Source organism: Nymphaea colorata, chromosome 8 (genome assembly GCF_008831285.2).
Source record: "Nymphaea colorata isolate Beijing-Zhang1983 chromosome 8, ASM883128v2, whole genome shotgun sequence".
Lineage (NCBI taxonomy): Eukaryota > Viridiplantae > Streptophyta > Magnoliopsida > Nymphaeales > Nymphaeaceae > Nymphaea > Nymphaea colorata.
Window position 1 is genome coordinate 8,078,639 of NC_045145.1, and position 72,089 is coordinate 8,150,727.

Here is a 72,089-nt window from a genome sequence, read left to right on the forward strand (position 1 = left end):
AGCAATGGAGAAAACCAGGGCATGCAATGGAGTAGCTCCTCCCTTTTGCTCATTGCCTGCCAAAGGGGGCAAATGATCTTCACCTTCCAATGCTTCAAATCTATTTTCTCGAGTAGCTTGAGTTCCCTTGGCTGCTTGCTTTCTCATGTTGAACTTTATTTGCGCACCTTAGACCAGCTATCCTCTAAGACCATGCTTGCTTCCCTGTTTGTTGTGCTAACATTGCAATTAACCGTTAAATGAGTGGTGGAACCACAAGATGCACAAACTTTGACATTCGATTCATATTCAATCACCTAAGCGATGACATTTCCATCTTTCATTCTCATTTTAAATTCCGAGGTAGACTGGTAGCTAATAGGAATTTCTATTTGGATTCTTGCAAACCCATTTCTTTCCACCCATCTGGTGCACTGATCTGTTGAGATAAATCTTGAGCCCAAGATCACTGCTACATCCACAAACACCATATCCCTCCACATATTCATGGGGAAGTCTAGCAATCTGATCCCAATGTGGACTCTGTTGGTGGCTTCAACCTTCATGGGTTGCCCAGGCCTCCAACAATTTGCTCTAAGCACTCTAGTCCCCACCCTCCAAGCTCCTGGAGTCAGGATGGCATTGTTTTCTTCTTCTGAGGCTGTCTGCATAATAAAGTTCCCTTCTCCTACCACTGTAAACCGAACAAAGGGATAGTCAGCCCATTGCTTCTTAAGGGCATTAAGAATGAATGGGTAATCGAGTTTCCTACTCCCATTGTTTCCTGCCAATGCCCCAATAGCTACAAAATCAAATCGCTTCACCATCGCCTTATAGGCCACTTTAGGAATGAACAACTGTCTTTCCCCATCAACTTCTTTGACCTCACAAGGAGGAATGGGCTCCTCCAATCCTTTCTTGTTTCCTTCAACAATTTCAGCCCAAGAGCGACAAATCACTCCACCACCCCAGCCTTCTTCGCAACCCTTACTAAAACTCTGCTGCGTTCCCAAGAATCCACCAGTCGAAGAATGTCCCAAACCCTGACTACTCTCATCACCTTCCATAGCTCTCCTTTCCCTCCCCCCCACCTTCCATAGCTCTCCTTCCCCCACCACCTCCAAAAAAAACCACAGCCAGACTCTCTCTCTCTCTCTCTCTCTCTCCCGCTCCGATTTGGACTGTACATGAAGAAATTTATCAAAAAATAGCTAGAAAATGGGAATTCAGGTGCTAACATCTCCTCTTGGGCCTACAAGCTGGTTCTTGAGTACTAGTGGCTTGCTTTCTCAATTTAAGTTTTGACATTAGAACTTGCTTTCTAGAATTCATGCTAATCAGATTTTAATCTACAAATATGCCATTTCCCTTCTATTTCATTTGAATGTAGGCACTTGAAAAGCGAGCCACAACATTAGCACACAAAACACAATGCGGTGGTGAAGGAGATTAAAAATGTTAACAAGATTAAGGTTACTCTATATGTGTTGCATATGGTCCAAGCTAGTTTTCCTTTAGTGTTGCCATTACAAACTAGATGGATCTAGTTCTATTCATGATGGTTCATGTTAGTGTGTTTTCAGTATATTAGATCTTTATCCTAGTTAAGGGTATGCACCCCCCTAGCTGCACAATATGTTAGAAGATAACCAGATAACCAATTTCATTTTAAAGAACAGGTTGGTAAAGAAGAAGATTCAACAGTCAACAAGAAGCTTCAAGATTGTAGCAAGCTCCTTCGCCTATAGAAGATCCAGAAGATGAAAAAAAAAAAACATAATTCATTTTGTGTTTGAGGGAAGAACATAAGCATAGGATGTGCCGTAGCGTCATTATGTCATAAGGTTTTTTCTTTTGCATGACGTACTTTATTATGTGGATGCTAACGTCATGAACTATATGAATAATTGAAGACTTTGAAGAAGTGTTTTCCTTACTTCCATGCCTATATATGTATTTTCTAGTTAGTACTATCATATGTCAATAGCAGGGATGAAGTTTCCATGGATATTGCTTCTAATGTTTCAAGCCTTTCTTTCTTATGCTTCTCGATTGATTTTGAAGATACATTTGTTGTTTGATCAGTCTTTATAATTAGGAAGGTCTTGTTAATTTGATTCCTTTTGTTGGTGCAAATGCTACTTCCCTCAGGGCAAAGGCCTGACCATTTTTTTCCTCAAAAAAAAAAAAAGAAAAATTAAAAAGGAGGAAAGAAGACGTTTCAAAGAGGACGGTGCATGTACATGATGACATTCAAGGTAACGTAACACGTAGAATAGTAAAACAGTGTGCGTAGATGCATGACAAACCATTTTGTAAATAAAATAGGCAAAAAGAAAAACTATATATTCATTGTGATCCTAAGCTACAATAGCAAATTAAACAATCTTAATTACATCTGCTAAGATAAACACACAAATAGAATGAAGATATCAACAACACTGAAGGGAAACAAATAAACAAGAAGAATGTATGCAAGCATAGGTGAGTCCAATGACATTGGGTCGCCATGGAAGCGGCAATCATATGTTGCACTATTTATTCCTACTAATGCATGCAATACCTGAATGAAAAGCAAAGTAAACAATGCACAAAACCAACCTCTTCATTGATCCTAACCGACCAAGCAACCACCCTCTGGTTGGCACAAGACTCAATGAACATTTTCTAGAGTAAATAAACTACACGAAGCAATAAAATGAGAAAATGACACTTGGAACTATAGTCACAAAAAACACATTATTTAAAAAAAAAACGCGAGAAAATGAAATGTCATTTAAAACTTAAAAAAACGTGTTTCTTACGGGAAAATGAAATGTCATTTAAAACTTAAAAAAACGTGTTTCTTTTCATTTTTTTCACTTTATTTTTCATTTTTTTCAATGCCAAACAGTCTTTTTTTTTCATTTTCTGCTTTTTACTTGTTGCAAATTTACTTATCTTTTGATGTTTGTGTTATTATTTTCTCACTTATTTTATTTTTTTTACTTTTTATTTTTTAATTTTAAAAAATATTTTTTTTTCATTTTTTTCAAGCCCGCCGTATTATACTTAAGAAAAACCTTACTGTTTAAGACTCTGATTCGTTATTTGTGATTGTGCTTGGAACTCAGATTATAGCCACGAAATTGACTAACATTCTCGATTGTGTAGAAAATAAGCTTGATAAATGCAGAAAAACAGATGAGAATTGTGGACGACGTAAACCCCCTAAACATTGTCAAACTGACATGAAATTGGAACTATGGCTTCTAGACATGTCACCAATACTTACAAAGATGATGTATTCAAGAAACCTATTTGGATGAGAGTGAAATGCCTCAATGATCAGAGCTTAAAAATCGGATTTACAGAAACAGAAAGTATTCTACCAAAAGCATCACATGTTCCTAAGAGAAGAGACATAACCTAATGACCTTGGACGGAACACAAAAAAGGCCTAGATAGTGACAGAATCAGGAAACTACCACACAAACTTGACCTAGGATGTTACCCCATTTGCACCAGAAACTACATTTACAATGTATAGAAATGCACTTTGTGATCCAGCAGGAAAGTTTATGTGAGTAAAAGGACCACCTAGTGCCTTTGTATACATTACATAAATGTAGTTTTCTAGTGTGACTTGGGTGATATCGTAGGTCATCTTTCTGCCATCATTTTATGACTTTATCATTTTTAGGTATTAGTTGGATGCAAGGGTGGAGTCAGAATTTTTTCATGAAGAGGGTCGAATTAAAGTTTTTAAATTTTGAAAAAAGCTGAAATATCATTTTTCAAAATTTTTATATAAGACAAGTGAAATTTTCTAAAATTTACATGTAAATTTTTTAAAATTCTTTTTTGATGAGGCCAAGGCCCCTGCGGGCTCCCCTTGACTCCACCCTTGGTTGGATAGTCTGGATATTGTCTAAGTATTTAAGTGTCCATCCAAGGTCATTAGGTTGCCTCTTCTCTTAGGAAGTCAAGATGTTAGCAGCTAGACTACCTTTTCTAACTGTCTAATTACATTTTTCCTCTATACACTTGTTGGTGGGCTGTTGCACTAAACCGTGAACTCTTTCTTTCGTATCCTCGACACAATGGGACTGCTACACATGCTGGCGCTGTCATTTGTTATCTCTACATATTCTACTGCATATTAGATTGCCATAATATTGTGTGCGCTGAATAAACGAAGCCTTGCTGTTTTCATTCTGTCATAAAAAGGGACAATTAGTTTAGATTTTAAAATATAGATGAATTTTGGTGTAATATTCTGCCTATAACCTATTTTAAAAATACATTAAACGCCAAAAAATCACAAACTAGAGACAAAATCACCAATGAAAGCTTCCTCAAAAGCAATCAATAAAATCCCTATGCATTTACAAAAAGAAATAGTTGCAGTACATATACAGAATTGTAACTTAGTCCTCAAACGATTATAAAATTCAGAACATCCGTAAGGAAGATGTCATTTTTTTTCTTGACATTAAAAAGGCGTTTGGTTTCAGTTACATACTGTCCTAAGAACATTATGTCCTAAAAAATGTATGATGCCCCCCAAACACTGGGCAGAAAATCAAGAAGGACACAACGTTCTTGTGTCCTTTTGGAACACAAAAATGCTTTCTTACATGAAACGGTTCTACCCCTCAAACGCGAGGGGGAGTTCATTTTATTCCAAAGCCTCGAGTCCTCGAGCTCCAAAGTTTCTCTCACAGGCTTGCTCACATTCTCTTGCTGCAGGTGTTGTGCTCTCTCTCTCTCCTCTATCTCATCGCTGTTGGTCTGATGCGAAAAGCATATGTATCTTCTTCTTCTCCTCCTTCCTCTTCATTATCGCCCTTCTTTTCTCCATTCACCTTTCCTCAGTTTCTTTTTCTTCTTCATTTTTATTATTTCCTCTTTCTTTCTTGCCAATGGTAAAAACTTATTATCATTCAGTAAAATCAACCATCTCATCTTATCAATCTGCGGGAGAGAACAGTCTTCCCTACTCTGTAAGTGAATGATAAACCAAAATAGAACAAGAACGATTTGGGAAAAAATTAAATAAATAAATAAATAAAAATACAAAAACGATCAAAAGTTTTGGATGTTGGTATTATCCTGCCATGGTAGCATAACGACAGCCTTGTGCGTTGCCAACTGTTGCCAGAAATGATCGGAGGTGACTGCTACAGTCTATGTAAGTTGCAGCCCTTAAAACAAGACAAAAGAGGGAAGAAAATAAATTGTACATGATAACCATAACAATAATCGTAATAAAAGAAGGGAACTATCACCTTGGGTTCAACTGGTGCCGCGTGCTGCTATCGTGGCGCTGGTGGCCGGAGCCGCTGGTGGCTGGTGATGGCCATATGGAAGATTCATCTGTGAAGGGGGAAGAAAAGGGCAAGAACGAGGGTTATGGCCTCATGGGCAAAGGTGGGTCGCGCTCAAACCCAATTTAGAAAAATTTCAAAATCAACCCAGAATTTTACTGAAATGTCAAACAACAATGCTTAAAAATTTTAACCATTTATGTCAACCTCATTTTTCAATATTTTATTTGCATAAAAATGTTTTTAATATTTCATTTGCAATATTTGTATAATGTTTTACATGTTTACGAGTTCACATTTTCATCCCACATGCTTGTATATATATATTGTGCATGTGTGTGTGCATATATATATATATATACTCAAGAAAGAAAAAACCACAATGTGTTAAAGATGTTGGTCCACTGATTTGACTAAATGTTAAACAAGACAAGTTAAATATATTGTCTAAGCAAACAAATGCCGAACAAAATTACAACTTGTCCACGTGGACAAGAACTTATTGTCCTCAGAACACATGGCCTAAGGACATATGTTGCAAGAACACTTGTTCTTGCAACCAAACGGTATTTAAATGAACATTTGTGCATCAGTCTAACAAATCTAAAATTGGGAAACTGAAAAATCAAGAAAGGCCAAGAAGCCTACCTGGCTATCCCATCCTATTGCTTAGCTTGTCATCAGTTAATGTTAAACTGGAACTCTTACTGCCATTGGTTTAAAATTTAGAAGGAGTTAGTCCGTAAGCTTCAGGAACAACTGCTTTTGAGCACCAAGTCTCTTTGGAGAGCCTTCTGGAGTTCCCTGATGTTGGTGAAAAATATCACTGACACATCAAAGTTATAAACACATGTTCTTGTACAAAGCTGTAGTGGCTAATTAATTTGGAAAATGCATTCAAATACAAAAATCCAAGCAGCAAGAGGACACTTGTCAGTGTTAAGAACATTGCCAAGTTTCATAGGAAAGGCATATGACTACTTAAAAAATTGCAAATACTTTGATCATCCATATTCGAAAATAGGGTTAGCATCTTGCTGCTTGACTGTGGTCAAATTCTTAGGCAGCCCGTTGTCACCTAGAAAAGGAAAATTATCATTTGCAAGATCTGAAAAATCGTAAAGAGTTCTTCCACATTGAGCTATACTAAAGTTTTACATATTTCGTGTTTACATAGGAAAATAAGTGCCCAAACCATAGAAACATGATTCAAACATGTCTTCTATCCAAAAAATGCTGTAAAGGTCTCTCATACATGTTTTAAAATCTGCAGGAGGATTACCTCCAATAGCACTTGCAGCTTTCGTAGCATATAATTCAGACATTCTGGCAGAATACCCCTAAAACTACCTTCAGATTCGCTAGCTGAAAGGAAAGATCTTCACAATACGTACCAAGGTGTGTCAGAAGCATGTTATTCTTCCAGACATCCACAAGCTCATCAGCATAAAGATAAAGATAAGTGGGCATCCCTGCAAGCATGTAGGTTAAGGAATCAGATGATCCATTGTACTTAATTCATTATCCATTGATAGTACTACAGGTAGGAAGAGATATAAGAAACACATTATGGAAGAAATTGGTTCTGTTGACTTACAAGATGACGATATAGTTTAATTAGATGAAAGTGATGACTTTGCTGAACAAGACGTAGAAAGTCAAGAAATATTGTGGAATGGGCCAATAAAGGAAATCTTAATTCTTTTGTTCAAGCTAAGGCTAGATCTTGAACAAAGCAATTTAGAATAAGAACAAGAATGAATAAAAAGGCTAGAGATAAAATTTGTTCATCTGTTGCAAGGTCTGACCATTTAGCTGTCTCTTTAATGCAAACAATTCACCGTATTTTTTCAACATGCTTGATGTTTGTTCAACATTAGGAATGAGTTTGAAACCACCTTCATCATCTGAACCCTCTAGAAGATTATTGAAATAAGAAGTAATAAAAAATTGATGAATATTTTATGAAGAAAGAGTCGTGGGATAAGACCCTATTATGGCCGACGGTTGGAAAGGTGCAAATCAGGTGGCATGGTGCTCTAAAATAAGCCAGTCTATGGTCCCTTACAAAGTAAAAGCTCATCCAAAGAACATAGCACATGTTTCCATTAGCAAAATCTTTCCATTCTTAAAATTTCAGCACATTTGAATGACATGTTGACCAAAAAGTTTATTTTTCAGTGGTTGAATACTTGGACCCTTTCCCTATGTTATTCATGAAAAAATTGTGTTTAGGTGTGTCATCCAAACACACAAACTAAAATTAAAAAAAATGACTTTTTTTTCTCAAACAAATTTTCAAAAAGATGATTAAAAATTTTATTCACAAAAATAATTTTCAGAAAACAATTTTTTTATGGTGTCATTACAGCATGCCTTTCGGGGACATTACATTTTAATGGTTAGCTTGCAAGCCTGTAAAGTATACAGCCTATAGTTAGTGCCAAAAATGCATCATTTTTCATTTTACTTGGTATAAAATCTCACTCCATAATGACTGTTTACACTTTGCTTGTGAAAACCCTAGATGGAAATAAAGATGAACAACAAGTGGAATATGGATTGTTCAGGCCATTGTCACACAAGGCATACTTGAGTGTTTCCGTGATCAAAATTAGTTTAAGTAAAATCAAGTTTTGACAACTAGACCCTTTCCGGAGGTTGTTATTGGAAAACTATGTTTTGGGTGTGTCAGCCAAACACACAAAAAACTAGTTTTAAAAAAGGATTAATTTTTTTCACAAACTAATTTAAAAAAAAAGATTAATTTTTTTTACAAACTAATTTTCACAAAAGAAAGGATTTTTTTTCACGAAAATAATTGTCATGAAACAATTTTTGAGGGTGTCATTGCAATATACCTTTAGGAGGGCATTTGGATGACACAGGCCCAAACTCAGTTTTTGTAGAAACAAGGTTTTTGAAATTATTTTTAAAATCTGGTTTACACCCAAAAGACAATCTTTTGTGTAATACTAGAAAAAAGGCCCAGAAAAGGGGGGGGGGGGGGGGGGGGGGGGTGGCGTGGGTGGGGAGGCCGTGGTGAAGATCAAAATGGTCTTTTCCATCGTTTATGTCAAGAGAGTCACTTCCACAGGCATTTCATATTTACCAAAAAAAATCTCCTTATAAATTCAACACAAACCAAGCCGTTGCTCTAGCAGTAGCTACCTGTTGTTGCCGCTACTGCTAACTGCTCTCTGTTGTTACTGATGGCAGCACATTACACATATATAAAATGACCAAACATGGGTCACATACAACAACCAATTTGGCATATCTATGCTTCATATGAGAAGTAATGAGAAGCTGGCATTTAGAAGCCAAACATGGTAAATATGTAAATATGCATTTGTGGAAGCTATAAGCTTAAACTATGCGATAAATAGCTAAAGAGAGATCTAGGCTATGCTCCCAGTTAAACATGAAGCATGTCATTTTAATATAGCAACACATGTGATGGACATCTTACCTTTACAGTCTATTTCAGAAGATGATAAACATATAGTAAACTGATAAACTAGAATAGTAACACTTTTCTCTTGGTTTCACACCCAGTTGTTGAAACCCCAATCGTGGAGTTCTTGCAAGTTGGCTAATAAGAACAAAGACAAGCAATGACAGCCAGACTCTAGCACCTCTACAAACATCTCAGCTCTCCTTGATAGCAATTCTCTAGCCTAGTTGGCTGCAATTTTTTGATATTCTATAATATAGAGTAGATGTTGTGACACGAATAATTCTGTTATAAACAAAAACTTGGAGTGGAACAAGGTTTAACAACAAACTAACAAGGTCAACTAATAAAGAAATGAAAAGCTTGTTTCCAAGCTAAAATGTGGAGCATGGTTACTAGGAAGCAAAACTAGCAAGGGATCCTATAGACCATGAGGAGGATTTTTGGAACCCATTGCAAGAGCTAAATTGGTTCCTTATAGCTCTACGGCATCAACAAGGTATCTTGAGATAAAGGAAAACCCAAAGAGTGTCATGCTTCAAAAACATTTCCTGTTGTCTGTTGAGTCCAAAAGGATTAGATTGAATTTACCAAACTGATAAAAGATGCTCATCTCCCTGTGCATATCTAACAAATTGACATTTAAGTCATACCTAATAATGATAGAATAATTTAGATTCACTATTCAAATGAACAACCTACATAAACCCAGTTAAATGGCACATACCTTGTCAACTGCAAGCTTTAAAACACTTCTTTAAGAGTCATAGAGGCACATGAATTGTAGAAATTGGAAGTAATGCACATTCTCTGTGATTGTTTGCTATAATACGTAGCGAGAAACAACCAAATAAACCAGGCTGACATAAAAAAGACTAACACCATTACGAAAGTAAATGTTGATAGAATGAAAATAAGCGCTCTTCACACATTGATATCAAGAGCTTCTTCCCCTGTCATCATTTGTAGCTATTACAAAATTATTGCTTTCCTAAAAATGAAAAAAAAGGACAAGAACACACCCCTCAGGACATATAATCACAAAATTTCACATTTGCATAGGTTAAACAAAATTGAATGGCATTGGCATGCAAGTACACGAACACCAAAGAGCCATAAGTATCTGATCCTCCCTAAAAAGGTAAGATGAATATGATAAACGGACGGCTTTTCACATGAGATAGCACTTACTATGTCCCCATCACTCTATTAGTGTTTACATGGAACTGGTCAATGGCAAAGATCTTGACTTTCATGTGATCCCCATCACGATCCAAAATCTCTTTCCTCTGTCGAGCTAGAGATAAAAATTTTTATCTGAATACAAGATTTCATCACTAAATTTAGTGTCGTGCAGAAACATGGCAGAAGTCATGAACTCCAGCCATGAAATTTCATATTTGGTGTTCATGAACATGCACTTTCCAAGTTTTCTATCATCTAAGTAATTAAATAGCATGTTTATAATGATGCTTAGACATAGTATTCTAGATGAAAAGAGAGGGCTGATCATAAGTGAGTGTGACTAACCAAAGAGGAAACCATCCAAGCTTTTGTTTGGCATGTATTCATAGATCAAGATCTTTTTTTGTCAATATAGCAACCAACAAACTTAACTATAAGGTTCTGGTGCTGAAGTTTCACAAATAGTTTCACCTCATTCATGAACTCATTTAGTCTTTTCCTTGAGTTCCTTGCTAGCCTCTTCACTGCCATTTTCTACCCTTCTGCTAACCCTACATTGACAACTTCATGATAGTGATCTTAGACTCTTAGTTGGCCAAAATTTGGAAGATGGAACTTTTTATTGTCTTCCTCTAACTTAGTGGTTATGGAGTACAAAAGAAAAATCTTTTGAAATGAAAATTACTCTTTAACCTTCCCAAAACCATCCTATCCAAGCTTGTTTTCGTTGGAGAAATTACTTGTTGCTGCACTTAAAATGCCCGAATTTATCAATAGTAGGTCCCTGTCCTTAATCCTCTCCTCCTTTGTTGGGCAGGATGGTGTCAAATGATGCTATGCAAGAGTTCATGGCTTCATGACCTGCATGATATTGGTTCACATTTTCCTTCCGCTTTCATTGACCCTCACAAATACATACAAGATTAATTACTTCCCACATTGAGGATTTTAGCTTCTCATATCTAGGAAGGATCACATCTGATCAAACATAAATTTTAATTCAAAAGTTTGTCCACAATGAAAGCATTGTCCAGGAAAACACCTGCTTGACAATGAAAGCATTGTCAACCTCATACTTTTATATGGCTTTTCATGATTGGTAACAGGACAAATTTGAGCCTGCTTATGCACATAGGTTCCGGCTAGTGACAATAGGAACACCAAACTCAAGAGTTATTCGTGGCCAAGTTATTAAATGTAGATTTGTTTTAATCTAAGATTTTGCCTAATGGAACATGCTTTTCTTCCACGAAGTATGTACTTTTCCATGGCATGGCTGGCTTTTGGTGACTTGGAAGAGCCACTAGAAAACAATGATATAAGTTTGCTTAGAAGATATACATAAAAGAAGCTAGTTTGGATCTAGTACTTAGAACATAAGAAAAAAGTTGAGAAGGAATAAAACAAATTTAACATTTTGTCATGATCACAAGCACTAACCTTTAGTAATGCAGCATTTTCGGTGTTAAATATCTTTACCAACGAAAACAGTGTGTGACAATGGCTGTTACTAAAATTCACGATGCAGAATTCATTAGCAACGAAAATCATTTTTGTTGCTACTGATCCAGTATCACCAACAAAGACATTTTGTTAATAATTGTCTATAACAACAATAAATTTATATTTCAAATTCATGGTTTTCTTGTTGTAATTTGGGCTTCGAGTAAGGAATTTGGATGTTGCAAATTATCCACATTTTTTAACATTAGTATGTGTTACTAAATGGACTATCAATAACGAAATAATGTGTTAATAATTGTTTTACAAAAAAAAAATGCACACTCAGCTTCACAAGATGGAAACCTTATTCTCTAATTACAAAAGACTGTTAACAAGAGAAACAGGAAAGAAATGAGACAAAACAAGCAAAAACTTCTAAAATATCCCTTAGTATTCTTACTTTTACTGGTCATGAAAAGATGTCAACAAGAATGGTCTAATTATAAAGATATTAAGTTGAGCCTGTGTAATTCTTAAATAGCAAAAATCATGTGTCCTTACTCTGGCAATGAGATGGTAAAGTAGAGACACACCTTCCACTCTTATATGACAGCAGAAACAACAGGAGTTGACATAATACCATCCCTGCATGATGTTTATATACAGATGAGTACATACAAGAAGAGCCACATGATCAATCAAAAACATCAAGGTTCGTCAGTCCACATCATATCCTTTTCATGAATTTGGTAAATAATTCAGACTTGTGAGGCTGGAATCCTATTATATGCAACTTTATATTTAGGAAAACATGCTGAAAATTGCTTTTCGACTTGAAGGTTTTTATTCGTGGTTCTCAATCCAAGCCACATATTCTAGATGGTCATATTCATATGTTTTTGTCACTGCTGCTTCATATTCTCTTTGAGATCATATTAGATACTTCTCCAAGATGAAGGCCTCTTTGCCTTGAGCCGTATTCATTTGACCAAGCGTAATTGCATATAGTCTTCTGCTACATTATTCATCATGACAGAAGAAAGCAGATTATTTGAGAACAGTCTGCCAACAATGTGGTCAAATGGTAGAGGCATGAAACATTACCCCTAAAACTTGTAGAAGTTGGTTATTAAGTTAATGCACTCCATCCATTTCTAATGCTACCAACCTCCAGAGAGATTGGTGGTAATAGGATACCATGTACTGTGTCAGAACCTTAATCAAGAATGTTCATTTAATTATGGTCTGTCCAAAGAAAACAAGGTATGAACCACAACAAGTAATTTGCATCCCATTCGCCACTCTTGCAATGGAAAGGAAAGCCTCCATGCTAAGTAACACAACACTCATCTTAATTCCATTAGTGAAAAAGTACTATCATAATTCCCCCTACAAAAAGCAAACCATCTTAAACATCCCTAGTCCAGCAGAAAGTACCCATCCTATATATATTTATGAATCTCAAATAGTAGTTGTCACCGTCAACTTTCGGGGGGGCTTACTGGAACATGCAAGACATTGCCACACTCGGTTCATAGAAAATCAAATTTCTTTCATAATTTTTTTGATTGTTTCTATAAATCATGCTTGTAATGCGGTAGTGGAAGCATGAAGCTTCTAACATAGCCAAGAAGGTTGAGCAGCTAGAGATCTCAACAAGGTGTTTACATATTACCATAGACAAATAGTCTTCATATTTTTCTGTTGTACTACATATTGTTTCCAAGGACAAATTTTAGAGTGCAGTCATGTTTTCAAGTGGTAGAGGGCTAATTGGAGTGAAGCCTCAACAATATTAGGGAAGGAAAGGTACAAAGTCAAAATTCACATTCCAAAAATTTCAAGATTTAATAAACACCAAAACTTTCTCATCGTTGATGAATGTTCTATTTGTTTCTGGAGTAGATTGAGAAGTTAAAAGAAAAGGTAAGTACATTTCAATTTTTTTTTCAAAAAAAATTAATATTATCCTGCATCTTTGTGTCTGACAAATACCAAATGGCAAATAGATGGGCACAATGAGATAGCATTCTTATGTAACCTTCAATCACCATCCACCATAAATTCAGAAAATGAAATTTAAAAAATGACCCTAAAGGTATTACTCACTCACGATCGCAAGCAAGCTTGTCATTTTTTTTGTAATATAAGCACATGGTAGGACTTTATGAAGACTTAAATAGTTTTTGTCATTTATGTTCAAGATCTAGAACGGGAACTCAACGAATTGTCTTCATGTTTAGAGTTGGGAACTGAAACAAGAGAACCATCGAAAATTTCTTGTTGGGGGTATTGTTAGAATTCTGCAAAGGAAGTGGGTAATGGATCAAGCCAATGAATTTCCATATAAATGGAGATATTCATCATTCATTGATGTAGAGTGACTTGTGAGGAACAAACTGCCCAATGACCATAGAAGCCTAAGATACATGAGGAGTTCAAGGTGGTGAAGAACACATCCCTCTGCTACACAAAATAAGAGAAAAACTGCGTGGTTGTGCAACAGAGACACGGCAAAATAGACTCAATGTGAAGAGATTCTCGGCCAACCACAAACTTTGGGCCGTTATGTTAAGTTTACTTCTAAAAGTGCATGTGAATTAGAGCTAAAGTCTTCTAGTGGAGCTTAGTTTCATGAATGTAGAAGGAAAGGAAAGAGAAAACACTTGTTGCAGGACACGAAGGGGTTGCTAAGACCCTCAGCAGAATTAAGGTTCAATTTTGGTGGCAAGGGTTGAAGGCGGATGTGCAGAGATACATAAGGCAGTGTGTAGTTTGTTAATGAAAGAAGTACGAGGCCATTAAGCCTCCCGGGCATTTAAACTCATTGCCTATACCTACCAAGCCATGGACAGATATAATGGACTTCATCGATGTTATTTCTCGCTCAAAAGGTAAAGAAGCCGTATTGGTTGTGGTAGACATATTATAGTCACTTTGCCTCCTTGTCGAGAATGTATCAAGGGCCTATGGTGGTAGGTGTATACCAGGAATATGTTGGCAAACTCCATGGAATGCCTCAATCAGTGGTTTGCGACAGAAACTCCATCTTCTTGAGCGCATTCTGGCAAGAGTATATGAAGATGATGGGTACCACCATCCAATTCAGTACTGCTCATCACCTGCAAACAGACGGGCAAAGTGAAATACTTAATCGGTCCTTAGAAACTTACTTGAGATGCTTCGCAGGCAAAAGGCCAAATACTTGAGTAAGATTATTACCTTGGGCAAAATGGTCGTATAATACAAGTTGGCATTCTTCTACTGGAATCACCCCTTATGAGGCAGTTTATGGGTTCCCTCCCCCATCCATACCGAGGTATGAGGGAGGCACAACAGAGGATGATAATGTGGACTGTGAATTGCGCACCAGAGAGGAGGTTCTTGACTCCCTCAAGCAAAACATAGCCAAAGCACAGATTTGAATGAAGCGGACGTATAACAAAGGCAGAAAGGATCGGGAATTTGAAGTTGGGCGGTATGTGTGGCTGAAGAGATTGCCACTAAAGCAGAGATCTCTTATAGGTCAGCCATATTCGAAACTTCTACCTTGTTATTATGGGTCGTATCCGATGTTGCAGAAGGTTGGGAAGGCAGCTTATAGACTTGGCCTTTCCCAGGTAGCATTAGTACATACTCTTTTTCACGTCACTAGGCTTAAGTCACACCATGGGGATGTTCTTACAAAAATTGAACAGATACCAGATCAGTTGTCTACCCCTTACAAAACTTTTAAGTACAGATACATGCAGCGACAGGGTAGGTCTAGGCATGAGATATTAGTCGAATGGGAGGGTCTCGACAGAGAAACTTCATGGAAAGAGTACGAGTCAATGGAACATCAGTTTCCTTCTGGGCAAGCATGGGGATAAGCTCAATCTAAGGAGGGAGAATCTGTTACAGACCCAACTCTAGGTCCGAACCTACTTGACGAGGAGGCTGCAGAAAGCACCGTCGTGGGTGCAGAGCCTCGGGCAAGTGGGCTCAAGTCATTTGATAGGGTTCAAAGAAGTTTGAAGAGGTTATGAATACACTTGACCAGGTTGCAGTGGGAGGATCAGGTGGAGCAATTAGGACCAAGTGCGAGCAGCTTAAGGATATTTCCCAAGGCAGTTCTGAGCCAAATTTCAGACTACCTAGTTTAGAAGAGTCAAAACCCAAGCGTGAGTCCAAGTCCACGGGTCGAATGAGGTAGTCTAGGATCGAGCCTAGGCAAGTAGGCTGAACCAACCAGGTTCAGCACTGAACTTCAAAGAAGATCGAGTCTGGGCAGCACCCAGACAAGTCCCCACCTTGGGCTCGCAAGGCTCAAGGTCTTTTCAGACTTGTTGGTGGTCTCGCCTTGTTTGCTTTTGATTCATTGTTTCATTCATTTGATTCATGTGTGCGTCTCGGTTCGAGTCATTTAGGAACCAGACATTCAAGCTTGTATATAATCTTTGTACAAACATTTTGAAATTATGCAATTTTGGATTATCGAGTTCATTTGTTGAATTCACTCTCTCTCCTCTCGTGCTCTCCTCTCATCCCTCTCGCGAGTCACCCCTTTCCCGCGGTGGTTTTCCCTTCTCCCCCTTGCGTCCCCTTCACCCGTGGCGCCTCAACCTCTTTTCCAAACCCCCACAGTGGAAATCCGGCACCCTCATTGGCGACGGCGTTCAACCCTCTTAATGTGAAGGCTTCATCCTCTTTCTTTCTCTCCTTTCTTGTCTTTCCTACCCACTCGGCCTAAGGAAGAAGACAAGGTGATCCACGACAGCTCCGGCATACAACGGCTCGACTTGACCATGTATAGTCCCTCATGACATTGCAAGGTAGAATCTAGTGCCTTTCTTTGAAACACACAAAGGTTGAGAGGCTAGATCTACACCGGGAAGATCGAAGAAGAACGAGCAATCGATCAGCTTCAATATCAACATCAAATCAAGGTTATTGCTACAAGATCTTTAGAGTGATAGTAAGCAACTTGTTGGGATCGATCTACGGTAGAGTTCGGCCAAAGTTCTAGATCTAGCCCTCAATGAAAACCCGAGAGTTATGGCTGTGATCCATGGTTGAAATTGGCATTAGATCCTCTCTTATGAGTCTTAAGATCAACTACTCATCTCTCGGATCAACCCCTCTTAATTTGAGCGAGATCTACCAGCGAATTCTAGGCAAATTCGATCATCTAAGAGTTCGGTTTCATCTCGGCTAGCCCACCAAAACAGCAGCTTAATATCAATCAAAAGTGGGATAATTTTGGCGTGACATCCATTATTAACAAGTTCATAAGGATCGCCAATCAAAGAAGAAGTGTCAGGCCAAATTTGGAGTCATTCCGAGCTATCTCGACATAGTTCTACTCCTCGGACGGAATCTGAATTTTCTGGTGGCCGTTGCAGATTTTCCGACCACCTCTACAACTTTTGGCGTCAAAGACAGAAATACCCGGAGCCAGCTAAAGGTTAAGTCAATTTATGTGAGGGTAAATCAGTCATTTGGTTGGAGGATCGCCTTAGGGATCAAACCCTAGCTGTCGGTGCTATTCGTGGACTTCCCTAGCCACCGCCTCCATTTGGTATGTGTCGACATCTCTCCTTCCCATCAATCCTAGCCATCCAACTTGCCACGTGTTAGCCATCCGTGAGCTCACCTCCACACGTCAGCCACCTATAATTCCCTTTCCACATTTGCCCAACCCGGCAGCCACCTTGCGTCCCCATCCTTTCCTACAATTGAGGAAGAGATTGCCGCGCTATCCCTCCTTCATTTTCCACAAGTGTCAACCCTAATCTGCCTCTAACCTTAGCCCTTGGATCACCCACGTGTCACTCATCCCCAAGCCTACGGTCCACGCATTCCAGCTGGGCCCCACACCACGTCACCCAAGTACCCATGTGTCCTGCTTCCCTCCTTCATTTGAGGAAAGTCCAACCTACGTCCTTCAGTCCCTTCCTATTTTATCTCCTCATCCGTTGACTCTTTCCACCTACCTAAACCGAATCCAATCCTCACCTTCCTTCTCTTCCACGTGTCCCCCATCGAGAGAAGAGGAGATTCGCCCCCTTGCCATGCATACACTTTCCAATTCAGCTCCTAGCCGCCGCATCTCCCCTTCCAACTATTTAGGAAGGTGCGGCCCCACTCCCCCTCGTCTTTAGCTAACCCTAGTCATTTTCCATCTTGGCCGTTGATCTTGGCCATGTGTCTTACATCCAAGACGCAAACCAACTGGGCAAGACCAGCTCAGCCCCTACAAAACCTTAGGCAGCCTGCTCACGCCACCTAGCACTCCATTTTAGGAAACTCTCCTTAGCCGCACTACCCCTTCCTTCCTTTTCAGTAACCTTGACACGCCGGCCTTAGCCTCTCTAAACCCTAGCCTCCCGTTAAAACTTTTCCTTTCCATAAACCGATCCCTTTTTTCATCTTAACCTAACCTATTTCCCCATATTGCCCTTCCTAAGTCAACCATAAGCTCCATCGAGACCTAGACTTAACCTTGGACCTAGCCTAGCTTAGACCCTACCTGACCTAGCTCACCCAAGTTAAACCGAACCCACCTAGTCTCACCGGACTTAACCTATTTTCCCCTTTGGCTATTCCATCCCTCTAGAGCCCTTCCTATCGAGCCCTAACTCAGCCTTAGTTAAAAATTAGGAACCCAAGTGGGCTTGCCCAGCAGCTCTGCCTGGTCTAGGCAACTCACACACTCGGCTGACCATAGCAGCACCCTTAACGACGGGCCAAGCTCCCCTCGGCAATAAGCGATTGCCCCTGCGTGCGGTCCTTACAGCGGCAACATCGTTGGCATCACCGGTCGTGGGTTTTTGCTCGGAGTTACTTGCTGATTTTTGCCAAGCTAATCTTGGCCGGTATTGTGCTCTATCACCTTATAGAACGTGAGATTTGGTTGTTTTGCATGTTTTGATTTTAGCCCGGCTTCGGCCCTCATTGTCACTCGCGGTACCTCGACGGCGCTTTACACGACCGCAAGGCAGCTAGCCAACCTACGGGTGGGTGTGGTTGGCATGTCCCTAGGATTGTGGTTTGTTTATGATTTGTTGAGTGAGTTGAGAGTGATTTTGTGTATCTTTTGCGGTTGTACTAGCCTACCCATATTGATTGTAGTAGGTAGCAAGACCTCGGTTTTTGGCATCCCCTACTTGTACCTCTTGTCACACGGGTTTTTGCGCTGGAGTCCTGTTGGGCCGGGTAGTTTTTTGTAGAAATTTGTTTAGGTTTTTGTTTTTTTAGATTGCCTCAAGAGATCTTGGGAAAAGGATACGACGATTGGTCGGGCTTTTCTAGTCGCCACCGGTCGGGTCCTAACAATTGGTATCAGAGCCAGATTTTTGACACCAAAATCAAAATTTTTATTTACCGACCCAAGTTCTCAATGTTTAAGTTTATGAGAGTATTTCATCTTTGGCATTATTTTTAATATTTTCCTTTCATGATCTTTTTATTTACCGACTTCACTAATACTAAAAATCAAGTAATGACCCAATATTGGATTCATGCTTGATGGTCTACAACCCCAATCCATTTTCAAAAATTTTTCCTTCTTATATACGATAATTATGAAAACAAAAATCTTAGATGTATATTGTAATAGGAATGAATCATGTACGATCAATGCATTCATGCATCCACGTTCACTTAACATCACAAATGACCACAAGCACATCTCTAAAAGAACTTAAGTAAGATGAGATAGAGCTCTAATTAAGTAGTAACCGAATTAGAGTAAAATCTTAAACCTACTTAAAGTATTAAGAAAACACCAAAGTGATTTTCAAAAGATTCTTTAAATGTTTCCAAATAATATTTGTAAAGATTTGTCAAATCAAGTTTTTCTCAAATCAAAATGTTTTACATTCTCAAGTGATTTTTCAAGAACTTTTTCAAATGTTTTAAACATCAAATCTTGAAAATTTTCTTAAACACAACACTGCATTTAGAATGACAAAGATGTTCAAGTCAAAATGAAATGCATCACTAATAAACATAACCCTTGGATTGATTACCCTTGGTAAAACACCGGGAACGATCGATCCTCGTACCGGGCGAGTACCTTCTATCTTATTTCAAAACAAAACATCATGTTTCTGGAGCACTCCAAAACCAAAAACGAAAATTTTGGGGATGCAAACACCAAAGGATTTTTAATGTTTGTCAGCCTATTATTGTGCTTGAAAGTGAGTTGAACATGATGCATATTCTAATTCATAGATAAAAAAAAATGCTTTTTCGATTTGGCTTTTTCAATTTATCCCCTACATGGTGATGGTATCACAATTTGGAGTATGAAGATAAGGAAGAAGTAGTTGATTATGGTTTGTTTTTAGATTTCTTATGGCATTTTCTGCTACTTCTTAACATAGCAAGAGAATCCTTTTGCATGCATTCCCTTGACAATCAAATGGAAATAGAGCTGGAGAACCCTTAGAGCTAGTTAGGGACTTGAGCACATAACCTCTAAAAGAAAGAAAAAGTCTTTTGCACCCTATTACATATATTGCCTTGTATTGGCCTATCTTGGTTGATGGGCATCATATTTGCCACCATTGCAACAAGATGGAGATTCAGGCCTTCTTAAAAGCCACTCACAATTCACTAAAGAATTCATTTAAAAATAATTTAAAATTTTTAAGTCATTTTATAAAGGTTGATATAGGCCAATAAGAAACAATTATTATATTTCAAGGTCTCTAATATGAGTCAATAACCAATTTCTACAATGCATCTTTTTTCAACGTACTTCAAATCTTGTATGTAATAGACTCCGCTCCCTAGGATAAGAATCAACGATCCTTACTATTCTCCCCCAAATCCAAGGAGGAATTTCAGATGGGCAATGGTGTGGCTTCTCCCCAAGAAGCTACCTATGAAGAATGCTTGCATTTGTGTGATAAATGTTAAGTCCATCTCATACTGCATAGAGAGTTGAAGGCCACAAACCCATGGAGTCAAGTAGAAGCCCATATTTGTTGAGGCATGGATAAAGGTGAAGGTGCTTTGCAACTAGAGGCTTCCTTCAAGAAAGAAGGATGATCAACTAGAGGCAGCATCCATGAAAGCAAACTCGGTCCTTGGGTTAGAAGTTCTGCAAATGCATCCCCTTTGGAGATGATCTCAAATGGAATAAAATGTTTTGGCTTTCAAATTAAGTGTAGATGTTTGAAGCATAAATTTCATGCTGGAAAGGGTAAGGTGTTATTAATTGGTCAATCTAGGAGGGTGATGGAGGGATTTAAGGAGGTAACATTCTCTTACCTTATAAACACCATAAAAATAAATAAAATAATTATTTGACCTGATAACTGCCAGACATGATCTCTATGCTCAAAAACCTAAGAAGTAATATGAAAGTCACATTTCTTTTATCGTGTTAATAATATTCTATGGTAGATATGTTGGAGAATCTCTCTTCACTAATAATGATCGTGTTTCTTCCTTGGCAGGCTTGAAGCTACAATCTTTGGATTTTAATGCTGCATTATCTTTGGTATGGCCTGTGCTATTTTGTGAGTGACCTCTCCTAGTATCATGCTGATTCTAATTTCCACCAGATATGGCACATTTGGGATCCACAGGGATGGATTTGTCCGTTTCAGTGATATATTTTTATGTTCTTACATTGTTTCAGAAAAGAGAGAATTATCACAATTTTTGACGTTGGAGAGAAGTGTGATTAAGGAACCACAACATCAAAATTTATCAAGGTGTAGTCACTGCTTGCTGCTCTGCAGATGAAAGATAACTTCTTCACTTCCCCTTATTTGTTCACTTTATTAGTGTGTGGAGGGAGAGAGAGAGAGAGAGAGAGAGAGAGAGTTATGATGATTTTTTAGAAAATGGTAGAAGGGACTTCAGATAGACTAGAGATGATCATGTGCAAAAATAATTATACAGTTTTTTCATGGTTGAATTTAATTATATAGGGTTGTTATTTTGAACATTTACTGGACAGTAGTATTGTGCCACTTAGTTTGGTTATTACTATTTTCACTTATCTTACGCGCTAACAAAGGCCCTTAATTAGGCCTTGAAACGTTTACTAATGTGGCTGATGGGAAATGCAGGTCTACCAAACTTGGTCTAACTAATGCAAGTTCTGGTTCTTTGTTTGCAGGCCATGCCTAGATATGTGAGAAGAAATGTCTATTTCTTGTAAAAGATAAGTGAGTGAAACTAATGTACCTCTTTTGAATGCATGTCCTTACTCTTTATCATAAATTTACATTCATAATGGGCACCCATGATATATTTCTTTGCATGCAGACAATCAAAGTGTCACAATGAAGGTGCACAATGTCAATTTGAAGGCTGATGAAGAACGTTTGATAACAAGCCAGCAGCTATTAATTTTGACCAATAAGATAAAATTTTCAATTTGTGAAAGCTGAATGTATAAAAGTTTTGGTTATATATACATTTTGTATAATCATAATATTTGATAGTTTTGTTCAATAAATTATTTAAATTTGTGAAAGCTTTCACTTTTTATTTGCAATTGAATATATTATATATATATATATATATATATATATATATATATATATATATATATATATAAAGCTTTCACTTTTTATTTGCAATTGAATAATATACATATTGCTGCAACTGGAAAGGTCATGCCAGCAGTAATGCGTGGGGCCACATTAGTACTTGCTTTCAAATGTAACCATTTTTGGCAATGGCTACTTTTGTTGCTAACAATATATGCAGTTGTGCCTAAAAATCTTTGGGCAACAGCCACTCTTGTTGCCAATAGAACATATAGTTGTGTCTACAAACCTTTTTGGCAACTGCTTAGCCCTTGCCTATTGATTTTTGGGCACAAGACCTATGACAAGGGTGACTTTTATCAATTGCTGGGGTATAGGCGTCGACAAAATTTTTTTGGCAACAACCTATTGAGTTGTTGGCCACGGCAAGAGCCCTAGCCACTAACCATGTTTGTTGTTGTGTTTCTTCATGTTAACCATAATTTATAGATAAAGCAATTTCCATCATGCATAGGTAGTTATCAAGCTCTTCTTTTCTTGCCAACATATGCCGTGTGGCCTTGCTTATTAGTTTCTAGTGCAAACAAAAATGTCATATCAACATGCTCAAGAGATTTTCTCCATTAATTAAGCACTCATAAGACTACTATACTCACCTATGCCTTTCCCTACCTTAAAGTGACAACCGATCAGTCATTATTCCTGTCCTAACCTGAATTTACATTTGTTTCTATAACCATGCATGTCTTTCTTGATTTCTTGTATAGCTTGTCACTCAATACTGCCCAAAGACTTATTTTGCATGGCTTTTTAGCATGTCCCAGAGGGGATGCATGTTTACGGAATTGATATGACAACAAACTCCATTAAAACAGTCATTGATTAGTCACCTTTTAGGACTGGTTCTACTTGAAAGACATTCTTTCTACACATGCATATAAAGCTGCTATGAGTCTATATTCAAAGTCTCCTTGGGTAAATCAGAATTAGATCTTCTGGAATCTTTAATTAAAAAGGCAATATGAGGACAAAATCATGTGCAGCCACCTTGCCAATGGGTGTCTTTGTCATGGGCCAGCAAAATCATACATATATTCCATGCAACCTCCTAAAAAATGGAGTCATTTGAGACGGAGGCCATCAGCTCACTGCCGCCGCTCACGCAGGAGGGCGTCTAATGCGTGCCTGCGAACAGTGAAGAGAGGTGACAACCTTCTTCTTAGACACCACAAATTCTTATATGAGGAGAGGGGGAAGCTGATGTCCCCTCCATCTCCAGTAGCCTCCCAGGCCCTTCCACGTGCCGGCGGATCAGGCGACAACCCCGCCGGACCGGCAGCAACCTCACTGGCAAGAGAAGGGCCGGGGGGGAGGCCACCGGCAATTGGGGGAGATGATGACTGAAGTAGTTTTCTCTTTTGTTCCAAAAGAAAAAAAAAATCGCATGGGTTGTCTGCATGGACATGCCCATACCAGCCGAAGATGCCATCAATTGGATAGAAAGTGTGTATATATATATATATATATATATATAAAGAGTGGATTCTGATTAAGATTTTCTAGTTTGAAAATTGCAGTATATAGAGTACCTGCTCTCCTCCATTATCGGCACTTCTGCCATCCTTCTTTTTCCTCCTACCACCATTGGGTTGCCATAAAATTAGTCATTCCTGTTCATCAAGACATATACTATAAAGCGATGCTGCTGTATATATAAAAAACAAGCTCACAACCCAATGGTGGATTAGAGGGAATCTCCTTCCCTTCCCCTTCTCCTATAACCCGAACACTCTTCGATTCTAACAACGTTCACTTGGGACTTGTATTTGCTTTAAAAAGCTAGATAAAAGGCCACTTACACTTGATTTCCACTGGTAACTGAGAGTTCCTCAACCACTAAAACTTCACGAATTTCAGCCAAACGATCACTTTCTTGTCAATATTGCAACAAACAAACTGAGGTGTGTATTACATTACACTCACTTCGCATGAATCTTGACCCCAAAAGTCTCTGTAGACAGAGTCAGGTCGGTGGATTTGAAGGATCCAAGTTAAAATAGGTTTAGAGTACAATATTGGAGGCATGCGCTTTCGGCGACAAGTTGAAAGCAAAGGAAAGACTTTCCTCAAGAGTGTCGGAGGAGTATTTGAAGGTTTTACAATAGATAAAAAACCAGAAAAGGCCAAAAGTGCATGACAAAGAGATGTACGTTTTCTCTGCCTCATGGACCATTTTGTATTGAGTAGAAAGTAGGTATTGATCAACATCAAGATTACTTACAAATTATTCAAATTCAGTGTTGACTAATTTGCATGAGCTAGAGAAGCTATCGAAAGACGATTCTACAACAAGTTTCTTACTTAATGTTTAAACAAATAGAAAAACCAATCACAAGATTTGCTTGTCCAACGTAAGGAAGACCGCTCTAATAATGTCAGTCTATGGTCCTTTAAAAGATAAAACTCATCCAAAGACCATGGCATATGTTGCCACGGGCCAGCGTTCTTACAATCTTTTGTGTCATCCAACAAATTAAAGTAGGACTTGTGAATTAAATGCGCCAAAAAACTAGCTATCATAGGGAAATGATGGTTCAATTTCTATTGAGTACCACTCTTTCAACAAGCCAAAACTATAAGCATACAAACTTGAAGCTAGAGCAGTACATTTAAGGGCTTCTACCGGCTGATCTCTTTAATATCTAGGAAAAACTTTCGCCTTCAGTAAAAGTTTTGCCAAGGATGTGTTCCACTCTTCTTTTTTTTCCCCTGCTATGTTCTCTCAAATGACAAGCCAAAGTGTTGCCATTTTACTTTTACTAATTTTTACTGCTAAAACTTTTTTCATTCAAACGGAAAAACCTTTTGTTTAAATTATAATTCACACGACACTTTCTTTTGTTCTGAGGTGAGTAAGAGCTTGACAATTCATTGTACTAAAGAAAGGTTTGTAGGTTTCTCTGGGTCTTGAACTGCATCAAAATTTGAGTAGGGCATAGTGTTGTGATTTCACTGTTTGCAATCCAAAAAAGTAGCATTTATGTACGAGAATCTAACTAAAAACTTCTACCCGACCAGCTTTGCTACTCTTTTGGGACAACACTTTCTTTGCTGCCTTCATTTTTTTTTTAATGACCATGCATTAAAAAAGCTTTAGTAGCTGCTCGTTTGCCTAAAAAACGAAACAGTGCAAAAAATTTTATAAGGAAACCTGGCATGGACCGATACGAGACGATGTGTTTCGGCAGCCTATATTGGTACCTTTAAGAGTTTCAAACAATTTTCATTAATATTATTTTATTTTCATATTAGAACAATAGGGATGGGGCATCCACCGATATGAGTTGATTTGGTCGATACAGGAGCAAAACACTGTTTATAGAGATTATTGTATTTTGGACAGGAAGCGGTTCGGCGTATTATATTATATGATGTTTCTCTCTCATATAATGCAAACGGCGGTTCTGACGTCGCTGTCTCTTCGTCGTAGCAGAATCCACGTCGTCACATTCAGACACACGAAGACCTGCTTCCCTGTCCATTGCTTACGTGTGCCTCTCGTGGTGCGCACGCGCCCACCACACGCTCACTCCCAAGGCCCACCGGCCGCAGCGGACCACCTCCCCACTCCCTTCCCTTTTAAATGCCCAGGGAGGGAAGCGATGGCTCCCTGCGATCAGAACAGAGAAATCCCGAATGGCCGGAACGGAGCCGCTGGAGGGCCAGCAGTCGAACGGCAGTTCGGCGGGGAAGGAGCCGGAGTCGTCCGACCGATGCCCCGTGGAGGAGGTGGCGCTGGTGGTGCCGGAGACGGACGACCCGAAGCTCCCCGTCATGACCTTCCGCGCTTGGTTCCTAGGCACCGCCGCCTGCCTCTTCCTCATCTTCATGAACACGTTCTTCACCTACAGGACGCAGCCGCTGACGATATCGGCGATCCTGGCGCAGATCGTGGTGCTGCCGCTGGGGAGGTTCATGGCGGCGACGCTGCCGGAGCGGCGGTTCTCGGTGATGGGCTACGGGTTCTCCCTCAACCCGGGGCCGTTCAACATAAAGGAGCACGTGATCATCACAATTTTCGCCAACTGCGGGGTCTCCTACGGTGGGGGCGACGCCTACTCCATCGGTGCCATCACCGTTATGAAGGCCTACTACAAGCAGACCCTCAACTTCTTCTGCGGCCTCCTCATCGTGCTCACCACACAGGTACGTAAACGCCGTCCGGCGCCCTCGATCATAACCTTCCTGCCCTTGCGCTGCAGTGCTTGCTTTCGTTCCGTTGTCAGTTACATTTCCTAAGTTCAATCCACGTACTCTAAATCATGAGCGAACTAGGAATTTTTTATTGCTAGTTTCAAAATTTTAATAAAAGTTGAAATATAATTCTTTCAAATTTATTTATATAAAGCTAAACTAAAATTTTCAAAATTTACATATACTATTTTTATTTTTTTAAAATGTGAGAGGGGGCATGGCCCCGGCCAACTCCTCCCTGCCTTGGATCATGTCTGGATTAGAGTGCACTAGGGAAAAAGAAGGTTCATTTATAAAAAGATCTGTGGTTTATTCTTATGATCATTGTTACCATTCAGTGCACTCTTTAAATAATAATGAGTTCTAAAGCTCTATAAGCTTTGGAAGTACATGTTGAAGGAAATGTTTTTTTTTTTCTTTTTGAAAAGAACCAGTGAAAAACTAAAATTTCAATCCGAAGCACAGGTGAATGGAATCTGCCTAATATATACGGAATCTGTTCACTAAAACAAGTGTGCATTTACCGAACTCTACTAAGGGCTTTCAACTTGTCTAAAAAGCGAAGTCGAATCTGGATCTGTAAATTTTCAATTTCTACCGATAAGAACTGTTTTCAGGTTCAAATTGCCTTTCATTTCGCCGGATCTGGATCTGTTTCCAACTAAATCTACTATTTTTTAATAAAGCTTTAATAATTTGGTCATGGTGTGCTACTCCGACACCCAACTGACCGGCAAGACTGGAAGTGTACATCGGAGTGACAGCTGATGGTACACCTAACTTGGAAAATATATAGTCACAATTATTGGAAATTAACTTCATCACTGAGCATGATTTAGCTATTTTTTAAATAAGATATTTTTTCAATATTGGAATTAAGGACGCCTTTTGAACATTATTACTTTGTGCCTAAGAAAGGATAGAATTGCAGGTTTTGGGCTACGGGTGGGCGGGACTGCTAAGGAAATACTTGGTTGAACCGGCAGAAATGTGGTGGCCCTCAAATTTGGCTCAAGTCTCCCTCTTCAGGTAATTACATTTAAAATAATGTCCTTTTATCATCTCCTCTGCGGTCCCATTGATCACAAAAGTCCTCAATGTGGGCCTTCTCATAATTTGCACCATTATTTTCGAAAGGAGGTTCTTCTATCAAATATTCTGATCAACCAACCCTTTGTTCATTATTTCAAAAATTAATCACCATCACAACTAGCGAGAGCAATATGCGCTACATCATGCTGAACCGACCCTATCTGTAATTATATCAGTCTCCCCATAAGGAAGTACAAATTCAGATGAGATTTTTATTCCAATGTTCTTTAATCTTTTCTCATTTATTTTATTTGTTGATAAAACGAGGAATATTGGTGCTAATTCATTGTAATCTACTATAGCAAAATACTCTTAACCACTTTATAAAATTATTCTCCATTGATACTGATGATGACAAAGTTCGTCACGCACCTGAACTACTTGCCCGTCTCGTAGCCCACAGGTCTCATTAAAGCCATTGTGTGTTACCTCTTTGTGATTAGTATCAACAACCCATCCACAAATTATGCATTCTACTTTCTAGAGCAACACATATATATATATATATATATATATATATATATATATAAGCATTTTAAATTTTCTGATATTTAAATGAATATTCTTGACGACTGTAATGGGCAGCTGATAAACCACCCATCTGAAACTGTAACCCCAACTTTTAATTTGTTTTTCATAATCTGACCATGCAAGCAGATCCAAAATATATAAAATATAAGCATTTTACAACATATAATAAAGTGATGTTTGACTGCAATGTTGTCAGATGAGAAAGAGGAAGCTATTAAATATTGTAAAATCATTAAATACATCAGATCTTATATATATATATATATATATATAAGGACAAAAACCAGACCCTTAATTTTGATTTAAAAGTGTTTTTTTTTTAATTCTAGCCTAACCAATATGATCTTAAAATAAGTTGATGCAAAATATATATCAAGTTGATCATTTTTTGGGATTTAATAGTGTTTTCATAATCAACAAAAATGAATCGCTCACATAACATCAACATTTTGATAATAGACAAATCAACATTTTTCATAAAAACAACTTGATTCAAAGCAACGTTTTTTTGTATCAAAATAGTTTTTAATGGATCATGGGCAGGTCATGTAAGAGAATCATGAAAAGCTACAGTCCCATAATTATAGACGAACCTATCTTATTTCCAGGGGTCTACTTTGGGATTATACTTATGAGAAGTTCCTTTTGCATATTGTATTCGAGACATCAGGCCCGCTAGATCGAATCCTGTGTTCTGGAGCATCATTGATTGGACTGGCCACCCTTTACGTCCTTGTCGTCATCTCTCCCCTTCCCCGCGCTTCTTTGTCTTCTTTTTCTTGCTTTTTTCCCTTGCTTACGAATATTGGAACGTCTCCGCTCAAGATTTGCTTTCACGTGAGAGTCGGGGCGAAACTGGCCAGCATTGACTCTGGCGCCACTCATGTGCGGCTTCTGCTCAGCCGTCGAGGGTCACATCCCTGTAGCGGCCATGTCACTAAACCCTTCTCCATTATTGGCCGTGAAAGGAAAAGGGTCCACTTGTTTTTTTGAATTTTAGCTTTTCTTTTTGCTTCTTCAGAAATAAATATTGACAACGTTTAGTTATAAAAAAAAATATTCCCCAGTTTGACATTGTTGCAAAGGCCCAAGAACATGACATAATAAAATGCACCATTTTTTCATCAAAGAGTTGTTCACAATTGCATAATTTATTTTCTTGTGCTTGAGCTACAACCCCTTTTACTTCATTACTTCTAAGAATTTCTGCTTTTTTATAAAGAAGGACTATGATAAGGCTCGTCGAGAACTCTTCTTATAAACTTAAGAAAATGATTTCGGAGACTATACGCAAATAAGGTTTAGGTCGCATAGTTTTAGTGCTTCAGTTAGTTGTATTAATGAAAGTCCATCTTCTTCATGAACTATTTGCTCAAAAAGATGTGTTGACAATATTGCTTTAAATTCTTGTAATTAACATTAATGAATTTTTTATCCCTTTCCAGTATCCCCATGGCAAGACGCGTTGGTTGAAAATGACAAAGAAAAAAAGATTTGAAGACATTTATTCGGTTTATCAGTTTTTTGCATGCTGTAAAAAAAATATGAGCAACTAACGACCCTTCTAGCAACAGTATTATATTGTAGCTGTCTTATAAATTTACTTTAAAAAATGGGATAGATTCATGAATGTTGCAATTCAATATTTCATGAATCCATCTTATTTTTTGAGATCGATTCATGAAAAATTCATGAAAAGTAACAATATGTTATTTTGGCCAAAAAACTCCTAAAGTTCCTTTAACAAGAAAAGCCAGAAAGGCATATCATTTTCAGTGGAAGATTGTCCCACAAATTAATGGCGTTTATATTTCCTTCACATTTTTTTCATTGTCAATTTTTTAGCCAAATTTGAATTCGGCATACAAACGAAACCAAAACCAGATCTTCAGCAAACTGGCCCATTGGTTTGCCAGAAACCTGGTTTATGTGCAAAACATAGTTTCAAATAAGGAAGTTTTACCCAGCTGTCATCCAAACGGAGAATGTTATTAAAGTGCAGATCATAGGCTCACTCCTCCGTATATTCAGCATTTTTCGTTGAACAAGTATATATTCCAACTTAGATGGTTCTTAGGAAAAGAAGGCATGCACATGCTCAAAGAAAAGGCTGGTGTTTCTTGAAATTCTGCCATGCATTTATTTTGATGCTGATGCTTGCGCTTGCTTTCTCAATTTCGTCCATTCCCCAAGTTCTGTAATTAATTACCAAGAGATTAAATTCGTCTCTCTGTCCCAAAATTTGCACTGTTGTTTATAGTCACACTTTCTCATCTTGCATCAAGGAGCCAGAAAATTCTGTTTTAGAGGCAACACATTCACAGTTTGTATTCAAAGGAACACTCATACGTATACCAGAATAAATATTTGAAGACGTTAATATGAAAATAAACAAACATTGAGAAGCTGGTGTGAACAACTCACATGTGACTTGACAGTCTTGGAATACCACCAACTATTCTAATGCATTAATTTTTAAACGTCCCATTCCCCGTTTTGATTATACACAGCGGTTCTCTCATCCGTTCCGCTTTCTTGCTAGTCACTACATTCAAGACAGGCCTTGTACTAAGCCAAGCTTTAGTGAAGAGGTCATATGATTAAGGAGCCTGTAAATTTGGTTTTGTAGTTAAACAAACTGTAATCCCAAATTATCTTGAGTCGAAAAGCTTTTTTATGAAACCCCAACAAAGAGTAGATGCTAATTCTATGAAAACAATGAATCGTTTGGCCTTTTCCGCCGGCTTCATGCACATGAAACCAAAGCTTCATGATGATGGCGATAAGCTGCAGCGTATTGCGCCTTCCACCACTGGTGGTCCGCAGTCAATATGCCCACGGCCACCACGATGGGCATTCTGTCTCTCTATCTTGAAGAGTCAGAAGGGATGGATTGGTTGGTGGTATATCTATCCTCTCCCTTTTGATGCATGCTTTAATATTGTGCCTTGTTCTTTGGCTTTTTAGATTTTGTGTGAATGGTTCCTAATAGCGCTCAAAAAGAGAGCGGATATGGTCACCTAAGAGTTGACTAAAGTGATATCAAAGTTCAGTGTGGAGGAGAATTCTACTCTTGAAGTTGAAGTTGGTTATATGCACAGACCTATCCTATCTACCTGTTTGGGTAAGCACATGTCATGCACCAACAGCAGTGCACGGTGGACCCAGTGAACTTAACCACATCTCTTCGTCAACTCCCTCATCCCAGATGTGGCACCACCTTCCATGTTGCGCCCTCCACACCACACCTTAGTAGGATCATCACAAACCAAATTGTCATGTGTCATGCAGGGGGTTTGACACATTGAACTCCCCCTTCGCTCACTGGACTGTCCGATCATTCATGATAAACAATTGAAAGAAAAATAACAAAAAAAAAATGTGATCTAATGCTAGATGACCAAAATAGCCATCATCTTTTTTTACTTGTCTTTTTTTTTTAACCATCCATCGTAATTAGATTGAATGACTATCATTCAATTTTTGCATATAGGCACAGGCGCACGCACACTATGTACGTGAATATATATATATAATGCCATTAAAACTCACGTATTCATATATATTAATGTCTATCTCTTGATGGGGGGGCTTGACCTGCCATTCCTAATCACCCGGGATGTTTTATTACATTAGATAGAAGTTGGACAAAGACCAAAACATGTGGTCCCATTTTTCAAGCATACCCGGTTAACCATAAATCCATAATGGTAATGACCCATTGAACAAAACGGGGCGCTTGCACTTGCAGGGCACTCCATGAGAAGGAACCACGGTCAAGGGGGCTCACTCGGATGCAGTTTTTTCTAGTGTTCATGGTGGCAAGCTTTGCGTACTATGCGCTGCCCGGTTACCTCCTTCCCATACTCACATTCTTCTCGTGGGTCTGCTGGGCTTGGCCTAACAACCTCACTGCACAGCAAGTGGGTTCAGGCTACCATGGACTCGGAGTGGGTGCATTCACACTTGACTGGGCTGGCATCTCAGCATACCACGGCAGCCCACTGGTTACTCCATGGTTCTCCATCCTAAACATTGCTGCCGGCTTCGTCATGTTCATCTACATCATCATACCCCTCTGCTACTGGAAGTTCAATACGTACGAGGCGCGCCGATTCCCTATCTTTTCGAGCCAACTGTTCACCGAAGATGGACACAAGTACAACACAGACAAGATCTTGACTCCAAATTATGAACTCAACGTCACCGCATATAACAGCTACGGTAAACTGTACCTGAGCCCACTATTCGCACTCTCAATTGGTTCTGGGTTCGCTAGGATCACTGCAACCATGACTCATGTGCTTCTCTTTCATGGAAGGTATAATACACTTAATCTTCTTATACTTTCTTTCTGTCGCATGGAGTTTGGAAATTGGATATCTCTTAACTGACGTGGGAAGATTCATTTAATTTAATTTGAATTAGCCAAGAGTTAGAGATCCAAATTAACCCAGATATGGACCATATAACCATTAGAGGGCATTTGGATTTGAGTCACAAGCAATTGATGGATTTCCCTCTGTGTTTCTCCGAGTACCCAGTGACATATGGAGGCAGAGCAAAACAGCAATATACAAAGCAAAAATGGATATCCATGCTAGGCTGATGAAGAACTACAAGGAGGTGCCCCAATGGTGGTTCCTTGTGCTGCTCATAGGCAGCATCGTTCTCTCCCTCATGATGTCATTCATATGGAAAGATGAGGTGCAGCTCCCATGGTGGGCTATGCTCTTTGCCTTTGCTTTGGCCTTCATAGTCACTCTACCCATTGGTGTCATCCAAGCAACCACCAACCAGGTATGCCCATTCCACCATTAATCAGAAAGGTCAGCATGCTGGTGAGCGCCTCCATAATACACACACACACACTCACTCACGAGAATGCATGGAGGCACGCGTGGGGTATGGGAATCATTTTTCTTTTTTGTTTTTGCTAATGTGCAACCTTTTGGTGTTTGAATGTACAGCAACCTGGATATGACGTCATAGCACAGTTTATGATAGGATACATACTTCCGGGCAAGCCAATTGCCAATCTGCTCTTCAAAATCTATGGGAGGATCAGCACAGTTCATGCTCTCTCCTTCCTGTCAGATCTCAAACTGGGCCATTACATGAAAATCCCACCTAGATGCATGTACACTGCTCAGGTATGTAGATGCATGTTACTCACCACTTGAAATGTACAGTTTATCCTTCTCCCTCATTGTTAACCTCCCTTATATGAAGTCTGACCTTCCTTTCTGGATACTGCTTTTTAGAGTCTGGGATTCTTTGGGATTCTCCACCACCAAGGTAGAGTTTCCTCTTGGCCAAATTTAAGTAAAATCTGAATATCATTCCATCTTTTTGAATAAAAGGGCCTCCCACTATTCAATAATATCAGATTTTAGTGAACACTGTTTATACATTTCATTATAATTGACTTAAATTTTGATCCTATTAAATTAACCATGGCGTCTCCGTTCATGTGGTTAAATTATTCATACTAGAACAAGTCAAACTATTGGATTCAACCAGTGGTGGAGCCACATATTAGCAGCTGTGGGCAGTTGCCCACACCCGCCCCAATAAAATTGTTTGTTTTCAAATTCATGAATTCAATTTTTTGCTTATTTATAAATAGTGGTGCCCCTAAAGATATGGGCATGTACTGGATTAGTGCCCCCTAACTCAAAATTTCTGGTTTCGCCACTGGATTCAAAGTGCATCTTGTGGACATGCTTTGTTGGATCCTAACGACTTGTAGAAGCAGGAACCATCCAGCACTGTCTTTTGTATCCGAACTGCTTTGTTCCTTTCTCATCACCTGCAATTCGTTTCTTCCTGATGTTTTATATGGTTTTGCGGTGATTGAGCTGTTGATGATGTTGTTGGTTTTGCAGCTTGCTGGTACACTAATTGCAGGCATTGTGAATTTAGCAGTGGCATGGTGGATGCTAGAGAGTGTGGACAACATTTGTGATGTGCAAGCACTCCATCCCGACAGTCCATGGACATGCCCCAAGTACAGAGTCACCTTTGATGCCTCTGTTATTTGGGGACTAGTCGGACCTAGACGGCTTTTCGGCCCAGGTGCCATGTATACCAACTTGGTCTGGCTGTTCCTGGTTGGTGCGCTATTGCCTGTGCCGATATGGGTGCTAAGCAAACTATTTCCAGAGAAGAAATGGATTCCCTTAATAAATGTCCCGGTTATAAGCTATGGATTCGCCGGCATGCCGCCGGCAACGCCGACCAACATCGCAAGTTGGTTGATCACCGGAACCATCTTCAATTTCTTTGTTTTCAGGTATCGGAAAAGGTGGTGGCAGCGCTACAACTATGTGTTGTCAGCTGCGCTCGATGCAGGGACTGCGTTCATGGGCGTGCTGCTCTACTTTGCTCTGCAGATGGGCCACAGGGACATCAAGTGGTGGGGGACGCAATTGGACCACTGTCCCTTGGCGTCGTGTCCCACTGCACCAGGAATTGTTGTGCCGGGGTGCCCCGTCTTCTAGCTTGTATTTCTTCTTTCTTTGTTCTAGTAAGATATGAAAAAGGCACCCTTCTTGTGCTACTACTGCAATGTAACTAGGAATTTAAAATCGAATAGATGTTTACTCTAATAAACCGTCTCTCTCTCTCTCTCTCTCTCTCTCTCTCTCTCTCTCTCTCTCTCTCTCCATATATATATATATATATGCACCTGTGCAAGAGAAGGTTTGAAATACAGGACCTGCTTTGGACAATTGGACTAGGGCCAATAGACTAGCTAGTTTTCAGATTTTTTGGACTCCCTTGTTTTGGGTTTGTCCAAGTTGAAAGTAGCACTGCGGACTCGTATAGAATGCCCTGATCGAATCAGCAACAACAGAACTAGGATTCAATGATAGGACTGGGATTCTAAATAAAAGTTCAAAAATTTGTAGGTTTTCTTAAAACGTTCGGAAGGTCAAATTTTTAGACGATGGTAGAAATTCTTCATGCATGTTGATGGATTATGCTTGTGAGTTGGAAATTCTCATATAAGCAACTTGTTAAGTTGCCATGGATGAATTGAAAATGCACCAAAAGATGATATAGGTGTCGTTTGGATGATACCCTAGAAAAATGACGATTGGAAAAAAATTATGTTTTGTGAAAAACACAATTTGTGAAAACCTAGTTTTAAATACACATTTTGAACCTGACTTATGTGTTTGGGAGACAAGACCAAAACCTTTTTTTCTAGGGAAAACCTGCCTGCAGGGAGGGTGGGGGAGGTCATCACAAGTGCCTTTCCTAAAATGATGTTCTGTCAAAATTAGGTTTTTCATAAACCCAGTTTTCATTGTTATTCAAACACCGGTTAGCACCCGCATAGGTCTCAATGCATTTCAAGGTGTGGCTTCACTATATTTCTCTGTTTTTCGTTCTCTTGCGTTGTCCATAGTACCTTGAAGAAGCGAGTGAAAACAAGGAAAGAGGAGAAACCACAGGTCTCAAAGTGTAGTTAGGGAGGGAGAGAGAGAAAGAGAGGAAATTAGTGTGAACATCTTTTTTCACATCTCTTTTTCATCCTCTTTGTGTTTTAAATGGAAGGAGACACAGGGAAATCGTTTGCAAGCAAATCTTGGCTTCAATAGGCAAAATCTCAGAAGAGAATTTGAGCCTTCATTTTTATAATTGTCATGCTTTTCTTTGTGTTACGTAGAAGATATTGCTCGAAGAGATATACTGTGTTGATCAAGCACATACATGTAGAATTGGTGGAAATATGTGATTTCTTTAAAACAAGAAAGTGAGAGAGAAAAAGAATGAGAGAGAGGTAAGAGCAAAAAAACAAAAGCTTTCATTAAATGAAACTAAAAGCATTCAAAAAGTAATAAATGCACCGGTACAATTTAAATAAGGCAAACCAAAAGAAAATAAAAAACCACCAGTCAAGAAGCAATAAAACCACATCCAGCAACAAGGCCTTCACAATAGCAAGAATTTGCACTAGAAAATTTGCAATATATGGTAGAGATGAAAACCACCCACAACAAAAGAAGACATCATTGTGAGTGATCTAAATCTGCCACCAAAAAATACATAACCATGTACACAAAACAAATCACCATCACTTACACATCCACAGGGCCGGTGGTCTGCAAAGAAGATCATAAAAGTTGTTGGTCAGGATGATACCAAGAAGCATGAAAAAGTTGTTGGTCGTTTCCACAATCCCAAATAAATGATAATAGCTTTCTACAACCTGTTCACAAGAGACATAAGGACCAGCAAGGGGTAAACCCCATGCTTTCAAGTTGACATGAGTCTGCACTTTATCATGTAAGATGAAGCAGGCATCAAGACAAGCCTAAGGTGGGCCAGATTTAGAAAAGGTGAGTAGGAAGTGGGAGGGGGGAGGGGGCAAGATGATCATAAAAGAGGAAAGTATAAGGAAGAAAACACTTGTTGGGGAAATATGGCAACACTCGCAACCAAGAACTGAATAGATGTGATTTGGGAACTTAGGAAAATTAATGTGGAAGGTCGGAGGAGGACACAAATATGAGATACTTTTGGCATAACAGTAAACAAGAAGCAGAGTAATCATGGGTGGAATATATTATTGTTTAAAAACCAACACTTAGATCTCAAATCAGGCACTCGTCCTTGGCTTTTGGTAAATAGAACAATGATCTCGATACCTAATGTTGCTTGGAGGTCAATGATAGCGGGTCATCCCAAACAAATTTTTGCAAGCAAGGGTTAATGTATTTCTCCACTTTGATAGACATCTCAGTTCACATGTTACACAAGAATAGTATATAGGGCTTGCTTAATAAGAGTTAGGTGCCTGACCATAGAGAGGCGTTTGTGTTGCCATGAAAGAAGTCAGATTGTAAGCATGTTCTTTGAAACATCCCAACCGGATGAGGTGATGACACCCAACTTGAGAGGAAGTTCCAAAAACCCTAGCAGGTTAGCAAGAGGGTAGTTGAATATGGCAGATGCCGCCCTACGTAACTCATTATTGTCAATACAAAGAATAACTGATCCCTTCATGTCATTAGTTTGGAGATCAGAGAGTAAGGACAAAAATAAATTGTGCCTCATTTGTTGAAGAGATACTTTCCAAAGATCATAATATCAGCAACATATTGAACAATGTGATGGTAAAACTAACCAAAAGGAGTGACAAGAAAATGAGAAGTGACTGGACCCTTGAACAGAACTACAAGGCCTTCAGTAGTGAGATTAAATAGAAGTGGAGAAAGTGGACATCCTTGGCAAACTGCACAATGCATGTGAAAAGGTTGGCCACATTTGCCATTAATGTGCACCATGACCTAAGCCCTGAAAATCAACTCATGCATCCAGTGCAACGACCGCTCCCCAAAGCCCATGTGGATGAAGACCTCAAATAAGAATGACTAGGATAAAGCATCCATGGCCTTGTGTAAGTCAAAGGCCTTGTGTTAATCAAGCATGAAGATAAAAGACGACAGATGACTGGTTGACATAGAATAAAAAAATTTGAAACCAATGATAGAACCATCTAGCAACAATATCTTAGGAGTAAAAGCATGCTATGAATCAGCAACTAGTTGTCTCCCGAAACCGCCCCTACCATACTCTTGTTACTGCAGATCAAATTGACACTTTAAATGTTGTTGCTATCTTGTGTAGGGATTGATCTCTTGCTGTAAATCAGCCCTATGTGAAGCCATATTTTGATCAATTCTTGGTCTTTATCTTTTCAGCTGTTAGCAAGCATGATATCTTTACAAGCAATCCAAACCATTTTCTTAACCTAATATGGATGCAACTTCCAATTTTCCATGCACCACCAAGTTTTCAAGTTTATTATACACAACTTCCAAATGACTACATTGAATCACGACATCTGGCATCACCTAAGCCAAGTAGCTTTGAGTTTGATTACACCAGAATTTCAATTCTTGAATTGCATCTTGACAAGGCATATGACCTCGACCATGTTTCCCCTCCATCCATGGCTGGATTGTTTCAGCTTGCTCCTTGCAAAGGTAACATCCATTGGAGAAGGCAAAACACAGTTTGTTATAATGTCTCGGGAGGAAAGCATACTTTCACAAGCAATATAAAGCACCCAGCAAGCTCTTGCTAGATCTTTTGAGTACTCTATGACCTTGAAAATCCTCTTGTTCCCGTTGGCTTTCAAGTTTTTCCTCGTTTCCTTACTGCTCAACTCTTTTCCATCTAATGTTCACACCAATTGGTCCACACTCATTTCCACCATGCTTTGGATGTGAGCAATGACATCTCTGGAGCCTTTAGGTTGCATTCATATCCTGCCATCACCTCAACAACAGCTATTCCACTAGTCCTACTGATCCTCACGTACTCTCGCCCTTCACTGCATTTTTGAAAATATTCATTTCCCATTTAACAAACCAAAACTTCACACTTTTTCCATGTCCAATCCTCCATTGGATCTATCTCTCGATATTTTCTCCTTTATACCAGACTTTGCCATGACCATGAACATTTCCCTTGATCCTTAATGTTCATCATGTTTCTTTGATTCCCAAAATATTTGTCATTCAACCAACCATATGATAGACAGCAAGTTCAACAAGATAGAAGAGACATGTCAACCTCTTCTAACTTTTTGGGGCCTGATCCCCCTTATAATGTTGGTTTGTGGATGTTCTTCCATGCTATTAAATGTGGTCTTCTTTCACCAGAAGGATCTACCAATAAGAAATTTGCCATGTGCTCAGGCCTTTTCATTATTTGGCTCGATAAGTTGTAAGCTTGTATCCAATGCTAAGTCAACAAGGCAATGTTATACTTGATTAAACATAATCTCCCACAAAAGTTAGGAGATTAGCTTTCTAATTGGCTGATTTTTCTCCATTAATTTTAGGAATGTTGCTTTGATCCTCCTTAAGCCACACTTCCACCAGAGGGACCCTGAATGATTGTTTGGGAAGTCACCTTTGCTCCATCCCAGCAAGTTAGCTAGCAGCAGCTCAGCTCTGGAATAATCAATTCTGATAGGGTAAAAGACTCATTTTTCCCTTTTGATTTTGAGGGCTTTTCTTCTATCTACATCTAGTAGGAACATTTTAATGCCTTCATTTGATTTCTGTGAAGCCTTACTAAAATTCAATACTTCATCTGCAAAACAAAGTAATGTTAACTCAGGGAGAGATGCCTCCAGATGGTGAATATACTTTTCTATGATACATTTGATACTTCAATGTTCTTGAGATGACTGCCATAGTAATAATAAATAGGCAGAGGGACAACGGTTCCCTTTGCCATAGTCCCTTACTACTTTCAAATCCCCTTCATTCCCTACCATTAACTAAAATGACAAAAAGTTGCAGACCTAACATTGTTAGTTCATCACCAAATTTGATTCGAAAGGTAAAACCCCAGCCAAAGCACGTTGTTGAAAGAAACTTCTAACATAATTTATCATAAGCTTTACAAGTCTATTTTTGGGAAAACTATTTCATTCTTTTTAGAGTAGAAATCTTGTATTACTTCATTTGGGCAAACTATTTTGTTCTTAACAAAAACACCTTGGTTATTTCCAATAATATGCGGCCCATTTTTTTTGCATCGTAGCAACCATTACTTTTAAGATGATTTTGTAAAGCGAATGTAATCATGGAGAAATCTTCAATTTGAATTGCAACATTCTGCTTAAGGATGCGCATTAGATTCATGTGATTAATATTTTCAACCATTTTTCATATTCTAAAATAATCAGCAATGACTTTAGAAATGTCCTGTTTACATGAAAAAATTTTCGATCTTTGCATATAGACTGTATAAATTAGATCTGTTACCAGTACTAGCCTCCATTTTTTATGTGCAGGAATTTGAGAGACAGGACCCTACCTATCAATATAAGGTTCGATGGCCCCTAGCACCTTTACCAATGGTAATCAAATCAAGGACTAGACTTTATGTTTTAATATATGTGAATTAAAGGTCATTCAAAACCTAAAAAAGTAAACATGCACTGAATTTGAAATAATTGTAAATTTTAAATTCTAATTGGACCATAGAAATAATACTTGTGAACCTAAAAACTCAAAATGATTCATGTCTGGATCATAATTGATCCATGCAAATGAAGCCAAGTCTAATCTATGTGCATGTAACTAGATTATGCATACCCAAGGTATGGTCGCTAAAGTTTTATGAAATATGGGACATGATCCTAAAGAGATTGAAAATCAAATCCAAACTCATCTCATAATCAGCTTCATCTAAAATCTAGATTTCTTGATCCAAAACTTGTAATAGAGATCTAGGCTAGCTCTAAGGTTTATATGAGGGCCAACTAGGTTTTAGATTCATTTTTATGGTTCAGACTTGTAAAATGATATCTAAGATCCAAATGACAAGATTCAAGTTGCAATCCTTGAGGTTTGATCCAAATAATTTAAATTGAGATTCAAAGGTTAGAGTTAAGATCCAATGCTTGTATAGTATGATCCATATTCAATTTTAATATTGTTATGAAATATGAAAATCTAAATCTAATATCCAATACCATCCATATCTTAGATCCAAATCACCTTGAGATTTAATACTTAATGACCAATAATTCTTGTTTGAGGTTCAATTAATTTGGATATAAGTTTAACTAGGTTTTATGTAATTAGGATTTCATAGTGGGGGCCAATCTAACTAGGGTTGATCAAATCATGGTTCCTGGTAGTGCACTCAATGCTAGGTCTTAATTTAGAATCAAGAGATCTTATAGGGATGGGCTAAGGAGAGCTAGATCTAGAATTTATGACTTACTTGTAGTAGGCTAGAGGCCTGGTCTAGGTTAGACCCTAGAATACTTGGACATGGCTTAACTTTAGGTTTAGATCTTGACCATGCATGAACTTAGGGCTCTTAAAAAACACAGTTTGTAGTATATGATTAGATTTGCAAATGTGCATTTGAAAATCTATATTTTTGAAAGTGAGTTCATGTAGAGACTAGACTGAGCTGGATGTTTTCATGCTAGGACTACTATCACCTGGCATGGTACTAGCCCGTCAGACTTAACTTTTACATGAATCATATATCTAGATGCATATTTGAAATTTAATTTAAATGCATCATCCTACACATGTTACTATTATGCAAAAAGGGAAATTATTTGTTTGCACATGCATTAAAGCAAGAATATCAACCAAAATCTAAATGCTAAGATGAAAGACAAAAATGAAGGAAGGAGAGGAATATATACATGATGCCGTATCCGTAGATATGGACTGAAATATTAAAATTCTAATTCTAGGAATGCTGAAAATTCAAAACCCAAAGCATGTTTAAAGGAAACTACCTAAGAACTAAAGTAGAAATAACTTAAAATGGCATGCTAAAGCAAAAAAAAGAAAAAATCTAAGACATGCTACTGCACTGAAAATAAGGAAAAAAAAAAGAGAAAGGAAAAAAAATTCTTGAACTACTAAGGACCTTACTAAGCCTGTTCCTATGGCCCTTCCTTGAGTTTTGTTTAGTTCTTGGTTGAGTGCTACTAAAACTTGAATCTAAGACCTCACTTAGAATATAAAGTTTTCATTTTGCTATTTTTTAAACTTGGGTACTTGCTTGGGTTTTCCCTAAACTTTTTTGAACTCACAAGCAAACTGCAAAAGGTGTCTATAAAGAGGAGAATTTTTATAGATTGAGGAGAGAGTAGAACACTTCTAAAACTTTCAACACAAGACTAAACTTTTCACATTGAAATTCATATTCCTCTCATGTTGCACGAAAAACCAAATGCCAAAACTTGTATTTTTGTTGTATTTTACTCATTTTGGAACCAAATTTTCATGAAAATAGATTCTATCTTAAACACACTGATCTTTGCAAAGTTCTAAACGATTCATGAGAAATTTTTCATATTGACGTGTTGCATGAAATGAGAATTTGATGCATATATAATAAAAATAAAGCACACATGATATTATATTACATGTCAAATAGAAAAATATTTGTTTTAGAGCCATACAGACACCGAATTCAATTCCACTTAAAGCATAGGCGGGCCTCTAGAATGTGGGAAACCAACCGTTCTCTAGGACCTCACCAAAGTTCTTGCTCTGCAATCTATCCTTCTGTTAGTCACTGGGTACATCATACAATCATGCCAATAAATTCACTTACCTTTATGTTACATGGAAAACAAATTATCGCATGCATATCATAAGTAATGGTTCTATCTCATACACCATCACACTAACTATCACACTGTCCAAACACTGCATGGAACACAAAATTGTAGAAGCTACAAATATATTGTACCTCGATGAGGCATTGCCTATGGGGCTCATTGGCCTACTTTGGTGTTTTTTGCCATACTTTGCCACTTTGCTTCTCCACAGGAAGGCATGCATCCCATTGCCAGTCCGTGTCCTCTCCTTTCACTAGCGTAGTTATTGTTGTTTCTTTCTCCAGCTTCCACATATGGTCATCTTCATGGTCTGACGGCTAGGCGTCAGCCTCTCCACCCATCTCCCAAACCAACACCTCCTCCTCCTTCTCATCATCTGGTACACTGAGAGAAACTCCCCTGCCTACCACTTCTTTTTCTTCCTTGCATACCTCCTCATCCAGCTAAATTTCTTCTGCCCCCCACTTTGCATGTACTTTGACTACCTCTTTCCCCAAGAAGGCACAATCTGTCTCTTCTTCCCCTCTCCTTTTCGATGATGGATTGGTCAAGGAGAAAAGTATCTCCCAGTTCTGTTCGTTTAAACTCCTATACCTTCGTCTTCTTCCCTCACCGCCTTCCCTTTGTATCCCTCGGCATCCACTTTTCCCTTCCCTTTCTTCTTATCTTCTGCTCATTCTTCATCCACCAATCAATTTTCATCTATGCATTCTATTTTCACTGCCGCCTGCCCACTATTGTCCACAGCATATCACCCCAGTAACTCCTACTGTCATTACATCTCAGATAGACTAACACCCGCATTCCGCAACAATAGTGTGCCCACGTGTTCTACAATGTTGTTTTCTCCAACCAATAAATTTGAAACTCAGCTAGCTCTTTTGCAGCCCAACTAGGCACCATCCTTGCCTAGAGCATAGGTGTGTGGATTGTAGAATCTTGAGCAGCGAATCGGCGTCTGTGAAGTAGGTCCACCAGCAGCAGCGTGTCAAATGCAAGACCTGTGAGCAAGAGAGGAAGAAATAAACAAGAGAGAAATTGGTTGAATAGGGGCTGGGCTTTATAGACCGCCTCTCAGGATTTCCCCAAATCCCAGCTACGGTTATGGCTTGAAGACTTATGGTAAGAATTAAAACGGAAACTTTAATATTTGATTTATTTCCTGTTTTAATTCCATAACTGCAGAATCTCCTTTGCAGTTATAGAGGGAAAGGGATCGGGCTCAAGGCCACTACCCAACATCTCCCACTTGGCCATGAGACCGACAGTTTGCTTCCACTTTATGTGGGTTTTCTGTTTCTAAGTTACGAGGTTTTCCATCATTGGTTTGTCCATCGCAACTTTTCAAATATATCTAAACCCCATATGGGCTACATGCTTGGTAAACAAGTCTTCTGAAATTCCCTTGGTAAGGGGATCTGCTACCAGGTCATTGGTAGGCATGTATTCAACTGAGATTTCATTTTTTTCAATCATTTCATGAACATAATGGTATTTCACCATTATATGTTTACTCTTCGAGCTCACAGCTCCATTTTTCATAAGTGATATTGCTGCCTGATTATCACAATATAGTTGAACTGGTTCATGATCAAGATCTAATTTCAAGTCTTTTAAGAACCGATTTATCCAGACAGTAAATGTGGTAGCAACATTACATGCTACATATTCTGCTTCTTGTGTGTGTTGAGCAACACATCCCTGTTTCTTACAAGACCAGGCTATCGCTCCACCTCCAAAGAGGAATACATAACCAGATGTAGACTTACTATCATCTTTGCATCCTGCAAAATCCGCATCTGAATAGCCAACTAAGGTCAGCTCATCAGCTTGATAGGACAATTTTAGTCCCTTTGTTCCTTTAATATACCGAAAAATCCTTTTGACTGCTTGCCAATGTGGCCACCCAGGATTACTTTGATAACGACTTACCAGACCGATAGGAAAACTTATGTCAGGTCTGGTACACAACATTAGATACATTAGACTACCAACAGCTTGTGCATAAGGAACATGTAATTTCTGTTGTTCTTCTCCAGGACAATCGTTCCTGCTTAAATTTGCTCCTTTAGCTATAGGAGTTCCGATTGGTTTGCAATCTTGCATTCGAAATTTCTTTAAGATATAATCAATATATCGTTCTTGGCTCAAACTCAGAATTCTTGAGTCTCTATCTCGAGTGATCTTTATTCTTAATATGTATGAAGCTTCACCCAAGTCCTTCATTTCGAAGTTTTTGTTCAGCCAAGTCTTCGTTTTGACAATCATGTCGTTATCATTTCCAGTTAGTAATATGTCATCAACATATAATGATAGAATACAGAAAAGGCTCCCACTTTTCCAAACATACACACAGTGATCCAGTTGGTTTGCAACGAACCCAAGTTTTGTAATTGCTTTGTGAAAGCAAAATACCATTGTCTAGGAGACTGTTTCAGTCCATACAACCATTTATTCAACTTGTACACTTTGTCTTTTTTTTCCTTGATGACATATCCTGATGGTTGAGTCATATATATAGTTTCTTTCAACTCACCATTCAGAAAAGCAGTCTTTACATCCATCTGACAAATATCTAAGTCATAGAAAGCCGCAATAGCCAAAATTATTCTGATCGAAGCAAACTTTGCAACCGGCGAATAAGTCTCTGAATAATCAATTCCTTCCTTTTGGGAAAAACCTTTCGCTACCAGTCTGGCTTTGAATTTTTCGACTGATCCGTCAGCTTTATACTTCTTCCTTAGCACCCATTTACATCCAATGGGTTTTCTGTCATTAGGAAGATCTACTAATTCCCAGACTTTATTCTTTTCTATGGATTCAATTTCCTCATCCATAGCGTTCACCCAATCTGATGATTCATGCGAATTTATCGCATCGTCATATGTCAGATTGTCAGACATTTCGTCAATATCTGCTAAACAGCATAGCTCCTCTACAAGATATACATAATAATCACTCAAATATGAAGGTGGAGCCCTAGGTCTTTTACGACCTAACAAAGTCTGATTTGATAAGTTATTTGTATCAGTTGGTTCATTGCCTAACTGTTCCCCAGTCGGTTCATTACCAGACTGTACACCAGGCATTTCATGCTCAGTTGGTTCATTACCAAACTGATCTCCAGTCGGTTCATTACCAGACTGTATTCCAGAAATTTCATGCTCAGTTGGTTCATTACCAAACTGATCTCCAGTCGGTTCATTGCCAGACTGATCCACAGTTGGTTCATTACCAAACTGTACTCCAATCAATTCTTGCTCAGTTGGTTCATTGCCAAACTGATCCACAGTTGGTTCATTACCAAACTATACTCCAGTCGGTTCTTTGCCAGACTGATCATCTGAATAAATCAGATCCTCCAGTAGATCGTTATGATCTTTCACTGGATTACTATCATTGTTATTTAGTTCTTCAAGGAACTCCACATCTCTACTTTCTATGAGACCCATAGTAGAGTGATATAATCTGTAGCCTTTGGATTCTTTTGGATATCCAATAAACACACATCTTACTGATCTGTTATCCAGTTTATCCATTTTTGGATCTAAAACTTTTACATGTACTACAGATCCCCATCTCTTGAGATGTCTTAAGTCTGGTTTCAACCAGTCCATCTCTCATAAGGAGTGGTTGGGACTGCCTTGCAGGGCACTCGATTAATAGTATACATGGCTGTTAACACAGCCTCTCCCCAAAAAACTTTGGGTAATTGTGCACCTGCCAACATGGATCTCACCATGTTCAAGAGGGTTCTGTTACACCTCTCAACGACACCATTTTGCTGCGGTGTCCTAGGCATTGTTTTTTGCCTATTAATTCCAAGGTCTTTGCAGTGTTTGAGGAATTCATTTGATGTATATTCACCTCCTCGATCAGACCTTATAACCTTGATGTCTTTCCCAAGTTGTCTCTCGACTTCAGATTTATATTCCTTGAATTTTTCAAGTGCTTCTGATTTATATCTAATTAGATAAATATATCCAAATCTTGAAAAGTCATCAATAAAAGTTATAAAATATAACTTTCCACCATGTGTTTGGACTCTAAAAGGTCCACAAATGTCGGTGTGGATTATTTCCAATAAATCAGTGGCCCGAATTACTTCAGATGGAAAGAGTTTTCTTGTCATCTTTCCATATAAACACACCTCACATTTCGTGAAATCATTTGCTTTAATGTCAGGTATAATACCCTGTTGTGCTAAAATCTTCATCTTGTTGATGCTTACATGGCCTAATCTTTTGTGCCATAGATTTGTACTCACATTCATCGCACAATCAAAATAGGCAGAACCAGAAGATTTATTCATTTCATTGAGTTTGAACATACCATGTTCTTTAACATATTTTCCGTCAAACATGGTCCTTCCATGTTTTCCCACTGTAACTTTCCCTGGAACAAAACGAACTTCAAAACCTTTTCCAGTCAAAGTAGGGACTGACACTAAATTCCTTTGCATGGAGGGAACATACAAGACTTTAGTAAGAATGACACTAGTACCCCCAACATTCAGTCGATATGTCCCAACTCCCATTACATCACAGTATGAGTTGTTACCCATATAAACTTTTTGCATTCCTGAGCTTAGGTTTTCCATACGAATCATGCCTTCTTTTGTTTTTGCAATGTGACGTGTAGCTCCCGAATCAACCCACCAACCAGTTAGATCTCCATCTGCAAACAAGCACTCTGACACAACACAAATAACTTCTTCATTGTAGTCTTCATGTTCTTTTTCTTTGTTTTTGCTGTTCTGACTCATATTGTCTTTCTTGTTCGAGAATTTTGTCCTGCAGTTCTTCTTGATGTGTCCAGGCTTCCCACATCTGTAGCATTTCACTACAGTTCCTTGAGTTCTTGGAGTTCCTGCAAAATTTCCTTTGAACTTGCCATTGTTTTTCTTTTTAAAGTCTTTAGACCTTATAGGCGCAAGATTTGTTGGTTTTTCTTGAACATTCATAAGTTCTACATCATTTCTCTTGGTCAAACGTTCTTGCTGAATAACTAATTGTATAGGGAGTTTCTCTAGATTCAAAGTGTCAAATTAAAGACTCAACGCTGTGACAGCCATATCCCAAGAAGATGGTAAACTATTCAGAATGGTGCATATTTGCATGTTATCAGATATCACATTTCCCACTACTGCTAGGTCCTTAGCCATGACCAACATTTTGTTAACATGGTCAACAACTTTATCTGATTCCTTCATTTTATACGAGGTATACTGTTCTAGCAACAATTGAACATGCATAGTAGTAGTGGTGTTGAATTTAGATGAAATACTATCTAACATATCTTTTGCTGTTGGACAGTCTTCAAACACTCTGATCAGATCATCTTCCATGAATGTTAACATGATGGTTCTGGCCATCAAGTCATCATTCTCAAAAGCCTCATATTCCTTCTTTTCCTCATCAGTAGGTTTGTCTCCTAAAGTAGGAAAGGGCTTGTTGATCACATAAATCAGTCTTTCTAAAGTTAAGGCCAACATGATCCTACGTTTCCATGCATGAAAATTATTTCCACTGAGTTTTTCAGTCTTAGCTAGTTCAGAGGCTCCCACTCTTGAAGACATTTCTAAATTAGTTTATAATGGCAAGCAAAGTACAATAATCAAGAAGCAATATCATGTCAGGAAATCCCTAATAGTAGCACCCTAAAAAGATTTGAATATAGAGGAATAACAAATATCGCAATATTATTGGATCCAAAAGGCAAATATGATAATATATAATTGAATCAGTGTAAACAGGATATGATATTTTTAACCAATATCCAAACTATATGTCATGATTCAAACTGAATACGAATATAGATCTTAATCTGATCTAAAGCAAGAATCCAACTAATTATATAGATTCAGACCTTACCAATGTATCCACACATAATGATATCACCACTCGAGATAATATGCATTTAAACAGATAAAGATGATCCACATTCAAATCCAATTAGAATATGTTCAACCTACATGGATCCAAACCTCAATGACGTTCATCCATACTATAGATACATAAAAATCTCTATTTTTTGCCAAAATTGCAAAACAATTTACTGTAACCCTCTTTTAGCAATTTATGAGAACTTGGAGGGTACCACCACGCAATTTCATATTAAATTCCTGGTTTTTGCTGAAAATTACTTTCGCAAACCTCTTTTTGAAGAGGTTTTCAGCAAAAACGTTGCGGTATGAACGCTTAAAAGTTATAACAGCTTTTTCGAAAAATTTGATAATAAGGTGGACCCGCTTTGAAATTTTGAGTTTTGATATAAAAACGAAACCTCTCGTTTTTCTTCATTTCTCTAGTCCACTTTCTCTCTCCTCGTGAGAACGCTTCCACCTTCCTCTCGTGCGACCGACGGTGGGGCTTCCACCGTTTTCAGCAACTCAAAACCAGAAGGAGCGATCTCTCCTTCTCCCGTGAGGTCCGTCGTTCGGTCCCACGCCGCTGTGCCACCTGCCGCCTGGTGCCTTCAGCCACCGCCGTTCTCTCTCTGCCCTCGTTTCTCAGAACTATCACCGTGAGGAGGACGACCACCCAAACCGAGTGCGTCTCCCTCTCTAGCCTTCCATGGCGTGCAACAGAGGATGGGAAAGGGATCTCGACAGATCCCTGCTCTCCCATGCTCAAAACGGGAGAGGAAAAGAGGGCTCTGTTCCTGAGTTAGGGTTTGCCACGCCGCCGCCACCTGCTCTTGTGCTTCCAGAAATGCCATCGTGAGAAACCTCGACAGAGAGAAAGAGGGGTTGTCGGTCCCTCCCCTGCCCGGTTGCAACGGCAGTTGCGGCCGCCTCTTCTATTGCTCTTGTTCTCACAAGCAGAGAGGAACGGCCGAAGCAGCGTTCCATCTGCCAACATCGTGAGGAAGACGGCTGGTTTTCCGATTGATCGAGAGGCATATTACAGGCATCACAAAAAGCCAGACGAAACTTAAGTGAAAGGAGATTTCATGTAGAATTGCATATAGGCTGACGGCGTCGATCGGTTGGTGGAGAGGAACCCTCGCGTTGGTGCTCACGGGAAGAGGACAACACGGAGGTAATCCCATCTCTTTCTTATTTTCGTTCTCAGGGCTTTCCTCAAAAAAAATTGCTCCTGTGCGAGTTCTGGCCAGACCCTTGTTGAGAGTCAAAACAGTTTTGAGAGACGGTTTAAAATAAAAATAAAAAAAACTTAATGTTGTACATGCTTAGGCCAGAGATGGTTTCAGAATCTGTCCCCTTGGGACACAGGGGTGCAAGAAAACAGCCATAGAGCAGAGCGTAACATAACTCTATGAAAACTTTCTAACTTGAGCATGCTTCATGAATGTCTAATTTAATCAATATTATCATCTAGTATGCTTCCTACTTATTAGCCATGATCAAAAGAATGATATACAGATGATATTCATGCCTGCGTAGGAAGAGTCTTTGTATGCTTCACAGGTACCAACAAAGCTCGAAGGTACTTACTAGATTTTGAAGTCGAAGAGCTGTCTTGCTCTCATGCTTCAAATCAATATAGCCTAGCATGCATTTATTTTCAGACGCTAGTGCTTAAAACAGCATGATACAGAGGCGACTAGCATGCTCACACAGTTAATATGATCTTCACAGACACCACAAAGATCAAGATCGAATTTCACTTACTGGAATTCGACAAGTATGGCTCTGATACCAATGTAGAATCTTGAGCAGCGGATCGGCGTCTGTGAAGTAGGTCCACCAGCAGCAGCATGTCAAATGCAAGACCTGTGAGCAAGAGAGGAGGAAAGAAACAAGAGAGAAATTGGTTTTGGGGGTTTGCTTCTAAGAGGCGCAGTTGATTTCTCAACCTTTATTAGATGAATAGGGGCTGGGCTTTATAGACCGCCTCTCAGGATTTCCCCAAATCCCAGCTACGGTTATGGCTTGAAGACTTATGGTAAGAATTAAAACGGAAACTTTAATATTTGATTTATTTCCTGTTTTAATTCCATAACTGCAGAATCTCCTTTGCAGTTATAGAGGGAAAGGGATCGGGCTCAAGGCCACTACCCAACATGGATTCCTATGAGTTGTTAGAGCTGGTGGGCGCCATCTTCGAACTGAAACAAAGATAGAAACAAATATTATTGTCCCAAATATTGTGTGCGAGTTTGTATATGATAGCTCATGTGGTATTGTGTGTCAAGTGTAATAATGTTGACATATTGCATGCAATAGCCAAGAACTCCTTTGAAGCCCATCTGTTGAATATACATGTTGCTTGTGCGATATCGTTTGCAAATGATGTGTGGTTCATGGGAAAAAACAATGTTTCATTTGCAAATAGAATCCAAATGCTCCTCTTCCAGATATCATAGGGTTTGGGCGACAATGTGAAATAGAGAATGGAGATTTACGAAATGGAAATACATGTTTATTGTGTTGATCAACTTTGAGCATAAGTCGAACAGTGATGGCGATGATCAAACAGATCTTTAGGGATTCGAAATATGTCTGCACTCTTCTCATGTCACTGTGATAGTGCATGTGTCTACTTTCTCTCATCTTAAATAATAATCTGCTTGGTGGTGTGAGACAACATGGCTTTTAAGAAATGGAATTTTCCTAATGCACAGCACTCCGTATCATTTTTCACACATTGAAGACGGTGAGGCAATTATATATTTTAAGTTTTAAGCTGATTTGGTGGCTGATTCAATATCATTTCCCATGCATTAAATATGGTGGGCAGGAATGTCTTTTAAGGTATAAGCCGATTCAAAAGATCGTGGGGTAGTAAAGTCTTTCAAGGTATAAGCCGATTTGATGGCTACCAATCCCAATTCTATGAATCCTAAAACCGCCTTGATATCACGTGGCAACATTATTGTGCCTATAACCAGCAATGGTTATTTCGATACAAGGTTGATCTTAGATTCAAATTTGAAATGATCAAATAAAATGATGTGGTCCATTTAGATCTAAGTCTTGATTTAGATTGTACTTGACATTGCTTAGGCCTTGAGTAAAGTATAGATTAGGTTTGTTTTTAATTTTTTTATGGGTTTGGACATATTGAATTATGATCAAACAAACCCATATCAATAAAGCTGTAGATGTAGGGTAAATTAAAATTCATAGTCAGATATGCAGACATAATACAAGAAGAATAGACTTGTTCCCGGTTCTAGAACTCTTGCTTTGCTTGTCCAAGGTTTTCTGGACATCCATAATAATAACAATTCTTTGTTAACTGGGTTTAGAATAGATACATGCTCAAAACTGAGTTATATTAAATTGTTTAGAATCATAAAAGTCTTGCACTGCCCAAAAGTTGTTATTTTCATATTCTTAGTTTAACATTGCAAAATGAAGAAAGTATTATTCAACACATGACATATGCATCATCCCAAGGCATCATGTCATCTTGTCTCTAGTTACACATTCCTTAAGTTTAAGTCGAATATTAGCAGAAAAAGTGCATTTGCATGTTATAGTTTTCCTCCAAGTACGACCATAATGACCTCTGATACTTGCTTATGAAAGAGAAAATGACAAGGGCTTTGTTATTGTATTTATTTTCTTTTATTGTCATGTTTAAGCGGGAATATTTATGTATATCTTTTGTTATTGCAGTGCTTAGTTATGTTCTTATTGATGACTCAAGTAATATTCTTATTATCGATAGCCCTAATGCTATATATAGATTACATTTTACTTGTAATAAACAATGAGGATCTGTAAATATAGACTAAAAAGGCTTCTTTTTGGGTTTGAAATGAAGGACATGGGAGAAATGCATTTGTTCCTGGCATTAAGATCCATTGAGACAAAAATAAAGGTATTATGAGCATTTCTCAAAGAACTTATATTAATAAAGTTCTAAAAAAAATGGGATAGAGAATTATTCTCTTACTACAACACCCAGAGTAATGGGTGTATGTTTAAAAGATTAATCAGATACTGAAGATGAAAAAGCACAAATGAGTATAATATACCATATGCATCTACAATTAGGAGCTTGCAGCATCTGTAAAAGACCTAACATATGGAGTCTTTAGCAGTTTTCTATCGAATCGAGGAATTATTTACTATAAGGCTACCAAGAAAGACATGTGAGATCTGCAGGCCAAGACAAAAAGTTGCAATTTGACATACCTGAAGGTAGACTACTTAGAGATTGTCTCTATGTGAATGTCCTAATAGTTGAAAATTGATCACTCAATATGTTTTCCTACTAGTAGGTGGTGTCATCTCTTGAAGGAGTATGAAGTAGTCCACTACTGCTGCTCATATCATGAGACATGATTCGTCAAACTTTTCAATACTAAATCACAAGGTATTTGGTTCTAGAACTTTATGTTAGGAATAAGGGTGGTTGAGTCCATTGAGAAGCCACTGAGAGTATTTTGTGATAATAAAGTCGTGTCCTCCAATAACAACAAAGGTATTGACTCATGCATACATATGAAATTGGAGTATTTTATTGTTACATAAATGACAAGAATCATTTAGTGTGCACAGGTAATATTGGAACTAAAGATATGGTCTTTGATCCTCTTACTAAAGGTTTGGCATCACAGTTGCGTTGTGGACACATTAAGAAGTAGTGTTTAGTGAATTACATGTAATCAAGTACATATTTATGTTTACATGATCACATTATAATAATAAAATTTGATTCTCTGTATTTCTTGATTATGCATCAAGTAACTCATTATGTTGAGAGTATTGCATAACAATTTATTTTGTAATATTGTAGAGGGTCAATTGAAAAGATGTTAGAATTGATGTGCATGAAGAGGGTCCGTTAGATGTGACCCTCTTCACCATACAACTCTTCAACTTGCAACTCTTCAAGCTGACCCTCTACCTTTGCACTCAGTCACCATGACCCTTCATTTTGTATATATACTTCATGATGAAAGTGGTGTATGGTCACTGAAAATTTTCATTTGAGGTGTGACGCTTGCTTACATTCAGCATACATTGCCTGTACTTATTAGTGGTGGTTGTTGGCGAAGGAGATTATTGGGTTTCATTCTCTCGTTTTTTTCCATGGCAGGAACTAGTTGAAAACACATACTTGAATCCATAATTACTCCATCATTTTCTTCCTCCACCATTCCTTTTGGAGTTTGAGTTATTTTGGGATTCTCTAGTAGATTTTCCTCTTTTCCAGTTTCAGTAAAATCTACGTATCGTTCAATCTTTTTGAACGAGGGGCCTCCCATTATTCAATAATTTTCAATTTTAGTAAAAAATGTTTGCACATTTGAAAAAAAAAACATAAATTTTGATCCTTATTAAGTCAACCATGGCATTTCCATCAACATGATCAAATTAATTAGACTAGGACAACTGAAACTATTTGGATTCGAAGTGCATCATGTAGACATGCTTAGTTGGATCTGTCTGCTTATAGGATCAAGTTAGCCATCCATTATTGTATTTTATCATCGGTCCTAGAGTTGCCAACTTCATCTCTCATCAACTACAACTCATTTTTTCTTATTTTTAATGTGTTAAGGCAATTGAGCTGCTGCTGATGTTTTTAGTTTTACAGCTTGCTGGTACAATAATTGCAGACATAGCGAATTGTATTTTATCATCATTCCTAGAGTTGCCAACTTCCTTTCTCATCAATTGTGATTCATTTCTCCTGTTTTTTTTTTTGTTATTTACTGTTTTAAGGTGACTTACTTGTTTCTCATGTTGTTAGTTTTGCAGCTTGCTAGTACAGTAATTGCAGGCATAGTGAATTGTATTTTATCATGGATGCTAGAGTTGCCAAGTTTCTCTCTCATCAACTTCTATTTGTTCTTCCTGAAATTTTTTTCTTGTTATTAATTGTTCTAAGGTAATGGGCATCTGTCAATGTTTTCTAGTTTTGCAGCTTGCTGGTAGATTAATTGAAGCCATAGTGAATTTAGAAGTGCCATGGTGGATGCTAGAAAGTGAGTTTAGACAACATTTGTGATAAGCACGCTTTGTATCCTGAGAACCTATGCACATGATCCAAGTATAAAGCCACCATTCATGCTTTGTTATTTGGGGACTAATCGGACCAAAATGTTTTGGCCCACGTGTCATGTATACCAGCTTGGTTAGGTTCGTCCAGGTTGGTGTACTATTATCTGCACCAATACGGGCACTAATCAAGTTATTGATATAGAATAAACTAATTCCCTTGATAATTTAGCTTAGGAGGTTCACTTTCACCAACCACAACCACCAGGGGAATGAAGTATGATGTCAGCCACAGCCAACTTGTGGTCCTTGTTGGGAGATTGTCCTTATTACTTAAGTTGCACCAGATGGACTGTCTTATTTGATGATTTCGTGTACAAATTCTCTCTCTCTCTCTCTCTCTCCATGTATATATATATGAACTGAACGATGACTGCAATTTATTTGTCAAAATGACAGCTGATCTGAGCCGTCTAATCATTTTCTTTCTCCTTGACCTTGCTTGATTTTCCCAACTCCCTCCATTCCTCTCCTTATTCATCCACCATCACCAGCGGCCATCAGCTCCTTTCCCCAATGCCGGCAAGCCGTCAGGCCTCCATCGGGATAGAAAAACTGAACGTAGCATTTATTTGTCAAAATGACAACTAATCTAAGCCGTCTGATATTTAGATTGAAAGGCTCAGATGTTGTCTACTTTATGATTTTATTATTATTATTTCCCCACTTTCTCTGTCCCCAACCTTGCCTGATTTTCCCAAGTCCCTCTTTCCCTCTCCTTGTTCATCCACCATCACCAGTGATTGCTGGGGCATTTCCCCCATGGCGGAGGATTGGCTGGCCTGCTGGCTTCAAGAAAGGCCCCAATATTGTTACAATGAAGATTATTATTATTCCACCCATCGATGGCGGGGTTTGCTGCCGGTGGTGTCCCTGGTCTGGCATAGTGGGAGAGAGGAAGAGGGAGGGAGGGAGTCCAGAATCAGAGAGAGAAAGTAAAAAAATAATAATAAGAATAAAATAACACAAACAACATCTGAGCCATCTGATCTAAAGATTGGATGGATCACATCAGTAGTCATTTTGACAAATAAATGCCAGTATATATGCATGCACACACACATGGGCCAGGATATGCTGCCATCATCATAACATGTGGATGCGTCTGAGCTCTCAAACACACAGCCCCATTCACTCCATCGGCTGTTTGTGTGATAGGCTAAATGCCTACAAGAATATAATACACATATACATATATATTGGTATGTATCATTGTAGTTTGACATTACCACACTAATATTTTTTTTCTTGAAATGTCAGGCTGCTGGAGAATTGAGCATTGGGGAAGAGGATCCATAATTCATGTTACCATTATGTAAGAAGAGCCATTGTATGCAGATAATTCCATTGTGTTGTGCTTAAGATATAAGAACAAACATTTTGCGTTTGTTTATCAGATATATAGGAAGATACATTCTGCTGTTTGTTTACCTGATATGTTTTCTATCCTTCTGAGAAGAAACATTGTTTGTGGATAATCCAACTGCTTACTTCATCAAATGCTAGTATAAGTGAAGTGAAGATATAAAGGATATAAGAAAGATTCACTGAAGGAGTGCAAATTCCTCACTCGTGATTAACTATTTTGTCCTTTTCATCATGTAACTATTACAAACACTAATTTACATTTGTCAAAAATTAGTGTTTATGTATGAGAGAAAGAGAGAATGGGTGTTATTCTAATTTCAATCTGGCGAGGCACAGTGATCAAATGTAGCACACAAGTTTTGAATATAAGCACGACTGCAAGACAAGTGGGAACTACAAAATCTTCATAACATGGATTTGGCGTACCTCATTCAACCACATCAGTGCATAAAAACAGAGGAGCAGAACAAATGTAAACAAGTAGAAGGCTGCAATTGTAGGTGGCATGAGCCAACCAACACGCAGCTTTTCCACCCTGCGAAGTGATAGAAGAGAGAGAATGAATGGCATTTGTATATGAACAACAATCTTTGCAGCCAAGTTGCAGTCAAATGTAATCCATGATTGCTATATCTTGTTCTACAATTATGAAACCCCAATAATCTTATAGAGGGTTGAATTAGGCCAATTCCCTTCTCAATGTCATGCCTTTAATTTTCTTCCACCAAACAACAAATGACAGGAATATGAAAAGGTGGTTGTCCCATGCCAACACTTTTTCACCCATGTATTCCAAATGGTAGAAGACAAACAACACTATGTCATTGCCTTACAACCTTGAGATGGGAGGTTGTCCTAATTTGACCCCTAAGGTTAGTACTGTTTCATCACTATAGAACAAGATAGAACAACCACAAGATATATTTGACTGCAAGTGGCTACAAAGGTTGTTATCTGTGTTCATATGCCTTTCATTCTCTCTCTTTTATCTCTTTGTTAGGAGGAAAAGGTGCTCACACTAGTTGGCTTATGGCACCTATGATGGCAACCTTTTGCTTGTTTACAATTGCCCTGCCCCCATGGTCATAGGCACGGATATTATTGGGAATTAATGAGATGGGCCAAATCCCTGTTATGAAGATTGTTGTAGTTCTCACTTATCTTGCAATCATGATTATAGTTGAAGCCTGTGTGTTGCATTTGGTCGTGATGCCTCACCAGACTAAAAGCAACACACAGTCCTCTCTCTATTTTTCTCACACAATATATAGATGAGTCCCTATTTCTCCTAGATTGTGCATAGATATATATATTTCTAAAATTTCATGTCACTAGAGAATTGAGAATTTGGAGGTGAGGATTGATAGTTCATGTCATCATCGTTTAAGACTACCATTGATAAAAAGAAATCCAACTGTTGTGTGCATGAGATGTAAGAAGAGACATTCAATATGACTAACTCAACTTCTTGCTGCATCAAATGCTAGTACCTTTAATGAAGACATTAAATGTGTAAGAAATATTAACTGAAGTGTAAGTTCCTAATTCAATCATTAATTATATTGTCCTTTTTATCATGTAACTATTATACTTATGACCTTACATTTGTCAAAAATTAAGATTTTATTTTATTAAGTCACATATCTCTCTCTCTCTCTCTCTCTCTCTCTCACGTGTTTGGTTATATCACAAAATGCAAATGGAACAATACAAAGTCTGCCTATTAAGCAAATGATCTTATTATCTTTTTTCAACTAAAAACATTTGTGCTGAATTTCGGTTAGAACTCTAATAATATGGGTCATGAGGTCCAAAGTACCAAATGAAATCCTTCACATCTAACTCAAGTTTTTTGTTCTGATCTTTTTCACGTCCTACCAAATTAAATATGTTCAATGTCAAGTTAGGTTTATTCCATTGAGGACCAACTCTCTAAGCACATGGAGTCTAGATTTGTCGCAGAACAAATGAGCCCTAAAAGTATATAGAGTCTCATACAATTTTTTAACCCCCTACTCTATCTCATCTACTGCAAGGTAATATTAATGGTGGGCATCAGGGCAGGTATCCATCGGGTATCTAATATCCAGCCTGAAATGGGCCCAGTCATGGTTTTGGCAAATAAACCAAGAGTAATTAGGCCCGGCCCGGCCCGGCCCGGCCAGACCGATAAGATACTAGGACAGGCCCAGGCCCAGACTGCAGGTTTGACAAGGGCCCATAGATGCCTGAGAAAGAGTCTGGTTCAATATTGTTCACTCACCATTAGTAGATGGAGGACATTTTTATAACTATTGTGGAAGAAGGCCTTTTTAAACTTCTTCGATACATGACTAGAAATGCCACTCCTCTTTAGTACTCTACCAAAGATTTCCTAGAGTGGCATGTGCACTCCAAGACTCCATTAACAAAAGAAAGGGTCTCTCCTCCTCCATACTCTTTAGTTCAATCTCAATAGATTTTTGAGGAGTGGCACCCAAGACTTTACTATAAAAAATGGGTCATGTGCTTTATACATTTGCTCTGGAGCTTTAACAAGCCAAATGATGTTTAATCCAAGTTTGGCCAAATTTACATGAGTCGTGTGAAAAAAATGATTATCAATCCAGGCCAGTTATTAGGTAGTGGATTTGGCTTGGTGCCCAACAAACCTTAGGCATAGCTAAGCACAATTATTAGCAGGTATGATAATGGTTCTGGATCATCTACAACAAAACAATTTATCTACTATGCCTGCTGCTTAGGTGCTCCTCTCTTGCTTACGTCACCGGCTTTAGCATAAAGTCATGAACCCTAGCACTTGAACCCTCAAGTTCCAAATCTTGATTGCATCATTTTGTGAGTGCCCTTATCATTGGCATCGATCATTGTTGGACCTAGAGTCTCCAGGCAAAGAGATTAACAGGGAATTTTTCTAGGTGCTTTTATCAATGTGTTTGTTTTGCCTTTCTTTTCGTTATGTAAAGCATGCGAGAATCGATCCTTTTTCTGAGATTTTGATTTTTTCCTATTTCATTGCTCTTTGTTTAAGCGACAATGTGACAACATGGACAATATTTTCAAAACCTAGTTTTACTATTTTTTTGTTGATTCTCTAACAGATTTCATTGAGGATGAGCAAACCCTAGGAGTATTTGTGCTCTTTGCTTGATATGCACCTGATGTCCTTGAGAATTTTAAGTTCAAGTGATGCGCATGATATTGGAGATGGAGAAGCAGATGTTGGAGATGCACTTGATTAGGAGAGAATGGTGAATCAAGTTTTGTTAGGGTTGATTGGAGAGAGTGGCGAATTGATCTTTGTTAGGGTTGATTGTACAATGATGGAAAGGGAAAAGATAAAGGGAGCATTAGAGAGAGGGACTGACAGAGAAAGCTGTTGGTTCCTCTTAGTTTGTCCCATTAATTTCTTACTGATCTTCCACTTCTTTGATTGCAACAAACTTGTCAAGGGTGTTGGTGATCCTCCTCTGCCATCCTCCTTCTGCTAGCTTGGTCGTTGTCCTTAGGGATGTCAATAGGTCAAATTTGGATCAGATCTACCTTTTACCATATCTAATTTTTTGGACAGTCATATATTTGGATTGGGACTTGGATTCAAATTTGGATGAAAAAAAACTAATACCATATCAGAATCCGACTTTAAAATCTACAGCTAAATCTGATTTTTAAGTTATATTTGAATCCGATCCGACTTTTAAGTATATCTGAATCTGACTTTTAAGTAATATCTGAATCCAATTGGAATATGACTTTTAAGCCATATGAAAATCTGATCCAAATCTAACTTTTAAATATTATCTGATTCGAAATGTAATTTTATTAATTAGCTGAGTTTAAAAAATATGTATCTACATTCAGAATTTGAATACTATCCAAATATAATAAAATAAACCAAAAACATTAAACTTGTACCAATATTGAAGTAACTGAGTAAATGATGAAGGAATGTATTCAAGTAACTATGAAGGTAATTTGTATGAAGAATATACAGTAAATACTAAATGAACTATGAAACCCAATCTTAACCTCACACTAGCCCAAACTCGACTAGTGATAATTGTCAAGCTTATTGAGAGAGAGAAAGAACAAACAAAAAAAAAGTATGTATCACATCATTAAACTTCATTATTTAGAGCATGCAATTTTCAATTTTCAAAATTGTATTTGGTTATTGTTTGTTGATGCAACGAGAAACTAGACGAGTCATCCTTGATAGCTTTAATAAAAAACATTTCACCATATAGTACGAGCTGACAAAAATTTTCTTTCAATGTGTCTATTTGCCAAAATGGATATGTTCTTTCTATTTTGATATATATTTCAACCATGTTGACATTATATTTAGGATAATGCTATCAAATTAACATGCATTATGTAAATAAAAATTTTAATTAAATAAACATCTTAGGCACAAATAACTGTAGGTTTTGTTTAATTGATATAAAGAAAGCAGATAGGTTCAAAAGAATATATACCTTTAATCTATGATTCAATTTCAATGTATGCACATGCCGATGGTGCTTCCACTTTAGGCAAAGGTATAGGCATATCGGAATCATCTAACAAAAGAATAAAATAAGCAACACAAATATATGCTTAAATGCATTTATAATAAATTAATTACCTTGAACAAGATCTAACAACCAATCTTGATCACAAATCAAAGTCTCCACAATCTTTGCACCTAATCTACTTCAATATAAATCAATAATACGTCCACCCGCTTTAAATGTTGACTCTAATGCAACAGTTGATATAGGAATAACCAAAATATCACATCCCATTTTAGATAACACTGGGTATTTAGGTACATTGAATTCCACCATGTCAAAATGTCAATTGGATTTTTTTTTTTGATAAAAAGGCTCTTTTAAATACAACCCCAAATCTGATTTTGTGAGTTGGCTTTGTGAAAATTCTTCAAAAAATTCATCTAGTGCATTTTCCCTACGCTTGTTATGAGAAGAAAATTCAATCAAAGAAATAAAGCTAGACGCATCACTATCCTTCTCAACATCAATATCAGTATGAAGAGTCTTCGATGCATAAATAGATTTATACTCATCATAAAGATCACAAAGGTAGTTCTTAATTGCAAAGACGCATTCATATGTTTCATCTTTATAAAAAAATTTATATTAAAACTCAATTATTTTCATATTATAATGAGGATCAAAAACCACTACGACTGCTAAAATGAAATTGCATATATCCCAATACTTATCAAATTTTCTTTTCATCCTCATTGCCACATTTGAAAGGCAAATATATGACCTTAAACAGATTTTTTCAGTTTTCATCTTTATCTCACAAAACTCTTTAAAGAATATATTAGAGGTTGGGTACTTTACTACAAAAATGACATTAGTAGCATCACAAAATATTTTTAAACTATTTTAAATAATAGTAGCCTTCTTCCACTCATCCTCAGTTGGTGTCAAATGATAATGACGATTAAGTTTTTGAAAACGACCAAAATTTTTTTTATATTGTAAAGCTACATAAAACATAAGAAATGTTGAGTTCCATCTAGTTGGAACATCAAAACCTATTTTTTTTTCTCAAGTAACTTTAACATGATGCACTGCTCGATCAAATATTTCACATTAAGCTGAAGATGCCTTGATATATTTAATGTTTTATCTGATCTTATCAATCACATCACTTATTTCCTTGAAACCATCTAGTACAAACAAATTAAGAATATGAGCTGCACAACTAACTTGAAAAAAAGTTTTATTACAGACAAGTGCACCCTTTTCAAGAAACCACTCTATCAATTTTGTAACCATGATAATTGAAAATAACTTGCGATCAATGTTCCATTTTAGTAAATAATCTTTGATGACTAATGCACATTTTTCTTCTGTATAAGGTGTTTCAACCATAACAAAGTTGAGAACTTTATTTCGTATTTCCCAACTATTATCATTGTAAAGTGCAGTCAAACATAAATAACCACGTTTCTAACAAGATGAAGTCCACATATCAAATGTGATACTATTCCTCCCATTAGTCTTCTCCAATATCAAATGTGATACTATTCCTCCCATTAGTCTTCTCCAAAATATTACATAATTTTATCTTTTCATCTTCATAAATGCGTATGCAATCTGATCTCACAGTACCATGTGACAATAGTTTGAGCTCTGGTTGTTATCTTTTAATAAACTTCTGAAATCATGAATGACTAATCATACAAAATGGATATTTATGAAGAATAATCATATTAGCTAAATCCAGTCGACTTTTATTTGAATCAAACTTGAAAGTACCAATAATATCTTTTCCATCTTCACCAATGACAAGATGTTGTTGGCATAATTCTAAGTTAGGCCTTTCTGGACATGCCTTTAAATGTTTCTTTAAACGTGTGGTGTCCATCTTACTATCATAATCCATAGATACTTTACAGTGTTGACAAACAACATATTGAATACCTATTTCGTTTAGTGTCCTGCTAAACTCTTCCATACAGCTGATCTTAGTGACTTGGGTTTTGTAAGAAGCATGTCAGTTTCTATATTCTTAGCATAGACAAAACTAGAAGCATTGACACCAAATGTTGTAGAATTCATATGTTGCATATATAAAAAATATAGATAAGTAAATGAATAATTAATGATAAGCCCACAAAAAAATTAAATAAAGTATTTTACCAATTGAGAAGTTTCTTGAGTGTCCTCTCTTAACTCTTGGTTAGCAAGGTTAATGATTTCTGACATGAAGTACCAATGGTAAAATTGTTGAGCATCTAATATTTCACAAGGAATAAAATACACTTGCAAGTTCATGGACATGTAGGAGAAATAGACATGGTTTTGGTTGTTGAATATCTTCTCCTCCGCCTCCTCCTTCATCGTCATTATTTTTTTCTTTCATTTACTATTTTTGGTTGCCTAGGCCTGCCTAGCACTTTTCACTACTAGCCATGCTGAGATTTTGACAAGCTACATCATGTAAATATGAAATTTATCTAAAGTTCTATTAAACAAAACCTAATAGAAAAGCAAACTTTACAAGTCTATAATTATATCAAAATCACCCCAAACACTAATAGGCCACTTCAAATTAAGTCTATAATTATATAGTTCTGCAAAAAGCAACAAAGTGAGCTTATAAAATAGCAGTATTGGCCAAAAAATAAAGGCCAAAGGATGAAGACAAAAAATATTCCATGAAGCATTGGACTCACAGATGGTGATGCCTTTTGGTACCATTATCATTTTATAAGTGGCAAACTAAATATAATATGCGAGGGTGGAGATCAGATGACGAGTCCCTTGGACACCCCCCATCCACTCAAACAAAGGGTATTCAAGGATTGTTCATGGATTCCTTGTGCTTTGGATGGTCCACATAAAGATCTAGAGCAGTTGATGCCAAGATGAACTACATCTAACACATCAGAACAAATAGCTGAAGATGAAAAGGCCCATGAGGGTTTACAGGTAACGCGTACCTCTCACCTCATTCCCACTCGTTAATCAAACAATTCATAGATGAAAAGGACACGAGAAGGATACTTGAAGCAGAAGAAGGCAAGCATACATTTTAAAAATTATGGGAGGCCTTCATTAACATATCGAGCTCACTTCGGAAAACGAAACTAAGAAAACAGAAAGGGGAGTATTAGTAAATTAAATAATAACACAGAAACATAAAATCAGTAACTCATTGTTTACTGATGAATCATGTGATGCATGTCTTGCCAAATAAAAAATAGTACTTTGCAGAAATAAATAAATAAAAAAAAGATCCCGATGGAACAGAAACTACAAGATTATGGTAATGAACCAGCATTTAAATAAGCAAACAATGAGAAATTCTATATAAAAGCACCAGGCACATCAAGATCAAATGATCAACAACTCAAACATCAACTCAACAAGAAGGAAACGATGGCACTACATTTTTAACCATTCTGATTCACAAACTATTTCATTAGGTGTGCTTGACACCATTTGAAATTTAGTACGAAAAATTAAAATATTTATATTATTTGCATATATATATAATTTCATTTAAAATTAATAAATATAATTGAAATTAGACTCAGCCAAATCTCAACCTAGGCACGGGCCCAAGTGCAGCCGGGTTTCTTGTAAGGCCCAATTGGCTAGAATGCATTTTCAAGGCCCAGGCCCTGCTTGCTAAAAGCCCGACAAGCCTCTGCCTCGGTTATCCCGTTTTATTTCTTATTTCAATTTCAATTACTGATTCTCTAAACTTTTTAACTTTTTGATTTGATTTAAAAAATGATTCTGACAACGTTGGTTTAATTACAAGACCAGCCAAGAAAGCTTAATTGAGTCTAGTTCTTATAACTCAAACTTGACTCGTTTTAACATTTCAAGTATAATAAATTCGAGCTCGATTTTTTTATGAACGACTCGAGTTTTTTTTTTTAGCAAATTTGTGTCGGACTCCTTCTGCAAAGAATATTCCTTGATGCGCGTAAGATAGTTTAACTAAATAGTTGTAATTAAATAAAATAGTTTAAGAAAACTTGGGTTTAATTCTCAATTTGGAAATTTTAAGTTATTTTCAAATACTTCCTCTGATCAATTCTCTTTTTCTAAATACTTGTCTAAAGTGACTAGTTTATCAACTGAATAAAATTTTTATGAGGTTGCATGTCTATAAAAAAATGATATGTTTGATTATTTATTAAAATAGTTTGTTGAATAAATAAATTATTCATATAGCCTCCATACCTTTTTCCATATTAAATGTGCATATTGAACTATGATTTTTATTTTTTAAATAACAGCAAATTTTAATTTAATAGACAACTTTTTTATGATGTTCACTTATTGATAATTATTAAATCGGTTGACCCATATTAGTTCTCATGTACAAAATACATTGTTTAAGGAAATTTTCTCATTTCATCGAGTTAATTAAAATAATTTGCTTTACATATGTATAAAGGGTGTTCAATGACGTCAAACCTTCATTCGCTCCACACCATCACTAGCTCTTTGGGTGAGTCTTTTAGTATATTAGATTGCTTAATTACATAAATAGAACAACTTATAAATCGATCCATTTGCATATTATATTGTTTATCTTTCAAACAAATTGTTCCATTTGCACATTTCACTCTCCCAATTGAATTGGTTTGATGATTCAAACATTCAATTAATCGCTATTTCCTATTAGTTAAAGGTTTTTGTTTTTAAATTGGTGAACTTTGCTTTACATATGTATAAAGGGTGTTCAATGATGTCAAACCTTCATTTGCTCCACACCATCACTAGCTCTTTGAGTTAGTCCTTTTAGTATATTAGTTTGCTTAATTACATAAATAGAACAACTTATAAATCGATCCATTTGCATATTATATTGTTTATCTTTCAAACAAATTGTTCCATTTGCACATTTCACTCTCCCAATTGAATTGGTTTGATGATTCAAACATTCAACCAATCTCTATTTCCTATTAGTTAAAGGCTTTTGTTTTTAAATTGATGAATTATGTATTATATATCAAATAAGCAAGACTTTTAGACAAGTTGTATGATTGTGCAAAATAATTTATTTGATTGATTAAATAAGTAATTGACAAATTGCTAAGGAAAACCTTTATTAAGAGTTTTGCAATTTTTCCATATTAAATATATTTATTTGATATTATTTTTTATATTTCTGAAAATGCCAATTTTGTTGAAATTTCTTAGTTAAAGTTTCCTTTATTATTTACAATTAAATAAATACATTATTTAAGATATCCTAGTTAGTTTATATCTTAACTATCATAGTTTGCTTGATTACACAAAAATGTTTAATTAAACATAATATTAATTATTTAATTATTCAAAATTATTTTGTATGATGTAGTTGTAAATGTTTTAAATCAAATGGTGTATATGGCAACTATATGGCCATTATTATCATAACTCCATGAAAGATATTAGCAACTAATCAGGTTTCTTTTCATATAACATTTATATTCTCATCATATGACGATATTTAGTTGGTACATTTGACTAGACCTTTTGTCCAAAACATCTTACCATTGTGGTATCAAAACATGGAGCCCCCAACTCATAGACATCAGCTCTCACGGCTTCGGGTACCAGGCTACTGTTTGGATTCAAATACCAGCTCTTTTTGGCTTCGGATATCAGCTCATGGTTTGGATTCAGATATCAGGTTGCGTTCAGATTCGAATACCAAACTTCAGATTCAGATATGAGCTCATGGTTTGGATTCAGATATCAAGTTACAGTTCATATTTAGATATACTTATTAAGATGTTTATTATCTGATCGGATATTTGTTTAAAACAGAATCCGACTCCGGTTGGATGTTATTTCTTAAATCCAAATCCAATCCAATTTCTAGATTGATGTTAAATTTCTTTTCATTTTTCTAAAGCAAATGGGACGGGTTCCTCATTCGAATCAAATCCACATAGGAGATGTGAAGCTGCAAGCCACATCAAAGTCATTTTGTTGGTTCGCATCTCTCACTCTCTCTTTTATTTCATTTCCAAAGAGGGGGAAGGCTGAGACTCTTCAAAGAGCTACGGTTCAACTGCTGTTTTTTCTTGGGGTCCTTGAATTCCCAATCTTGTGGTAAAAATTAAGTTGAATGACACTAACAATCAGTCCGGAGGGGGATTTGTATGACGGTAAGGATTAACCTGAATCTCTCGTGTTTTTACTCTTTCCTTTCTATTAACACAGACGTTTCTAGACTACCAGGCATGATCAGTTCAAGAAATGTCTATGTTATCGTGCTGATCATGTGAGGTGAGGCTCAAGCCACCAACCACCAAGCTGATCGTGTGAGATTGGAACCACCAAGCGTTACATCATGGTCAGTTCTAGGAACCACCTGCTGGACGTGCGAAGATGTTGCGATGATGATCAGTTTCCATACCAACCGGGAAGTGCTGCTGGACGTGCGAAGATGCTGAACATGTGAAGTAGTTATTATCCGAAGTAGTTATTATCCTTTAAAACTGCAATGTAACCACACATCCCTGTGTGTATATAAGAGATACACGAGAGTAATAAAGGAGTGAGAAAAATAGAGGATTTATTTCACCTGTTACAATATTTCTTTTATGGTATCAGAGCGAAACGTAAAAGGTCTCACCCATGGCTTCTGCCATTGCTCCCATCGCATCAAATCAGAAGTTTCCTTATCGGTTGTTCCTGAAATTAAGAGGAATTTGATTTTAGTACGCCAGTTGACAAAGGGTTTACATGTCGAGTTTTGCTTTTCAGATTATCGCTTCCAAATCAAGAACAGGGAATCAAGGCAAGTGATTGCTGACGGCCACCAGTAGGGTGATCTTTACATGTTTGCAGCAGATTCAAAGGCGGCATGCTTCTCCAATCGTCAAAAGGTGGTCAGTTTAGAAACATGGCATAGAAGATTAGCTCATGTTAATTTTGGAGTTTTAAAGTTCTTGAATAAACAAAACCATATTTGTAGTTCAAACATTACAGAAAGAAATCTATGTGCTGGTTGTTCTATGGCAAAATCTTCTCGTCTCCCTTCCTTTTCTGCTGATATTTGGGATTCACAACCTTTTGACATACTACATTGTGACTTGTGGGGTCCGTCACCAGTTAATTCAGTTCAAGGCATGAGGTATTATGCGATATTTGTTGATGATTCAACCAAATTCAGCTGGCTTTTTCCTTTAAAAGAGAAATCAGAATTTGTGCACTGTTTTAAAAGATTCATTATATATGTGAAGAACTAGTTTGATAAAATGATCAAAGCATTCCACTCAGATGGTGGAACTGAATTTGATAATTTCAGGATGAAGAAAATTTTTCAAGAAAATGGAATTCAACACATGATATCTTGTCCGTACACGCCACAACAAAATGGACAGGCAGAGAGAAAACACAGAGTTATTACAGAAGTTGGGTTAGCGATGATGTTCCGGGCTGGTTTGTCTCCCAGATATTGGGTTGAGACATTCAATATTGCAGTTTGGGTTCATAATAGAGTTCCTTCACCTAGGCTGAATATGACCTCTCCATATGAAAATTTGTTCAGAACTAAGCCTGACTATAGTTATATGAGAATTTTTGGATGTTTATGTTTCTCATACCTAAGAGATTATGTCAAACATCAACTCGATCCAAGATCATTGCCCTACATTTTCTTGGGCTATTGTGCAATGCATAAAGGTTATAGGTGCCTACATGTTAAAACAGATGGTGTATATACTTCTAGGCACTGTATTTTTGATGAGAATACATTTCCATTTAAAGGTATAGATGATGTAAGAACTCAAATCTCTGACATTGAATATGAAGCATGGTTTCCTACGGATGAAGAGACAAGTAAAAGACAACTTAGTGGAGAGCCAAAACACAATGCCAGCCAAGACAAAGACAGAATAGCAAGTGATCTCACAAAAATGCATGGAACCGAGGTAGTAAGTCAAGCTAATCAACAACAAACTTATTCACAAGATGACAATGACGAACAACAAGAAGAGCATGGTGACATGGAGGAAAATACTACATCCTCCGATGAACGGCTTGGAACCAACCACAGAGAGGCAAAACCTGTTCCGTTAAGGCAAATGATAACTCATTCAATGCATGGAATAGTGAAACCAAACCCTCAGTATTTGCTCACATGCAAAAAATAGCCTAAGGAACCAAGCTCCATTAAAGAAGCCTTGTCAGATGCAAGTTGGACGGCTGCAATGATGGAGGAAATAGATGCACTCAAACAAAAAAAACATGGTCTTTGGTTCCCAAAGAGCAATCGATGCATATTATTAGCTACAAGTGGGTGTTTAAAACCAAAGTAAAAGCAGATGGTTGCTTAGAGTATTTGAAAGCAAGAGTCGTGGCTAAGGGATACAACCAACTTCGAGGTATAGAATTTATGGAAACTTTTTTCGTCAGTTATCAAACCTACAACAATCAGAATTATCTTCACTGTTGCTCTCTCTAGAGGATGGATGATACATCAAATTGATATAAAGAATGCATTCCTCCATGGTGAATTGGAAGAACCTGTGTATATGGATCAACCACCAAGATTTAAGGACCCATATAAGCCCAATCATGTCTGTAAGTTGAACAAAGCCATATATGGTCTGCGTCAATCTACTAGAATGTGGTTTAACAAATTTAGTGATTTCCTATTAAACTATGGATTCTTTTGGTGACAATCCTAACACATTGAAGTCATTCATTTCAGACATCAGCCAAACTTTTGCTATGAAAGACCTAGGAAGCGTCTATTATTTCCTTGGTATACAGGTCCAACAAAATGAAATAGGTGTATTTCTAAACCAGACTAGATATGCCAAGGACATCCTTAAGCGAGCTAACATGCTAGATTGCAAGCCTAGCGGCAGACCCATGGGAGAATCTCCCTACTGTAATCAGTCTACATCAAATTTCTAGAATGCTACCCTTTTCAGGAGCTTGGTTGTTAGCTTACAATACTTAACCTTCACACGTCCGGATTTGGTCTATAATGTAAATTTTGTGTCTTAGTATATGCAATCACCATCGCAATTTCATTTCCAACTGGTGAAGAAAATCCTCAGGTACATAAAGGCCACTATCAATTATGGTTTAAGGATAAAACCTACAGAATCTATGCTTCTGCAGGGATACTCAGATGCTGATTGGGCAGGCTGCCCAATCACTCGGCATTGAACAATAGGTTATAGCATATACCTTGCGCCTAATTGTATTTTTTGGTCTACTAAAAAGCAGCCCACCTTAGCACGATCAAGTTCAGAGGCAGAGTATCATGCACTAGCTGCAGCGGCAGCTGAAATGACTTGGATCAGCTATATTCTAAGAGATATTGAAGTTAATATACACAAAACCCCTATCTTGTTTTGCGATAATCTATCAGCCTTACACATGACCATCAATCCAGTGCAACATAATCGGTCCAAACATATTGAATTGGACTATCATTATATTCGAGAAAGAGTGGCTGCCAAGCTTTTTGAAACCAGATATATTCCTTCAACTAATCAGATCGTTGATTTATTGACGAAGCCCTTGGGAAGAGCACGGTTTCTTTATTTGAGAAACAAACTCGGCCTGGACCACAACACCAGCCCAGTTTGAAGGGGGATATTAATGTATAGACGTTTCTAGAGTACCAGACGTGATCAGTTCTAGAAACATCTATGTGGCGAGGTTGGAACCACCAACCAACAAGCTGATCGTGTTAGATGGAACCAACCACCAAGCTGATCGTGTGAGACTAGTGCTGGGCATTGGGCCGGGCCGGGCCGACAAAAATGTCAAAACCGAAGCCCGGCTACCGTATTGGGTCAGCCCCAGGCCAGACCCGTTTATAAACGGGCCGGGCCGGGCCCATGTGATATTGGGCCATGGGCTTCAGTTTATGCCCAAGGCCCGGCCCGGCCTGATTATTAACGGGCCGGGCGGGCTGAACTGGGCTTTTGCGTGGGCCGGGTAAAACGAGAAAAAGGAAAAGCCCAAATCCAAAAGTGCAGAGAAAACCCTTGTATCCTTCATCTCGTCAAAATCTCTCACCATCTTTCATCTATGTGCCTTTTTGTCCTCAAAACCCTAACCCTAACTCCGGATGGCTTCTGGCTGTAGAAGAAACGTGCAGAGCAAGACGAGGAGGACGAGAGTGAGAAGAGGAAGTGGGACGAGATGGATGAGGACATCCTGCTCGTCATCTTCCAGAAGATCGATCTTGAGGACTGCGCGGTGGTGACGGCAAGGTGGCGACGGGTGATCGACGATGGGCCAGACCGACGATGGTCAATGGGGATTGGGGAGAACTGGAGAGGCAGTCGCAGAGCAGTCTTGCGCGCTGGTCGCTGATCTCGTACAGCCAAATGATGGTCGACAATGAGTCGATGAGGGAGAATGAACATTGAAACAAAGCAATGAAACTTGAAAGTTGAAAGCCAAAGGCCGAACCAAAAGTCGAAACACTTGAAACCCAAACATTAACGTGCTTCTCGGGCCCCCGAATATCAAATTTTGAGGCCCGGGCCCGACCCATTTATTACCGGGCCAGGCCGAGCCCAGTATTAAAAGCCCGTTAAGACTGATTCCAGGGCCTGAGCCCGGGCCCGAGTCGGGCCGGGTACCCTGCGGCGGCCCGGCCTGGTGCCCAAGCTTATGTGAGACAGGAACCACCAAGCGTGACATCATGGTCAGTTCTAGGAACCACCTGCTGGACGTGCGAAGATGCTGCGATGATGATCAGTTTCCATGCCAAGGGGGAAGTGCTGCTGGACGTGCGAAGATGCTGAACGTGTGAAGCAGTTATTATCCTTTAAAACTGCAATGTAACCGCACATCCCTGTGTATATATAAGAGATAAATGAGAGTAATAAAGGAGTGAGAAAAATAGAGGATTTATGTCACCCCTTACAATTGGTCTTTTACTTTCTTCTTTGTTGCCTTTGGCAATGGCCCTTAGCCACCTGATTCAGATTCCCTCATGTTTTAATGCATCGTCTTTTGCAGTATTGGATGCTGGTTCAGATTGAAGTACCCACGTATAGTTTCAGGGATGGTTTCCGTATAGTTTCAGGGACGGTTTCTTCTTCAGCACTCATCCTTTAGTTCAATGGCTTTACGCCATTGACAAGCTTTTACGATACAGTTTCTAAAGCTTACAAGGTTCGAAGAGAGACTCTGTTATCCCTTTCTTCGATAAGTTTCTTAATCTTGGTATTTAACTTGTATGAAAGTGTAGTCAATGGTTGAATAGAAGTGAGAAAAAAGTTTGTGAAAATTTAAATATACCAGCTTTACTTCTTGTTGGCATACTATGAAGGCCTTCAATGGATTTAGCTGTAACTTATCAGACCTGATTGTTGATCTGAAACTGAATTTCCATTGCGAGGTAAAAAGCTATTGAAGCATTAGCAGATAAAGTAAGTTATTGCTAAGTATCATGGAAGCTCACCCATATTGCTAAATGGGAAAACATGTAACTGGTTCAATCACATGGATGGGTAGACATGCAAAGAGCTGATGATAACTAACCAAGGGATTTCATCTATGACATTGTTACTGAATATCTGAGCAGCCCTGTACCATTTGATTCTTGGAATGGGCTCACCACTTGGCATGTAAGAATCACATATCACCTGTAGGTGATGGTATCAATACCCAACATTTTAAAGTGATGCAGCCACTTTGCAGGCCTTTGATGTGGTGGCATTGTTCAACAGGAATTGTTGAAAGAATTGATATGTCTCATAGATGTCATTGAGTTTTATTTTCATTGACTCAACTGACTCATAGAAACATTTCCCAGTATGTTCTAGCAATTGGTCAGCAGTGGTTTCTGTGACCTTACAAGATCTTTGATCCTGAAAAGCAACCTGGCTGGCAAAACTGCTGCAAGTGGATCTTTTGTGGTAGTCCGTGACTACTTCCATGGAGATTCTTATGCTCCAGAAAAGGGTTCCATTGACATTTCTTGCAGGAGAAAGGATTTGAAGACACCAAGCCTCTGATTGCATATCTAAAGAGTCAATGAATATCATCTATTGGGGTTGGAGATGTTTTTTCTTCCCTTCGGTTACATAAGCTAAAGTTCCTACTGCAATTTTGGGAGCAGATCAAACCGATCATTCATCGCCACCCAAATTGATTGAAAAGTTTGAGGGCGTTCCATCTGCAAATAGAGAGGTAACAGTCTATTACTAGCAATGCTCCTCTTCAAACCGATTGGAGATTCTCTGCTCTGCCAATTTTCACATTTTGTAAAAGAAACAGAGAGCATGGACAAACGTAATTTAGTATGCATTTTCACATTTTCTGATATGCAGCATAATAACACAAGGTTTCTACTTCATTAACCAATTTCAAAGCTCTTGCAATTATGTTTCCTATGT

The 72,089-nt window shown here is 37.9% G+C and overlaps 2 protein-coding genes across 2 annotated transcripts; one reads left to right on the forward strand and one right to left on the reverse strand.

The window, feature by feature from the left end:
- Positions 1-25,547: 25,547 nt before the first annotated feature.
- Positions 25,548-34,361, forward strand: LOC116258919 (oligopeptide transporter 3). The gene is made up of 6 exons (XM_031636396.1): positions 25,548-26,075; positions 27,055-27,152; positions 31,498-32,067; positions 32,291-32,546; positions 32,717-32,899; positions 33,635-34,361. Exons 1-6 carry the CDS (start codon positions 25,566-25,568, stop codon positions 34,247-34,249), a joined length of 2,232 nt encoding a protein of 743 aa, XP_031492256.1. The 5' UTR covers positions 25,548-25,565; the 3' UTR covers positions 34,250-34,361.
- Positions 34,362-46,927: 12,566 nt separating this feature from the next.
- Positions 46,928-47,458, reverse strand: LOC116259513 (uncharacterized). The gene has a single exon (XM_031637376.1). It carries the CDS (start codon positions 47,456-47,458, stop codon positions 46,928-46,930), a length of 531 nt encoding a protein of 176 aa, XP_031493236.1.
- Positions 47,459-72,089: the final 24,631 nt, after the last annotated feature.

Coding starts and splice junctions, on each gene's coding strand:
- LOC116258919 (XM_031636396.1), top strand. CDS start 25,566: ATGGCCGGAACGGAGCCGCTGGAGGGCCAGCAGTCGAACGGCAGTTCG. Junction 27,153..31,497: donor GCTCAAGTCTCCCTCTTCAG/GTAATTACATTT, acceptor TTGCACTTGCAG/GGCACTCCATGAGAAGGAAC. Junction 32,547..32,716: donor TCCAAGCAACCACCAACCAG/GTATGCCCATTC, acceptor TTGAATGTACAG/CAACCTGGATATGACGTCAT.
- LOC116259513 (XM_031637376.1), bottom strand. CDS start 47,458: ATGTCTTCAAGAGTGGGAGCCTCTGAACTAGCTAAGACTGAAAAACTC.